General features: G+C 48.2%; 1 protein-coding gene across 3 annotated transcripts; it reads left to right on the forward strand.

The window, feature by feature from the left end:
* The first annotated feature begins 28,652 nt into the window (after nt 1-28,652).
* Nucleotides 28,653-57,776, forward strand: LOC111155682 (interferon gamma receptor 2). Of its 3 annotated transcripts, none has more exons than XM_022515973.1 (7): nt 28,653-28,848; nt 39,005-39,137; nt 44,583-44,785; nt 48,448-48,593; nt 52,596-52,755; nt 53,137-53,294; nt 55,946-57,776. In XM_022515973.1, exons 1-7 carry the CDS (start codon nt 28,767-28,769, stop codon nt 56,105-56,107), a joined length of 1,044 nt encoding a protein of 347 aa, XP_022371681.1. In that variant the 5' UTR covers nt 28,653-28,766; the 3' UTR covers nt 56,108-57,776. The 3 variants fall into 3 exon arrangements, with proteins under 3 accessions (XP_022371681.1, XP_022371682.1, XP_022371683.1); XM_022515974.1 differs by lacking the exon at nt 28,653-28,848 and adding an exon at nt 38,136-38,253 and having other exon boundaries at nt 39,000-39,137; XM_022515975.1 differs by lacking the exon at nt 28,653-28,848 and having other exon boundaries at nt 39,060-39,123.
* Nucleotides 57,777-68,977: the final 11,201 nt, after the last annotated feature.

The raw sequence follows: 68,977 nt of genomic DNA on the forward strand, positions 1-68,977 counted from the left end.
GGGGCACCTGGGTGGCTCAGTGGGTTAAGCCTCTGCCTTCGGCTCAGGTCATGGTCTCAGGGTCCTGGGATCGAGCCCCACATCGGGCTCTCTGCTCAGCAGAGAGCCTGCTTCCCTTCCTCTCTCTCTCTGCCTGCCTCTCTGCCTACTTGTGATCTCTGTCTGTCAAATAACTAAATAAAATCTTTAAAAAAAAAAAAAAGAAAGAAAGAAACACATCTCTTGGGGCGCCTCGGTGTCTTAGTCGTTAAGCATCTGCTTCAGCTCAGGTCATGATCCCAGGGTCCTGGGATCGAGCCCCGCATCAGGATCCCTGCTCAGTGGGGAACCTGCCTCTCCTACTTATATTCCCTCTCTTGCTGTCTCTCTCTGTGTCCAAAAATTTTTAAAAAATCATTTTAAAAATGCATCTCTTGAGGAAATGGCTGGAGCTTCTTCCTTCCATTAGTGCAGGTATGTGCAAATGTATGGTACTTCTTGCCTGATCCAGACAGAGTCCAACACAGTTGCTGATCTTGCTTTCCATACGATGGGGTGACGCTTTGCTGAGTCCCTGGCACTTCAGTGAATTCTGAGTTACAGGTCAGAAGCTACCAAGTGAATCTTCATCAAAACTTATTTCTGTTTAGAACATGGTCCTGCAAGATGTGAGTCTCCATTCCATTACCAATGTCTTAGTGATTGACAAGGAAAAAGCATTCTTATCGATAGCCTCGCTTCCAGAGACCCATAACTCAATTTTCTGGAGCCCCCACATCACCCTCCCCTCCATGATGATGTGGGAAACAGAGGCAGAAGGGAAAGGAAACAAAATTAGTTTTTTTATGACCTTCAGCCCATTGACAAGGACCTGAGATAGGCAGAGTGTGACATGCCTCCAGAAAGCTCCCAGATTTCAATGTCTCAATATCGGGACCTTACTAAAGACAAAACAACCTTAAGGTGACAAAAGCCAGGGTTCCAGTACCCTGAAGGTCTTCTTTAGCTGATGAAAGTCCTTTTGGACACCTCCTTTTTTCCTTACCTACCTCACCTCCCAAGTTATAATCAGTCACCCCTCACAGTCAACCCCCGCACAGCAGCTCTTTCTGCCCACGGGTCCTGTCCCCGTGCTTTAATAAAATCACCTTCTTGCACCAAAGATGTCTCACGAATTCTTTCTTGGCCGTTGGCTCCAGACCTCACCAACGTTCCAGAACAACATCACTCCCCAACCTTCTTCACCTCACGATAGAGGAACACATCACCATCTTTGGAGAAATCTTGCCCAAAAAATCAGTCCCGAACTGATCAAACCTTAGATCCAATGACCAATTTACAGGAAACACGAGGAGCAAAGAAACATGCAATAGGACAGCATATGGGTGCAGCTAGCAAACTCTAGCCGGTGAGCAAAGGATCTGCTCCCATTAACAAGTCAAGTGCAAGGAGAAAGAGTCCATTGATTTTCCATTTTGATTTAAACATGCAAACTTCAGAGAAGGAGAAAGCAGAGTTGGAGGGACAGTTGGGACAGTTATGAGACAATAAGAAGTTTTAGCCCTAACTGCATTTTTATCATATGAAATACTAATTTCTTTTCAGGCGAGATCATGCTATCAGGGTTCCTTGGATGTTGAAGACATGACGGAACTCACGGAACTCACATGAGTTCGCTCCTTGGTGAGTCACAGGTAGAGACCACGTCGGGTGGCGTCATCACACAAAGGACACTTTATCTGCCTCACAGGCACTTTATCTGGGCTCACAGGGAATAACTTCTGAAGCCGTGACTCCTGGAACAGGGGTGAGTGAGTTCCTTTTATTTAGGGTTAGGGGAGTTTTGTCACCCTGTGTAGAGGGGGGCGTAAGGTCACACATGCATCTTAAGGAAACACACCTATACATACATTACATTCTGATAGTAAGGTCTGTGCTCCTCCTCGAGTGGAGATTTTAACATGGTAATGAAGCAGCAGTAACAATGGGACAAGCAGAAGGGTCTCTGGGCCCCTCCAAGAGTCGTCTGAACGGGATCCGGGACCGGGTCTTGGGCTCATTATCCTGGGCAAGGATCACAGGGTTTGCTCACTTTTGCTATAGCCCTGGGAGTTCTTATCACTGCTCTCTCATCTCCCATCTGGTTAGGCTGTTTCCTGACCTGGTAGAGCTGGTCGGTTTTACGTTCCCTTCCCTCCGGGGTGTGGGGGGGGGGATATCCTTAACTACTGAGATGTGTGCATTTCACTATAATTCTGACACGTCCTAGGAAGTTCTGCAGGGAGGGGCTGGGACCAGTGGGGCACAGATCACGTGGGGAGGAAGAAAGGGGGGGAACAGGTGGGGCCCTAAAATGGCTTCTCTGTTGTGACTAACGCTGTATCTCATCTTTTCTCTGGGGGCCCCTCACTGTTTGCTTACAATGACGCGTAGTGAAGTGTCTACAGAGGAAGCAATACGGAACTCTTTGTAGATGAAATAACAGGACATCTGGGCTCTATTTTAAAATAATACTGGATGCACCAGAGAGGCTCAGAACCACAGTGCAATGCAGTCAGAGTGATGTGCCGATTGGAAATGAAGAGTCCCTTCCCTCACCTGCTCAAGTGTTGCCCCTATTGTATCTTCAGGGACATCCCCCAGTGAACCCCTGTCTGGGGCAGTCCCCATGCATGGCCTTGGCCATGCCCCAAGGGGTTGCCCCACCTCAGAATACCTCTGAAGGACCAGTCCAGCTTCAGAGCCCTCTCTTCCTTCCCCTCCCTTGCACAGAGCTGATCCTGCCAGCACTCCCACTAAACCTCCGGCAAGCTAACCTTGTCTCCAAGCCTGCTTCCCAGGGAACCCATTCTGCAGCAAGTTGAAACAAGACTGGCCATGGGTTGATCACTCTTGAAGCCAGGTGTGGTTGGCAGAACTCAGAGATGGTGTCCAATACCCCCATGCATGGCACTAAACAGCTTGTATAATCCCCAGATTTGTGACTATAATGGATTTTGCTCCCATGATTAATTAGATTAGATTAGATTAGATAGCACCACTGACCTTAAGATAAGGACATTACCCTGGTGGGCCTGACCTAATCACATGAGCCTTTTAAAGCTTAGAGGTTTTTCTGGCTCATCTCAGAAGAGGGAGTCAGAAATTTGAAGTATGAGGAGTCAACACACTGTTTGCTGGCATGAAGATGAAGGGAGCCAAAGGCAAGGAATTTGGGTGACTGGTAGCCACTGGCTGATGTCAGCATGTAAATAAGGTTCAGGTTCTTGGTCCTGAAGGACTGAATTCTGCCAACGAGAAAAAGCATCACAGAGGATCTTCCTCCCCAAGAGCCTACAGAGGAGAACTCAGTCCAGCCAACCCTTTGATTTTTTTATTATTGTTTTTTAGATTTTTATTTATTTATTTGACAGAGAGAGCGAGAGAGCACAAACAGGGGGAGCAGCAGAAGGAGATGGAGAACCAGGCTCCCTGGCAAGCAGAGAGCCCAACACTGGGCTCAATCCCAGGACTCTGAGATCATGACCCAAACGGAAGGCGGACGCTTAACCATCTGAGCCACCCAGGTGCCCCAACCCTTTGATTTCAATGTCATCATATGCTGAGCAGAGAACCTAGCCATGTCTACATGGTGTGGTCAACAAATCTATAGGTTTAGAAGTTGGGAGAATTCATCTTAAATGACCAATTACTTATATGGTTCAAGTACACGTTTATCCTAACCAGGAAGGATTCCTCTGATTTCATTAAAATAACTGGATGGAAAACCATAAAAGAAGTTTGTTTTGTTTTGTTTTGTTTTGTTTTGTTTTGTTTTGTTTCAAGAGAAGAATTGGAAATGAAGTGTCTTGCGTATTTGTTTTCTTCTAAAACTAGACTGGGGTTGTGCCCTAAACCTTCCTTCTGTAACTGGCCCTGCACCAGCTGTGACTGGTATCCACTTCCTGTAACACACTTTTTTATGGTGATACTCATCAAGAATAAATACGTGAACTGAAGCCTGGGTCTTCCCAGTTCTGTTGTGGTTTGTCATTTCAGGGAAAGGAAGTTGAAAAAAAAAAGAAGGCTGAGTGCATTCATTCATCCTACCAACGCCTGACCTGTGTATTGTGTGTCCCACGCTGTACAGATCTCTTCATTTCCAAGTTCAAGCATCACTGACCGAGACTAATTGCAAATGTAGGTTGTGTAACACTGTCACATTGTTCCTTTGGCTTTAAACAACTATTATGGAGAAATGCAAATTTCTCTGTATCTTCATTGGTTGATAGTTGGCCCTTAAGCCTGTTAACCTACTTCCTCAAATGTATAATGTCTGTTATTTCAAAAATTTCCCCTTGACTAAGCATGCAGTATCTAGTTATGCTTCCTCTAATGCCGGGATGCTTATTTTTTTCAAGTGTGGAACTTGAAAAGCAAAAATTTAACTGCCATAAGAAAAATGAAATTATTGAGTTAATCATCTTAAAGCATAGGAGGAAATAATTTAGCATTATCATCAAGTACTTCTTGTTAATGTGGTACAATGCTGAGTTTTACAGTTAGGGACTAAATAGTGTCTCAAAGGGACGGCAGCTTCAAATCCCAGCTCTACCACCTACTGGCTGTGTGAACTTGGGCAAACAATGTAACCTCTCTCACCAAGCTGGTACATAAAATTAACCATTATGTGGTTGATAAATTAGTGAACAATTGATTGATTCATTAAAATAAGAGTTCAGTTGCCTACATTGACCTATTGCCACAGAAAGAAAAAGAACACACTACAAAAATACTTTCCAATTTCAGGTTTTAAAAAAAAAATAGACATTCATATTTTCTCTAATGTTAATTATTATTAAGGTGCTTTTAAGAGTTAAACAAAAACTGGCAGATGTTCTGGGTTGTTATAATGGTTGCACAACTCTATAAAATTACTAAGTATTATTGAGTTGTACTCTTAAGATGGATGTTTTGTGGTATAAATTATACCTAATGAAGTTATGTTTTAAAAATAAATTGGGGAGGGACACCTGGATGGCTCAGTTGGTTAAGCGTCTGCCTTCAGCTCAGGTCATGATCCCAGGGTCCTGGGATCAAGTCCCGCTTGGGTTCCTTGCTCAGCGGGGAGCCTTCTTCTCCCTCTGCCTGCCTCAACCCCTGCTTGTTAATATGTACAAACATTTCCATTTCATGAAATACATTCAAACTAGAGAGAATTACAGCGCAGAGACAAAAACCAGACTCCACAATATTTCAACATAAGTAGGACAAAGTTTGGAGACAGTTGGAAAAGAGTACTGCAGACAAAATCTTGATAGGCACAGAAGACAATCTTTAAAAAAAAAAAAAACCAGCTTTGTTTCTGCTTACAAAGGTGACAAGTTTTTTCTTACTTTTTTTTAAAGTTTATTTATTTGCTTATTTTTAGTCTCCTCTCCACCCAATGTGGGGCTCAAACTCACAACCCCGAGATCAAGGGCAGCACACTCTTCTGACTGAGCCAGCCAGGCAGCCCACAAGACTTTTCCTATAAATTTGGATGACCCTGAAAATGCCGACAGCTTTGGGGAGGAAGGGGCTAAAAAGACACTCTTTTTAGATCTAGCCACAAAGTCACAAGTCCCCTGGAAGGGGACTGGGCCTCCCTTCATGCTCCGAAGGACAGCCTTCCATCAACCTGCCCTCTCCTTACTTGTTCTCCTCCTGTCTTCCTGGCACTGCTGACTTCTCTACTTCTCCAATCTTGTCAATGTTTCTTATTGTTTTCAGGATAAGTGGCCATAACAACCAATTCACTTGAGGCCCAGAGACCTAACTGTGTAGATTATCCCCTCAGATGGCAGCTCCTAGAAGGGAGTCAAACTGGAGGAAGAGAAGGTACCACTTTCTCCATGAAGCTCTCCATGAACACAGAGGTCTGACCATGGGCCAGGGTGACCAAGAGGGTGACAGATTTTGAAAACTAAGGATATGTCCCTCCTGAACTTCAGTTGGGCCAACCTCTATTGGCCCAACCCGCTTCACTCAGTGGCCAGGGAGCATGGGAGGATCAAGCAGCACAGAGGGGCTGTGGGGAAACTCTCTGAAAGGTCTGGCCAGGAGGTCTGGGATGTCAGCAGCAGTGCGAGCAGCTCAGTTGGGGGAGACAACTTGAAGGAAGGGGGACCATCACATAGTAGGGCTGCATGTGGCAGGCGTAGCTCTGATGATATGTGTAGACCCTTGTTTTCTGCTTTTCCCATCCTGTCTGCCCTTCTTTCCCTATCCAGAAGCTCTTGAAGGAATGCCAAGGAGAAAGAAACCCTTGAAAACCTGGCCTCCCAACAACGTAAGCCAAAAGAACACCTGGATTGTTGAGATTTCAGATTTGTTGTAAAGGTAACACAATGGACATGCATACACACACACAGGAAGTAGGACACACACACAATGGACACATATACACACACACAGGAAGTAGGACACTGCAGAGATGCTGGTATATGGGAAAATGACTCATTTCCTATATTTATCACTTATCCAGCCACTTTACCAAGGTAACTGATATTAGTAAAACTTTCAGCTGAGTCTTTCGAGTGTTCCAGAAACAGCAGTTCTCAAAGTGTGAGAGGTGCAAGAGTCTACAAGATCGAAATTATTTATTTTCACAGTAATACCAAAAAGTTATTTGCTTTTTTCACTCTCATTCACTCACAAGTGTACAGTGGAATTTTCTAGCAACTGCATTGTGTGACCCTGCATCTGCTGAATGACAGAGTCTGCCAGAAGACCAGAGGTTAAAGAGATTTATAAAGCTGCAAAAGAAAAATACCTTTCTCACCAAATGCTCTTTTGTTTGAGAAAAATGTAGTATTTTTCATTTTTGTGTTCGAATTAATTAATAAGTAAACATTTAAAAAATTTTTTTCTCAGTTTTAATTTATATATATATAACCCACATAGACAAAAGTTGTTTGGGGTCCTCAGCAAATTTTAAGAGTTTGATAAAGAGTCCTGACACCAAAAAGTTTGAGAACAACTATTCTAGAAAAACGAATATGCTATGTACAGATGGTGGAGATTTTGTATTCTTATTTTTGATAATATCTCTTTCTCACTTTTCTTCTTTATTAGCCAGAACTTCCAGAGCCATGCTAAATAATTCCAGTGAGAGAACAGGGGACTAATTTAGCTCCTGGCTGAAATGGAAAGCCTTCAAATGTTTCCCAGAGCCTGGTCTTATTTTCTCATGCTGCGTCTTGTTCTAGGAAATGTTGACAGGTGTTCTAAAACAGTGAGAGTTTTGTGATGCCCTGCTCTGTTGTTGCAGAGGTGTTTCAAAGTAAAGATTTTTTTTCTTTTTTGGTACTTAAAAAAAAAAGTAGCCTTTTACTGCTAGTGACTGTGTGATTTTAAGCAAATCTTTTTACCTCCCTGAACCTCAGTATTTCTCACCTATAAATGGGTCTGTTGGACTGGGTCAATGCTTCTAAACTGATTGGTTGACATTAAAATCACCTGTGAAATTGATGAGGGAGAGCTTTCTTCATAGAAGAATTCCAGCCAATAAAAGCAAAATTCAGGTGGCTGGGTGATGGACCTTGGAGGAAGTATGTGCTATGGTGAGTGCTGTGAGTTGCATAAGACTGATGAATCACAGACCTGTACCCCTGAAGCAAATAATACATTGTATGTTAATTTTTTTAAAGTACTGATTTTTTTTTAAAAAGCAAAAACTCATGAGACAATCATAAGATTAGCATTTTGCAATTCTCAGTGGAAGAACTGATTCAGGAAACGTTCATCAGTGGGTGATGAGGCCTTTCCCTGAAAAGCCGGGGGACAGAATAATTGCATGGAGACAGCATACTTACTTACTAACTGCAATGGGGAAAATAGATCTTTACACTGGACAGGTCCTGCCATCACCACCCTATATCATTCATCACTAAATGTGAGACAATTGTAGAAGCACGGGTGAGATGTAAAACTATAAGGACTCTTAACCAAAATGCTTACCTGAACCAAAGTGAGCCTTTAGCCAAGAGGCAGATCCAAATCTTGCAGGGCATAAACCGTAAACAACGCTGGGAGTCCCTCTTTAAGAAAAAGAATACAAAATAAGGTACGAAAGTGAATATGTGGCATGAGAAAATAAAATCACAAGCCACAAATCTCAAAAAGGGTCAAATATCCTGATATCGGTGTGCCTGGGTGGCTCAGCTGCTAAGCATCTGCCTTCAGCTCAGATCATGATCCCAGGGTCCTGGGATTGAGCCCCATGTAAGGCTCCCTGTTCAGCAGGGAGTCTGCTTGTCCCTCTTCCTCTGCTGCTGTCAAATAAATGAAATATTTTTTTTAAATCCTGGATATCACAAAATCTGGGAAATTATGAAATATTTTTTTAAAATCCTGGATATCACAAAATCTGGGAAATTAACATAATGTTGACACTAATTACTGCCTGCCACGTCTCTCTAACACTCTTGCCCTCCATTTGTGCCTGGATGCTCTATGATCAATTATGTAATATCATTTTCTGCAAAAGAGGGGCTCTTACTCTGGCTGCATGGTCAAGGAGGGGGCATCCCACCACACCTTCCTCCCCAGCTGACCCAGAGGCTCTGGGGACAAGCCCTGAGCATTGTTAGCCTTTACACACACGCAGGTGTTTCCAAAGTGCAGTGAGAACCACAAGCACTGGGCTAGGCCGGGTCTAGGCTTCCTACGCCCCCAGCTACGACTCTCTCCACCTCATACAACAGGATGGCAAACAGAAGCTTGCCAAGAGACAGGAAACCAAAACCCTGGGGCAACAAACAGCCCCGTGACCCGAAATATCCACATTTGGGCAAAGGGGACTAAAGGCTCTGAGAACACCTAGACCACGTGATCCTCCTCTGGTTGCTTCTGCCTTGATTCCCGCTCAGCCCTCAGAGAGTGCTTCCCAAATTGCTGGTCTGGAAGCATCCACGAAGCCATTGGATGGGGGGCGCACAGGGATTAAACAGCACAACCCTAGGGGATACCCTGGTGGGATCCTGAAATTGATCTTATGTACCCATTTGTAGTCACTCCCCACTTCCTGCCTTCTGGCCCCGGGTATCTATTCATCTATTTTCTTTCTATGGATTTCCCTGTTCTGGATGTTTCGCAGAAAGAGAATCATACGACGCGTTGACCTTCTGGGACTGATTTCTTTCATTTAGCACAGAGTTTTCGAGGCTCATCCCTGTGGTAAACATATTAGCACTTCTTTCTTTTTAATTTTTTACTGCTGAATAATTTCTGTGAAGTGGATATACCATGGCTTGTTGACCCATTTCTAAGTTGTTGGGCGTTGGCTTATCTCCACGTTGGGTTGTTATGAAGAGTGCTTTTGCTGCTCACTTGTGAAGATGACCCATAATTCGCCGGTGGCCGGGTCCCTCACAGGCTAATACTCCTCCCAAATGACTTGGGCTCAGACTGCCTTGGTCCTGCCCCCTTCAGATGCCCAGCCCTGAGGGTGAATCAGAACCCCGATGTCCCTTCGTCCACCAGCCTCAGTCGAGCTCCCCCTGCCCTCATCCATCCATCATCCGGCGACACTGAACTTCAAAGCAAAGGAGTAGAGAGTCCCAGTCACTCTTTCTAGAAGCCTCCTTGGCATCTCTGTAAATTAATCAGTCTGCACGACCAGCTGGAGGCATCTCTGAATTTCATTCACTGACTGCACTAGACTAAAAGGTCTTACCAAGCTCCCCCCACCACCATTGGCATAATCCTTCGGGAGCTGCCTTATACCTAAAATGTCAATGTCAGCCCTTGACCTCCAAAGGGACCTCAAAGGAATCTCCAATTTCTATTCCAAAAGGAGAAGCTGCTGACAGCCCCTGATCTAGGGGTGTGCCAGCTTCACCAGTCTTAAGATCCAGCCTCCATCCCTGTCACCCAGGAGCCATGTCACACATCTCTGTAATGTGCTACATGTCTGAGAGAGCCTGAGATATTCCCCCAGGACTGGGCAGGCCTTGACTTCCGCGTGCCTTCTTTAATCAGAACACAAGAGAGAGCAACCAACCCATCCCAGTTTATCAGGGAGTCCCCCAGTTCCAGCAAGGAAAGTCCCCTTTCTGAGGAAATACCTTTGGTCCCTGGCATACCCAGACCGTGAGGGTACAATGTATTTTATTTAATGTCTTATTTTACTTGTTAAATTTAAATCTCATGAATTAATATTCAGTGTATTATGAGTTTCAGAGGTAGAGTAGTGATTCATCAGAGCAAGGTATATAACACCCAGAGCAAGGTATATTTGAGCCACAACATTAGCTAATGACGGAGGAGGGCCACAGAAAGTCAGTCTTGGAGTTGTCCCAGGTGGGGGACTGGCCCAGTAAGTATTAAGGACTCATCCGCAGGTGCAAGGATATGGAGTAAAAATCCCTGCAGAGAGGAACAGAATTCAACAAGGGACAGCTCCTGACATCATTTTCGGCTTCATTATTATGTTTGAGAAAAAGCTAGCCATGTTGAAGCATATAGTTCGGTGGCATTTAGTACACTAACAGCATCTAATATCTCTGCATCTAGTTCCAAAATATTTTTAGCACCCCCAAATGGAGACCCTGCACTCATGAAGTAAGTCACTCCCCGCAGCCCTCCTCCTAGGCTCCAGCAGCCACCAACCAGCCTGCTTTCTGTCTCCGTATGTCCAGCTTGTTCTGGACATTCCATGTAAATGGAATCACACAATATGCGACCATTTGTGCCTGGCTGCTTTCGCTCAGCATGTTTTTAAGGTTCATTCACGTCGTAGTTTCATTCTCTCTGTGGCTGAATGATAATAATCCACAGCACAGTTATGTTCACTGAAGGTTTGAGCGGAGTTCAGACTTGCCCCAAACCCGTCCAGGAAAGCAGATAGACCTCAGCAAATGCTTGCTCTGGCTGTTGTTTTTTGTTTTTTTGTTTTTTTGTTTTTAATTTCTTAAGAGTTTAACTTTATTTTTTATTTCAGAGAGAGAGAAAGGACGAGAGGGAAGAGGGGATGAGGGGATCTCCAGAGACTCACCGCAGAGCACAGAACCTGACTTGGGGCTTGATCTTATGACCCCGAGATCCCAACCTGAGCCGAAACCAAGAGTTGGCGGCTCAACCGACTGAGCCACTCTGGCTCCCCTGGCTGTTGTTTTTAACTTCACGAGTAAAATATCAAAATGTTTTCATTATGGGGGGGCCCGGCTGGCTTAGGCAGTAGAGCTTGCGACTCTTGGTCTTGGGGTTGTGAGTTTGAGCCCAACACTGGGCATAGAGTTTCCCTAATTGGAAGAGGAAGAGGAAGAAGAGAAAAAGAAGAAGGAGAAGGGGAAGGGGGAGGGAAAGGGGAAGGGGAAGAAGAAGGAGGAGGAGGAGGAGGAGAAGAAGGGGGAGGGGGAGAAAAGGGAGGGAGGGAAGGAGGAGGAGGAGAGGAAAGGGAGGAGAAAGGGGAGGAGGAGGATGAGGAGAAAAACAAGGAGAAGAAGTAGGAAGAGGAGAAGAAGGAGGAGGAGGAGGAGAAGGAGGAGGAGGAAGAGAAAAAGAAGAAAAATTCTCATTATAAAACAAACCAAAGTCAAACAGTAGTCATCAAGCCAGGAAAGTTGAGCTGGGCTAGCTCTGCACACAGGTGCAGAGAGATGGAGGCAATCACCTCTCTCCTCATCCGGTATTTCCTCCCTCCTCTGCTGACACCTTCCCCGCATCTATACACATGCTACAGTCTCCCTAACTGAAAACGATCAACAGAAAATTTCCTTTGGCCCTACCACTTCCTCGGTGCGCCACCGTCTTCATGACCACACTCCTTTCAGCTTCCTCACACCCACTCACTGGTTAATCCCTCTTGATTTGGCGTCACCACCGGGCTCTCTCAAAGCTACTGCTGTCCCCAGCCTTGGACCCCCGGCGCTTTGGTCCAGCCTCTCCCGACCTTTCCCCGGCAGCCACTGACCCTGCTGACCCGCCACCTCTTTCTAAGAACTGTTTTTGCCTCCCTCCTCCTCTGCCTTGCCTTGGCGTCACTGGTGTTCCTGTCTTACGCTCCTGTGGGCTACAAGACCCCACAGGCAGACTCTGGGTTGTCATTTTAGACCCTTTAGAATGTCACATGCCTTATTGTTTCTCAGTAAATATTTGTTGATGTGAAGTTATTGGAGCTGTCTGTGTGTGTTTGTTTCCAGAATGAGACCGGGACTGATTTCTTGCTGCCTCAGAGTGTTTTTTGTTTTGTTTTGTTTTAAGATTTTATTTATTTATTTGACACACAGAGAGATCACAAGTAGGCAGAGAGGCAGGCAGAGAGAGAGGGGGAAGCACGCTCCCTGCTGAGCAGAGAGCCCGAAGCAGGGCTCTATCCCAGGACCCTGAGACCATGACCTGAGCCAAAGGCAGAGGCTTAACCCTCTGAGCCACCCAGGTGCCCCCCTCAGAGGGTTTTTTTAAGCATGTGAAAGAGCATGGGACCTTGACCTAACTGATTTTTAAGCAGTACGGGATGTGATCAGAGGGTTTCGAGGAATAGTTTCCTGAGTTTCTTGATGTTCGCAGTGCTTACTGTTACTTTCACACTTAGCTAAGTAACCTTTGATACTGTGTGGTTATAACATAATAACCACATGTCTCTTTGTCTTCTCTGTCAGGGGTGAAGAATTCGAAGGGCTTTAACCACTGGTAAAAGTGTCTTCTCACATCAACCACATAGCATCAAATATTATGCGAACCAGATGGCTATTTTACTAAATGGGTTGAGTACAAATTACAAGCAGATTACAAAATTGCCTGAGCTCAGCGGAAGGTAAATTAGCCAAAGACATTATTCTGGGAAGCGAATTCCACTCTATCGCCCCCTTTCCTGTGACTTCTAAGCCAACCCTGTGGCTGACTACAGCTTCCAAGGTCTGTCTGATAGGGTCAGGAAGCCCACCTGTGTTAACCTAAGTGTCCCTGGGGCCATCCCAGTCTGCGTCATGCCTTCCTCTGCCATGTGGCCCAGGAGGGCTGGTCCTGTTCAGAAGGTACCTGGGACAAGGACAGGTCACCCAAATTAAGTGTCCCAGGGCTCATCAAGGCCTTGGCTCTCCATTTCCACTCCAAAGAGGGACCCAGACCCTCCCTGTCTTAAGCATCTAATTTCCCCCAAAATGACCCATCAGCCCAGGCGTCTTCACCACCCCACTAAGCTGATTCTGGGTCCGAGGGTGTCCTTAGCAGCTGGGAATTTGCTTCCCTCTTTTCCTGGCCCAAATGGGCATGATTCTTCTAAAGGAACCCCCGTGTTCTCAGCCACCAGCTGAGACCCACGAGTCTCTCTTTTGGAATACCTCTCATTTGACTTTGCTTCCCTTGTGGGGGAATTGTTGAAATCCTCAATAGGATTTCCAGGCCTTTCTCTGATGTTGTTGATGGATAAGCTAACCTCAGAGTTACATGGTGACATCTGTCCCATGGAGCCCCTCATACTAGCCCTATACCTCCTGGGCACTTGCTCAGGGTCCACCACACTCTGGAGCTGCCACTAGGGAGCGAAGGGGAGGCGAGCTGCGTACCCAGGGTTATGGTTCAATAGATGGGAGCGGTTATCAGCACAGGCAATGCAGCACCTTACCTGGAAACCTTAGACCAGGAATGTTTTAGCCATTCAGGGTTTAGACAGGTGATAAGGTGCGTGTCCAGCATGCTGTGGGCCAGCAGCCTCTAACCATACCATTTACTGTTCCCAGGGGACGCTCGTAACTATTTCACATTTAATGGGATAAATGAAGACTCTCTAGATCTTCATGTTAATCCAGATCTTGAGTTATAAAAGAATTTGTGATTTCCAGAGCTCTTCGGATTTTGGAACTGTCAGTTAGAATTGTGGACCTGGGGGCGCCCAGCTGGCTCAGTCCATAAAGCTTGAGACTTCTTGATCTCAGGGTCACGAGTTCAAGCCCCATGTTGGGTATAGAGATTACTTAAAAATAAAATCTAGGGCGCCTGGGTGGCTCAGTGGGTTAAGCCTCTGCCTTCGGCTCAGGTCATGATCTCAGAGTCCTGGGATCGAGTTCCACATCGGGCTCTCTGCTCGGCAGGGAGCCTGCTTCCCTTCCTCTCTCTCTGCCTGCCTCTCTGCCTACTTGTGATCTCTGTCTGTCAAATAAATAAAATCTTTTTTAAAAATTTTTTTAATTAATTAATTAAATAACATAAAATCTAAGGGGTGCCTGGTTGGCTCAGTCGGTTAAGCACCTGCCTTTGGCTCAGGTCGTGATCCCAGGCCAGGTCCTGGGATTGGGTCCCATGCTAGGGTCCCTGCTCAGCGGGGAGCCTGCTTCTCCCTCTGCCTCTGCCCCTCCCTCCTGCTCATGCTCGCTCTCTCAAGCAAATAAATAAAATCTTTTTAAAAAGGAATTGTGGACCTGTATTATATGGATTACATGCCCTAGTCATTTCATTCTGTGACACCAGCCTCTTCAAAGGCAGCCTGAAGTATGGACACACTCGTTCCTCAGTAGAGATAGGTCTGGCCTCTTGGTGGCTTTTCTTATCAGCTCCAGGGACATCTGACACGCAGGCAGGCCAAGACCAGTTTGTTTATGACATCATCACTGGGGTGTCGGCAATGACACGGGAGTTTCCTCCAGGCCTTGGGGCTACCTGAGAGGGTCAGACCTTCCAGCGCTAATTTGGAATCACTTTATCTACGGGTGGGGCCTTGTCTGATTTCCGATTCAGATTAAGGGTAAAATAGCTGTAGAGTTAAAATTCCCCGCCATTGAGGTTCTTGAAAAGGTGCCCTCTGACTCATGAATGTATAGATGGATCTGCTGTCTTGATAGTCATTGACAAAGCATTTTGCAACCCTACGTTTAAAGGTGACATACAATTTGTGTGTGTGTGGCTTGACGGAGGTGTAACTGGCACACATTCATGCTATGCATATTGGAGTCCTCCCCTTGCAAGCTCTTGATTATAACAGACAGATTCAGTGGTTTGTCCTTTTGATTTGATTTCTTTTTAAAAAGCCAGGGGCGCCTGGGTGGCTCAGTCGTTAAGCATCTGCCTTCAGCTCAAGTCATGATCCCAGGGTCCTGGGATCAAGCCCCTGCATCTGCTCAGCAGGAAGCCTGCTTCTCCCTCTCCCACTCCCCCTGCTTGTGTTCCCTCTCTCACTGTGTCTTCTACCAAATAAATAAATAAAATCTTTTTTTTTTTAAAGCCAAAAACACTCAAAAGAAGGTCTAGATTTCAATAGTACCAACGGGATAACACACAATTAATTCTACCCTTTTTGGGAATCTTGGATCTGCTACTTCAAAAATAATCCAGTGCAAGGTAATGTGGTATCCTGGATTGGATCCTGGAACAGGGAAAGGGCACTAATTTGGAAACTGGAGAAATCCAAATCCAAACAATATTTCAGGTTTAGTTAATATCAAAGGACTAGTGTTGGTTTCTGGATTTTGACAAGTGTCCCTTAGTAATGTGAGAGCATCGGGGAAACTGAAGTGGTGGGGGGGGGGGGAACAGGGGGAGTGAACACACTGAACCTTCTGTACCATCTTTGTGCCTTTTCTGTCTATCAAAAATGATCCCAAATATGAACTTTACAGAAAAAAGATTCCAATGGCAATTAGTTACTAAAGGAGAACATGTTTTATCACAGGTGCTAGGTTTTAAACAAAAGATTTTATTATACCCCTAAATACTGCACAAACAATAGCTCTTTTCCTTTTTTTAAGTTGTATTCCTTGGGGCGCCTAAGTGGCTCAGTCGGTTAAGCATCTGTCTTCTGCTCAGGTCATGATCCCAGGGTCCTGGGACCAAGTCCCACATCGGACTCCCTGCTCAGCGGGGAACCTGCTTCTCCATCTCCCTCTGCCTATAGCTCCCCTTGCTGTGCGTTCGCTCTCTCTCGCTCTCTCTCTCTCTCTGTGTCAAATAAATAAAATCTCAAAAAAAAAAAAGTATTAGTTTATTTTAGGGAGGGGGAGGGGCAGTGGGAGAGAAAAATCCCCGAGGTGACTCCCGATGAACACGGAGCCAAGGTGGGGCTCGATCCCCAGATCCTGAGATCAGGACCGGAATGGATATCAAGAGCTTGTTGCCCAGCTGACTGAGCCGCCCAGGCGCCTGCAACAGCTCTTAGGTCACCATTTGTTTTTTTAAGTAACAGCAAAACACATTTCACTTTCTAGTCCTACTTTCCCCTCCTAATTGGTTTTACCCTCTTTCCTTATTCTTTTCCATTGTCACCTGCGGGGTCCTTTACCTACCAGTGACAAAACATTTCCAAAAGCTGGCTTGAGCTGAAGATTGGTACTTTGGTTCTTGGAAATGAGATTAATCTCCTTTCAAGTGAAGGCGCCAAACAGGAATTTGATTCACGGAATACAAAACAGTCCCTTCTGTTTTGCCAAGTTAACGTTGTGGCGTTCGGGGTTGGGGAGGAGTGGGAGGGGAGCGTTTGCTGAAGAAGAGCCTGGGGGGAAACAAGAGGCCTGCTCCTCCCCTCTGCCACCCTGCCCCTCCCCTCTGCCACCCTGCCCCAGGAAGCTGCAGGTGGAGATCCAGATCCTTGAGGGGCAGGAGGCAGACTCGGGTCGCATGTGGACCCGCTAGGGACATGGAGCCCAGGTTGATCTATCCCCTTTGTCTGGACTGTTGAGCGTCTCAGCTGTGCTCACTGCAGGTTCAGCACTTGCGAGCCCCTCCTCCATTTCCTGGGTTTTGTCCCAACGCTGGAGAGCCCTAAAGAGTTGGGCAGGGAGCCGGATTTGATCTCCTTGGCCAGCAAAAATGATTCGACAGCCCTTGTTCCTGAGGGTTGCAAAGCCAACACACAGCGGTGCCCATATTTTTAAAAGATACACTTTGATGAAAAGCTCTATCTAGGTCAGGAAATGCAGAATCTTTCCAGTAATTTTTGTCTCTTAGGCTGTCTGGTTTCCTGTTTAAATGGCTTTTTTTTTTTTTTTTTTTTTGGTAGATAATCATTAAATTTCTGAAGGCTGAGGGTATGTTGAAGTTTACACGTGGTTATAATGCTTTGCTCAGGGCTATAGCTGAAGTGTCTAGGACGATGTCTGGCATGTCAAGTGAAGAGTCAATTAATATTTGTTCGAAAAACTTTTGTGGAAGAATTGAAAAAGTAAACAGATCCACCTCTTTGAATACTGGGATAAGGCCAAACTTTGGTGTGAGCATTATAGAATTCCTAGAATTGCCTTCATTCAAATGGAAGTGCGTTAGGACTAATTCACTTCCTGAAGCGATGAGTGATGTCCATTTGTTTGGGAAGCAAATGGTGTTTCTGGGTCTGAGATCAACCAGGTAGGTTCTGGGGCTTCATTTGAATAGACACCCCCGTACATTTGGGGGAGGCAGTGAGGAGGTATTCGCTGTTTTCCCCGGGTTCCCAGGTATTTGGGACAATACCAGCAGGCGACTGCATGTCTGGGGAAGGTCAAGGCAGGTCAGGAGTCTCCCCCAAGTCAGAGAGGGTGGTGGGATTGTGAAGGGTTCCCAGGTATTTGGGACAATACCAGCAGGCGACTGCATGTCTGGGGAAGGTCAAGGCAGGTCAGGAGTCTCCCCCAAGTCAGAGAGGGTGGTGGGATTGTGAACTGAGGGTGAGATCCTTAGGTAGGTGAGAAGAAACTGCCACTTCATGAACACCCCCCAAGTTCCTCCAGCAAGGGTCCCCCTCGAGCTATAATTAGGGACTTTGAAAAGCTCTGTGGATCAATACCTCTCGGGGACCGCTGAAGGCCACCTCAGCTCCTGCCAGGGCTTCCCTGCTCTCCACACGGAAGGTCCAGTCACCTCAGGACCTACCACTAGCCCTCGGACAGAAGAGAGAGAAGGGTTCCTACAGAAAACCCAACTACACACACAAGGAGAACCTCCTGGGACAGAAGCCAGTCCTTCTCAATAGCATGTCCAGCGTGGTCTGAGATGTGAGGGGCTGTGTTTGCTGATTGGTCTGGGCGTCCTCTGTCACTATCACTAAAAACGTCAGCTCCACAAGCTCAGAGTTTCTGTTTCCTGTGTTCAGAACAGGGCCCAGTGTGCGATGCTATTGCAGATGTTAAATGAGCCAGAGATGGAAGGACAGAAGGGAGGAAGAAGGAGGGAGGGAGGAAGGAAGGAAAGTAAGAAGCAAGGAAGGAGGGACGGAGGAAAGGGAGAGAGGGAGGAAGAAAGAGAAGGAGGGAGGGAAGGGGAAGAAGGGTGGACATAATACCAACTTTGCGCTTTCTGAACATGCTTTACTCTCCCTGGACTCTTTCTGTTCTTGCCTTCACCAACAAATGTACCTAAATGAATTTGGTTGTTGTTTTGTTTTGTTTTGTTTTGTTTTCTGTGGCTCCCCAATAAGTCACATAACGATGATGTTTGAGGTTTCAAAGAAAAAGAATGGAAGTTCATGTTGACAATAGTGTAAGATGGCAAGAGAAGGAAAGAAGTGCCTTCACAAGGCATTGAACACCCACGAAACAGAAGAGGAGCTCCGTGTAATGGTCTGCGGCAAGATGCCCATGACTTTGCGTGACCATAGACAGAAAGGATTGCCCGATCCAAGGCTTCAGCTGGAGTGCTGCTCAACAGTGAACCTGAGGCGTCCGGCATCTTCTTTCCCGAGTCCAAGTCATGGAGCTTTGCAAAGTCAAGACTGTGTCTGTAGAAAGGGCTGGAACTATTGACAGCCTGATTTTTATATCGTCATGAAACACCAGCATGTGAAAAGCAGGATTCCCTTCTAGCTCGTCCTCAACGTGGTTTCTACAACCTTCCCACAAAGGGGGGAGTGAGTCACGTGGCCAATTTACTGCTGCTCAAGAATTTAGGCGGTTCAAGATGCAAGCTTTGGTTGTCTGGGGTTTATAAGATTACGGGGGCATTTTTTCTCTTCTTTATTTTTTAAAATATTTTATTTATTTGAGAGAGAGAGAGCATGAGGGGGGAGGGTCAGAGGGAGAAGCAGACTGCCCACTGAGCAGGGAGCCCGATGCAGGAACTCAATCCCGGGACTCTGGGATCATGACCTAAGCTGGAGGCAGTTGTCCAACCAACTGAGCCACACCCAGGCGCCCTTGTCTCTTCTTTATTATTTTTCTGTATTCTAGATTCACCACAATGAGCAGATACTGCTGTTATAGCAAAAACAAACACAGTAATGAAGGCTTGCAAGAATTTCAGTTCCACGGTAAGTTAGCCCACATGCTAAGGGCCAAGCAAGGCAAAAGTAGCCATTGTCTAGAGCAGAAGTCAGATTGGAAGCAAAATGCATGTAGGGTTTTTTTTCTTTTTAAGATTTTATTTAGTTATATGAGAGAGAGCGCACACGCACAAGAGGAGGGGAAGGACAGAGGGACAGGGAGAAGCAGACTCCCGGCTGAGAAGGGAGTCCAATGCAGGGCTCGCTCCCAGGACCCCAGGCTTATGACCTGAGCTAAAGGCAGATGCTTAACCAACCAAGCTACCCAGGCGCCCCGAAGAACATGTGCTTTTAACTGCTTTCTCTTCCCTCAGATACCAGCGCACCTATGGACAATAAGTAGCCTGGTTTGTATTTTGGTTGCGAGAAAGCTGATTTTAGAACATGAGTAGGACTTTTTGGTCTACATGTGGACAGACGGACTCCCCACCACAACACACTCTGTCTTAATTTCCTAGACTCGTATTTTTGCCCTAGCCTATAATTCTGCAGCTAAAATTTTGGACCATGTATTCTTTCTTATTTATGAACCTTTCCATTAAAAAAACAACACATATGGAACAAACAGCCATACAGTATATTTGTTATTCTAAGCTGCGTTAGAATTCTAGAGAATGAGGTGCAGCATTAATTTTTTATTATTATTGAGAAATAGGATTCAGCTGCCGTTTCATAGGTACTTCTCCTGCTAAGCGGGTGTGTTGAACCAGGTAATTGGCATAAATGACACCACACACCAGCTTCTTCTGGAAGTCTGAATTTGGCAGGAGTCTTTTCAAAGGGAATGTGTAGCCAGAAAGAATTATCTGTGGAGAGAAAGGAATTAAATGAAGGAACCTGCAGATTGCTGATCATTCCTCCTCTTCACTACTGTGAGTCTCTGTTGGTCTCTGCCCCTGGTTCCTGGCATGCAGTTCCTGAAGTCCTTGTAATTTCCTGGGTGATGGGAGTGTCTTTTTTTTCCCATGAGGTAACTCTGACGGGGTTCTTGGGTGGCTCCTGGATGAGAGCTGACCGCCAGATAGAACAAGCCATGATTAGAAGCTCGTAATTTTCTCTTAAGAAGGGTGAAGGGTTGGGCGCCTGGGTGGCTCAGTGGGTTAGGCCGCTGCCTTCGGCTCGGGTCATGATCTCGGGGTCCTGGGATCGAGTCCCGCGTCGGGCTCTCTGCTCAGCGGGGAGCCTGCTTCCCTCTCTCTCTCTGCCTGCCTCTCTGTCTACTTGTGATCTCTGTCTGTCAAATAAATAAATAAAATCTTTAAAAAAAAAAAAAAAAAGAAGGGTGAAGGGTTGAAAAGGAAGTTAATGATTGATCACGCCTATGTGAGGAAGCCTCCATAAAACATGGATGGACCTTGAGGGCCTTATGTCAAGTGAAGTAAATCAGAGGGAAGAATGAATACTGTCTGATCTCATTTATATGTGGGATCTAAGACATGAAAACTAGATTCATAGATACAGACGACAGATTGGTGGTTGCCAGAGGTGTGGGTGAGGGTCAAGAGAGGTGAAGGTGATCAAAGGGTCAAACTACCAGTTATAAAATAAATAAGCCTTTCTGAATGTAATGCACAGTGTGATGACTATAGTTAACAATACAGTACTGTATATTTGCTTGCAAGTTGCTAAGAGAGTAGATTTTAGAAGTTCTCATCACAAGAAAATTAAATTTGTAACTTTGCATGGTGACATGTTATTAGATTAACTGTGGAGATAATTTATCTTTTTTTTTGAGGATTTTATTTATTTATTCAAGAGAGAGAGAGCAAGAAAGAGCACAAGCAAGGTGAAGGGAGAGGACGAAGGGCAAGCAGACTCCCTACTGACCAGGGAGCCCAAGACCCTGGGATCATGACCTGAGCTGAAGGCAGATGCTCAACCAACTGAGCCACCCAGGTGCCCCAATTATTTCTCATTATATAGAGACCTGAAACTAATGTATGCTACATGTTAATTAAATCTCAATTTTTAAAAAAATGAAGAAAAGGAGATGTGGAAGCAGAGATTGGGGAGAGAAAGCGAGAACTTGTGTTCAAAACCTATGTTTGAATCTTTTTTTAAAAAGATTTTATTTATTTATTTGAGAGACAGAGATCACAAGTAGGCAGAGAGGCAGGCAGAGAGACGGGGGGAAGCAGGCTCCCCACCGAGCAGAGAACCCAATGCAGGGCTGGATCCCAGGACCCTGAGATTATGACCTGAGCTGAAGGCAGACGCTTTAACCCACCGAGCCACCCAGACGCCCCTGAATCTGTTTTTTGAACATGTATTTTCATTTGATTATTGTTATTCTTTGCGTTTGCAAAACATGTATTTGAACCTCTTGTCAAATGTATACCCTAGGTTCATTTGCCTGGGAAAATAATGGCTTTCCTTTCGTCTCTGTGTGTGTGTGTGAGTGTGTGTGAGTGTGTGTGTGTGTGTGTGTTCGAGGGGGTGTTATAATTCATATGTCAAAGCCCTAACCTCCATTGTGACAGTGTTTGGAGGTAGGTTCTTTGGAAGGTGATTAGGTCAGATTTGGAGATTTGGTCATAGGGATGGGGCCTTTATGATAGCATTGGTGGCCTTCCCAAAAGCCAGGAAGAGGACTCGCACCAGACCTGGACCATGCCAGCATCCTGATCTCAGACTTCCAGCCCCAGAACCATGAGAACATAAATACTGTTCTCAGGGGTCCTGATCTCTGGCTACGTCCATGTGTAAAACAGAGCTCATAAAACAAAGGTTTTAAAAATGGAAGTGAAGAGTCCCAGAGCGTCCGTCTGATGGACACTCCTCTCATTTCATGAAGATTGTTTAGGAAAGAGCAGTCGTTACATTTCAAAAAGTCTGTGCTTAGATTACGGCAACCTAATCCCCCTGCATGAATGAAATCCCAGGTAGTGCAGTTCCTGCTTTCCATCACTTAGAAGTCCCCCATCCACATTTCTGATGGCTGAACCATGATGCTCTACTGCAGGGTACAGTTCCAGCCACAGCGAAAGAAACTGGATGTTCTAACTCACTTGAGAAGCCTTCCTGGGGGCAAATGAGTGATTTCTCCAAGGCTTCGTGAAGCTTCAAATATAGGTTTTGAAAACAAGGGGAATAATAATGCACAAAGTAAAGAATATATCTGAAAGGATAGTCATATAGATGTGTTTGCCCAGGAGAAGAGAATAAATGCTTTTAACTTTCAGGATATGTAACATAAAATGATCTTGATTATATGATTTCCCTCATGAAAAATTGAAGAATTGGGGTCTGAGGGAAGCTCCCGGTGGTTCTTGCAGGTGAACACTTCCGTGGTTTCTGACCCAGAGAAGGTGGATAGTGGAAGGAGGCTTGCTCGGCCTAAGTAACATGGCTCTAAGGGAGGCTGGGAATTTGTATCTTCTGGAAGGGGGCGTATTCATAAAGCTGAAAATGACCCAGCTATACCAAGGGTGTTCAAAAGGTACATTCAGAAAACAGGATAAGCATATGCTGGTTATGAGGATGGAGGGACAACATAGGGTAGGGTCTCAATAAATGGTGGCTGGTCTTGTCGGAGGGTGTGGGCAACACTCCCAGTTTACTGCTGGTGATTCATCTGATGCCTCCCCCAACACCTCCCAGCTGCACCCACCTTATTTACAGCAACTGCCTCCCACCTGAACCTTTTTTGGCTCTTATGTCCCACCTGCCATCTTTTCCCCAGAAGCCTACAGGACCTCAATGGCAAATGTAAACACTAAAGGATGTGATACAATCTTTTTTTTTTTAAGATTTTATTTATTTATTTGACAGACAGAGATCACAAGTGGGCAGACAGGCAGGCAGAGAGAGAGGAGGAAGCAGGCTCCCTGCTGAGCAGAGAGCCTGATGTGGGGCTCAATCCCAGGACCCTGAGACCATGACCTGAGCCGAAGGCAGAGGCTTTAACCCACTGAGCCACCCAGGCGCCCCAAGACAGCGATACAATCTTAATCCCTCCAGGAAACAGGGATCAGATTGAGTTTCTCTAAATTACAAACAAGAGAGGCCTCATTACACAAACCTGCTGTGAGAACCCATGAAGAAATCTGAACCCCACCCCCTCCAGTCCACACTGGCAACTTCCTGAAGCCCTGGGCCCTGACCCTGGAGTTGCTGAGGCTTTTCCAAGAGACTCACCAGGATCAGGAATAAGAAAGCGTTGGCATGCACCTAAATACAGGAAAGTCTTCACTTTTTAAAAAGGTTAAAAGTGGGGCACCTGGGTGGCTCAGTGGGTTAAGCCTCTGCCTTTGGCTCAGGTCATGATCTCAGGGTCCTGGGATCGAGCCCTGCATCGGGCTCTCTGCTTAGCAGGGAGCCTGCTTCTCTCTCTCGGTCTGCCTCCCTGCCTACTTGTGATCTCTCTCTCTGTGTGTCACATGAATAAATGAAATCTTTAAATAAATAATAAAAAGGTTAAAAGGACTCATAAAATTTCCTCTTATCTCTGCCAAATCTCTAGATACTACCCATCCCCTGCTTCACAGAAGTATGGAATGCATAACATCGCCTTCTGTGATAGTTAGTCTTGCAAAGGTCCCTCAAAGAAGGGGGTGAAAGACAAGAGAATCTGTATTTCTGTAATGAGGTTTTATGGGGTCCCACCAGAAGGGGGAAACCGGAAATGCAAATTTGCCGGATGATGCAAGGGAGTCCCATGACAGACTCCATGAGAAGACAGACCCCAGGCCCTGGAGCCCTGAGGTGAATTTGTCCTTGCACTTATATGCCAAGCGCTCTGCCCTTGCTGTTGGCTTTTGTCAAAACAGAGGACTCAAGTGACCAATCAAGGCTCCACTCAGCCATGCTCAGGGCCTGCTTTGGGGCCTGAGTTCTCAGACATTCACCCACCTGCACTGTGGCGGCAACCGCCTCAGCGGAGGTCAAGGCTAACCCAGGCTGGTATCGAACAGAAGAAGGTAGTGGTCAGGGAGGGCAACCAAGTTCTCAGGGAGTGGAAGCTCCAGCAAGAGATGGAGTTTTAGAATTTCAGGTGTGCCCAGGGGAAGAGGTGAGAGGTGAAGGAAGAAGGAGAGCACTATCTTCCCTCAGGAAGTTCGTCACCAGAGGACGGATGGACTAGCTGGTCTTGTCAGGGAGTCTCAGAAAGGATGATCTGGCCGGCAAAGCCAGGCCTGGAGAAGGGGAGAAGCATGGGGGGTGAGCAGTTTGGGGTGAGAGGCAAGCGATTCTGTAGCTACTAGGACTGGCCAAGAGCCTACCCCACCGCTTGTTGGCTGTGAAATTTGGGGGTGTGTTCAGGCAGGTTTGGGTCAGAAAAGCAGAAGCACCATGTGGGGTGTGGGGTGTGTGTCTGTGATAGGAGTTTGACCCTGGGCAGTCGTGGGGGCTGGTGACCCAGTGTGTCTAGGACTATTTTTCTTGTGTCTGGAGCTGGAGCCTGCTGCTCTCAGGGCAGGTGGTGGGGAAGGGAAGGTTGGAGGTCACCAGGACAAGCTGGGCACCAGAGCAAAGCCAGAACAACCGGTCAGTCTCTCCCCATCTCCCAGCCTCCAACCTGGACGACAGCGCAGGTGTCCTGCGGGAAATGCTGGTGCCCTTTGTCGTGGAGCTCACGCGCTCCTGGCCCAGGAGACAGGGAGGTGAGATAGAAGATCCAGCAGGAGTTGGGGGAGCCTCGGGTCCCTGCCGCGCAGGGTGACAGCGGATAAGTCCCAATGCTAGGAATCGCAACAACGCCCCATGCCCTGCCCCAGCCTCCTGGGAATGAAGGAATATGGCTGCACTTTCTCAGTCTTGTACAAAAATATCCTTCCCTGCCTGGGCTAACTTGAAACTGCTCAAGAAGGGAATTCCAGGACATACAGTTACAGCTTTGCTAAACTGACCCAGGACGAATCCCCGCAGGGCAAGTTATTTAGTTCTCTGGGCCTCAGTCTCCTCATCTGTGAAATGGGAGTTATAACCCCTTAATTGTGAGGACTGAGTGGTACGACGCATGAAACAACCCCCAACCAGGCCATCAGCCAATACTGGCTTCTTTCTGCCATCCTTCGGCTACACTCCTGAGGGACAGATGAGGGGAGCACCTCCAGGTTATTAGCATAAAGAAAATATTCCGGGGGGGCACCTGGGTGGCTCAGCGGGTTAGAGCCTCTGCCTTCGGCTCAGGTCATGATCCCAGGTTTCTGGGATCGAGCCCCGCATCGGGCTCTCTGCTCAGCGGGGAGCCTGCTTCCTCCTCTCTCTCTGCCTGCCTCTCTGCCTACTTGTGATCTCTGTCTGTCAAATAAATAAATAAAATCTTTAAAAAAAAAAAAAAAAGAAAGAAAATATTCCGGGAAGATTAACTGGTTAGAAGGTAGCAAATAAATGGAGACAGAAGGAAGAATTTGGGTTTTGTAAGGCTGAAGTTTATATAAGTTTATTAATTATTATATTATCTATATTTACATAATTATAACTTATTTGTATAACTATTTCTATTATATTATTTCTATATATATATACATAATATATTATTATATATTATTTCTATTAATTATTGTGTTAATTACATAATATCATTAAAGAATACACAACTGGAGCACCTGGGGGTTCAGTGGGTTAAGCATCTGCCTTCGGCAGATCGTGATCTCAGGGACTGGGATTGAACCCCACATGGGGCTCCCTGCTCAGCACAGAGCCTGCTTCTCCCCTCCCTCTACCCATCCCCCATGTTCTCACTCTCTCTCTCAAATAAATAAATAAAAATCTTTAAAGAAAAGATACACAACTAAGAATATAAAATTAGGTACAAAAGTATGAGAAAATAAATCACAAGTTACAATTTTTTTAAAGCTGCCAGATACTGGGCCCCTGGGTGGCTCAGTGGGTTAAAGCCTCTGCTTTCGGCTCAGGTCATGATCCCAGAGTCCTGGGATTGAGCCCCACATCGGGCTCTCTGCTCAGCAGGGAGCCTGCTTCCCCCTCTCCCTCTGCCTGCCTCTCTGCCTACTTGTGATCTCTGTCTGTCAAATAATAAATAAAAATCTTTTTAAAAAAAAAGCTGCCAAATACCACTAACATTGTAAAATTCAGAAAAATAAAATACCTGTATTGATTAACTGTCTGACTCTCTAATACCCTTGAATGCACATCTTTGTGTAATCTTTGCCTCTACCTATGAAAACCTTCGGTAATATGTTCCGTATGAAGAACAGAAAGTTAATTCAGTCTTTCTTCTGGAATGGTTTATCCAAATGTTCGTTACTGACAGTGTAGAAGTTTCTTTTGACCTGACCGGTTTGTTGGTGATACATGGTATCAAGACACTTCTCAAAAAAAAAACAAAAAACAAAAAACCACCACCCTGTAAGAGAAGGATTAAAGGAGAAGTCAGAAAGAGAAGAGACAGAGGTCCTAACAATTGTGGCTAAAATCTCTTACTTTGCAGATTTCGGAGAAGCCTGTGACCATGTGAACACGGTGCGCGCAGCCCCTGCTTATGACAGAGGAAGAGGTTGTGCAAGGCGGTGGGCGTGGGGGGAGCTGGGCTTAAGCTTTCTGTAGTTTCACAGTAAATCTGCCTCCCAAAGGGAGAAGCTGCAGAAGGGAACCCGTGCTCGTGTTATATGCAATAACCCAGGAGTTGCATGACAGCCTGGGGGCCATATGTGAAACCAGACAAAGGGCAGCGGATGCTTAGACATCTTTCCCAGAAATGCACCAGGACTGTCTTCTTGTTCTCTTTAGGTGGAGGAGCCCGCTGGGAGTCAGAGCCATCTAGCTATTAGCTCAAAAGCCAAAGTCTTCAGCCAGGAGGAGCAGGAAAAGGCAAAAGCCAAGCCCTGAGAATTTACCTTTCTGCGGTGATCAAGCATTCTTGGCAATTACTCTCAGTTTTAGTAGGGAAGATCTCTGGAAGGAGATCATCCAACTGGGAAAAGAACAAGTACTCTCCTCCGGGGCGGGGCGGGAAGGGGGGGGTGGTTACCATCTCCCCTTCCAAAAAAACCATTGTCTTTTCCTCTGAGAACTCTACATGGGGGAGAGCACAAGCGCTCCCTGACCTTGGCTGAGATGGATGCATGGCTGTCCTTTCCTTTAAGATGATTTTTTTTTCTTGATTATGAAACTAAAATATGCCCTTGGTGGTGGTGGCAGTAATAAAAAAAGAAAACCGTTACCATTCATAATCCCATTACCTACTGCATGTGTTTTGGTGTGTTCCCTCCAATGATTTTCAGTGTGCAAGGAGTCTGACTCACATACTGCCTTTTTTCACTTAACATATAGACATGTCTCTGTATCTGGAAAAACTCAAAGCATCATTCAGATAATCGCTAGGTGTTTCATCACTTTTTTCTTTTGTTTATCACATTTTTTACAACAGTGGCCAATTTCAAGAGTTCTACAAAATAATATACTACTACTACTAATAATAATAATAGTAAAAAGAAGTTGGGGACGCCGGGCCGGCTCAGTCAGTACAGTGGGAGGAGGCTCTTGATCTCTGGTTTGTTAAGTTCTAGTCCCACATTGGGTGTACTTCAAAATTACTTCAAAATTAAACCAAAAAAATAAAAAAATAAATAAGTAAATAAAATGTAGGAAGTCCAAAAGTAAAGCCCTTGTTGCCGAACGCTATGCTGCCAAGGTGTTCGCCGGACCTCGGTGGCCTATTCTTTAATTCTGGATGTGCCCCATTCATTCCGTTCTTTGCCCCTTTTCTTCCATGTCAGCTGGGTTTACGGCCCATCTTGGGAGAAGCCAGAAGACCCAGATCCTGGCCTCAAACCGGAGAGCGGCTCAAGCTGGGTGAGGAGGCCTCCCGCCCCCCACTGCGCCCCACCCCAGCTCCGGAGGTTACTTCCTCATTCACTTCCCTGCACCGAGAAGGGCCGAACCCCCACACCCACACACCGTCCTGAAATGTGGAACCTTTCTCTCGCCCTCCTCGGTACCCTGTGCGCCCTGTTCCCCAAATACCCACACCTTCCTTCACCCAGGCCCTGTCTAACCGCTGTGCCCTTAAACCTGTTTTCAAAAATGGATTAAAAGCGTCAAGGGTACGTTAGAGGCTAAGGAAGCAAAGTTTAAACGCAGGGAGGAATCGTGGACCCCCACGCATCTGGGAGCAGCGGCAGAAGAGCGGATGATGGGGCGCGGGTCGGTGGGGGGGGCTCGGGCGTGGAGGCTCGGCTCGCCACGGGGCACCCCGGGGCCGGGGGCTTCGGGGGTCCTCCCGGAAGGGCGGCAAGTCCCAGAAGGTGGACGTCCGGCGGGGTTCCCGCTCGGCCCTTGGTCTGTGCCGGGCCCGGGCAGCCGGCTCCGCGCTCGGGGAGGCCGGCCGCAGAGCCCCGGGCCCTGGGCCGAGCCGGGCGCCGCAGGCCGCGGGGAGCCGGGTGGGGGCCCGCGCGGGTCGGGGCGCCGGGAAAGTCCCGCGGCCGGCGGGGCGGGGCGGGGCGCGGCGCGGCGGCCGGGCTGGGCTGTCCCGCCGCCCCGGGGCCGCGTCGCCGCAGCTCGGGAAGGGGCGGGCCCCGCGCAACCTGCGCTCGCCATGGCCGCCGGGGCGGCTACGTGAGCCGCTCGGCCAACCCCGCGCCGGGGCCGGGCCGCCCTGAGAGCCGCCGCGGAACCTGCGGCGCCGGAGCCCCGGGCCATGCGGCCCCCGCCGCCGCCGCTGTCGCTCCTGTCGCTGCTGCTGCTGCTCGGCGGCCACGGCACCGCCGCGCCCCCGGCAGGTAAGCCGGGCCCGGGGAGGCGTCGTCCGCAGCGGGGGGGGGGGGGGGGGGGGGGGCCCCGGGGGGGGCGGCGCGCGGGGCAGGGGTCCGCGGGGAGCCCCGAGTGGAAGGGCAGCTGCGGGAATTGCGCGCAGCCCCCGGCGGGGAGCCCGCGGGCACCGGAGAGCCGCTGGACGGCCGTCGCCCCTCCCGTCGACCCGGCCGCGGTCACCCTCCGACGCCGGAGACGCTGCCCCTGCTCCTGCGGGACTCGGGCCCCACTGCGGCCCCTCTTCTCCCGCCCCCGCGCCGCCGCTCCCCGCCGCCGAGTGCGGCCGAGGTCCGCGCACGCTCGGCGTGAACAGAGGAAAAGAGAGTGCGGGGCTCGGGCGAGGCCGCCTGTGCCGACCGCAGGCTCCGCATCCTGGCCAGCCTGACGCGGCCCCTGCTTCCCCGGGGGCCTGAGTTAGAAGCGGGGCCCAGGCTCGCTTCCTTCCTTGCAGCTGCGTGCGGCCCAAGTCAGCCGTAGGCTGGAAATGTGACTCAGTCCGACGGGGGCTGGGGGTGTGTTTGAGAGTCCAGATGCTTCTTTTCCCAGGATCGGACAGGTGAGGGGGTGGGCAGCACTCAGGGCAGGGCTCAGAAGTGCCCCGAACCCCGGTCGTGCTGGTGTTGGCGGCAGAGTCGAGGGAACCAGACTTTGAATCCGAGCTCAGCTCCCATCCAGACAGCCCCTTCTCTAGGTCCGCTTCCTCCTTCCCTCTGACACTAACTGCCCATACTTAGTACTTAACAGCCGAATCTAAAAACTTCGAGAAAAGAAAAGACCGCGGTGAGGAAGGTGTTTTGCTGGTTCTTTCCCCAGGACAGACTGTCCCAGGTTGGGGAGCTCTTAAACAGTCTCAAGAAGGTAGAAGTTTTCGCCCATGTGAAGCTCGGGGTGTGGGTTAGGTCTGTTTCTTCTGCCAGCATCACTTAGAAAGGCTCTTACATTCCACAGCTCCTTGATAAGGGGAGCCTTGCATGTGAGGCTGTGTGCTCTGGGCCAAATGGTGGTTTTCTGTTGAGACAGATGGATTTGAATCCTGACTTCACCCCTCCCCAGCTTCAGGTCTTGAGCAATGTCTATTCTGCCCTCCCCCGGCCTCCTTCAGTTGGAATCTGGGCTTTGGCAAAATGTTGGTAACTGCCTGAGCCGGGTGATGGGCTGAGTGCTGGTTACTTAATACTGGTGCTCACTAGTGGGGGTCTATGCAACATTCATGACGTCTCTGCTGTGAGTCCGACTGGGAGAGAAATATTTAGAAACTTTGCAGTTTGACATTGCCCAACACCTAAGGCCATGCCCCTCTTTCTAGTAATTTATCTTTTAGTTTTCTACCAAAGTTTGGGTTTGTGTGATGCATGAGAAATAAACTGGTGTGGGGGCACCTGGGTGGCTCATTTGGTTAAGCATCAGACTCCTGATTCCAGCTCAAGTCATGAGATCAAGCTCCACGTCAGCTCCCCTGGGCATGGAGCCAGCTTAAGATTCATTCTCTCTCTCTTTCTCTCTCTCAGAGTGCCTGGGTAGCTCAGTCGTTAAGCATCTGCCTTTGGCTCAGGTAGTGATCCCAGGGTCCTGGTGTGGAGCCCTGTATGGGGCTCCCTGCTTGGCAGGAGGCCTGCTTCTCCCTCTCCCACTTCCCCTGCTTGTATTCCCTCTCTCACTGTCTCTCTGTCAAATAAATAAATAAAATCTTTAGGAAAAAAAAAAAAAAGATTCCACTCTCCCTCTGTTGCTCCCCCCCCAAAGGAAATAAAATGTCCTTCATCATAGATCCTTTGAAAAATAGCACCATGCTATACTAATCTGTTTTGTGACTACTGAATTTTTTTTCATAATAAACTATTAGAAAAACTAACCGGGATATTTTTAGGAGAAACTATGTTAATCAAAGCGCAGAGTGGAACTATTAACGACTAACAATAGAAAAATTTCCATGCTTTTTCATAATTCACAAGTGTCCTGCACTAATCATGAAACAGCTTTTACCATCAGAAAAAAAAATAAGTATTGGAAACAAATTTTTAAAAAGGAGAACTTATAATATCTACCCCTTAGAGGTGTTTCAGGGATAACATATGTAAAATATCGGACCTGATCTAAATTATAGCGTATGGGAGGAAAACTTTTCCTTTCTTGCCTTCTGGGTTCTTCGACTAATCTAATAATTAAGTTGACATGAGACAGAGTGACAGGAGAAAAACAGATTTAATTTTGTACCTACGGGAGCTTATAAAAATATGAGGCTCAAAGAAATGATAAAGTTTGCACCTTTCCTACCTTTTAGATATAGAAATAGTGATTTGCAGAGATTTAACCAAACAAGGGGGTTTGAGTTTGGGGTCGCAAATTAATGAGGAAGTAACCAAGTTTGTTTATGCAACCTTCTCACCCTCCAATTCCATCTCTGTGTCAAGATGCCCTTTGCCCTCCTGGTATAGGGAGGAGCCATCACAAGAGAGATTCAGTTCCTGCTTTCAGGGGGAAAAAGAAAAGTCAGAATGTCCTTCTTGCACTGACTGTTTTTTTGAGTAACTTTAATTCCAAATAATGAACATGTAAAAAAAAAAAAAAACCAACATGCCAAAGTGACATATTTTGGGGTGGCATATTTTGGTCCCTTCAGTAGTAATGCTTTAAGCAGTGGCCATTTGCTTTAGATCAAAAATTAATCAACCCCACTACAGTGTAGTAAATCAACCGTCTCTCTGACCATCGACCTGAACGTTGAAGAATTGAGACTTTTCTTTGTATTCACACCTGCTGCTTAGTTTAGTAGAAGGTTGGAAAGGCACTTGTGCCATAGCATTTTGTCACCATGATTTGCTGGCTTGACCATCCAAAGCTTCTGATGACCAAGAGACCGCGGAGAAAGACAGTAAATGCCCCAAAACAGGAACCATTGCAAATGAAGGTGCATTAAGCAACTCTTTTCTTTTAAGATTTATTTATTTGAGAGAGAGCGTGCAGGGGGAGGGGCAGAGGGAAGGAGAGAAAGAGAGAAGCAGACTCCCCACTGAGCACAGAACCCAACACAGGACTTGATCTCACAACCCTGAGATGGTGACCTGAGCCCAGATCAAAAGTTGGGTGCTTAACTGACTGAGCCACCCAGACGGTCCCGCAGCAGTAACTCTTGTCTGCCCATCCACTCAACAGTTGAAACTACTAAGCAGCTGTCATGTTTTGGGGCAAACTGAAAATGATAGGAATAGTGTTTATTAGGCCACTTTTCTAGGTCAGACAAGGTTTTGTAAACATTCACTGTCTTTCTTTTCCCCACCATTCTCTTCAAGTAGGAAATAGCCCCATCTGCTCTCAAGGAGACAAATCTGACCTTTATAGGAGGGACAAATGGTCTGGGCAAGGAAGCTGATGTCTAGGACTTACTGACCAGAGCAACTTGCTGGTTACAGCTGAGGGTTCAGGGAATGTCTTTTGACATCTCCTCACCTGCAAAGTCATGGACATTCATCATAACACCCCATCCATGGGAGGATCCTGAAGGGTCTTTGGATGTCAAGATTAAATGATTCATTTTAGTGCAAATTTATTTTAATATACTTTATTTTATTCTCTGTGTGTGATGTGTGGGAGTTTTTTGGAAGATTTTATTTATTGTATTTGAGATAGAGGGAGAGAGCATGAGTGGGGGTGGGCGAGGGATAGAGGAAAAGGAAGAAGCAGACTCCCCGCTGAGTGGGGAGCTCTGTGTGGGACTCGATCCCAGGACCCTGAGATCATGACCCGAGCCGAAGGCAGACGCTTAACCGACTAAGCCGCCCAGGCGCCCCTCTGTGTGTGATGTATGTTAACCAAACTGTCTTTCTGAGACCCAGGCTAGCCTTTTCTTAAATATGCATAAAGTCTCAAATGCCTGGGTCCAGGCTGGATCCAAGGTCAAGGGCAGGGCAGGAAGGGGGCACAGGAGGAGCTGTAGCTGTGAATGGCAAAGAATACTGCTCACACGGGTGATCCCTACGTCATCTCTTCTTACCATGAGTAGCTTGTGAGTGACTGCCCACATAGACCACGGAGAGGGAAGGGACTGGAACTGTGTACACCCTACCGTTACTATGAGCTTCCGTCTCATAAGAGCTGGGGTGTCATTAAAGCCCTGGTGTCCACCTCCAGGGTCCGTCTTACTTCCTGGTGTTGTAACAAATCACCCCCAGTTGAGCACCTTCAAACAACACGTAGGTGGTGCCTTTACACAACGAGAGAATGTATTGTCTTACAGCTCCGGAGGTCAGAAGTCAGATGCTGGTTCCACCAGGCTAAACTCAAGGTGTCCGTAGTGATGCATTCTTTTCTAGAGGTTCTAGGGGGAGAATCGTTGCTTGCCTCCTCCAGCTTCCGGAGAAATACCTCTGTGATGACATTGGATCCACCCAGCTATTTCTGGATAAGCTCCCTATTTTAAGGTCTGATGAGGAACCTAATTCCATCTACAACCTCTGTTCCCCTTTGCCATGAAACCTAATATATTCACAGGACACAGATATCTTTGGGGGAGGGGCGCTATTCTGCCTACATCAAGGGCAGACCATCGATACAGTGCTCAGCGCAGGGCTTGGCGCCCCGTCACAGGTCCCTAAAGACAGGGTCTGGGTGACTGGGTGCTGCCTGCCACCTGCACAGGCAGCCATGCCATGAGGAATCGGGACACCCTGAAATAGTCACGTCTTAGAAATTTACTCAAACAGCAGTATCTGGTTTGCCTTTCATCTGCTGTCTTGCGCGTGCCCCTCGCTCCAGCTCTGGGAGAGAGGGCATCGTTCCACGATTCAGGAGGAAACCAAGGCTCAGCTGGGGTGTCAGCAGAACCTGTGGCTGTAGGTCACAGGATCAGGATTTCAGCCTAAGCCCTTTGTCCATAATTCTATTCTCCTTCCGCTGAGCCCTTGCGGACACGTTGGACAGCAGGCACCATGACCCTAGATACGCTGACTCTTTGGAGCCAAGCAGATAGGTCACAGCCTGGAGCTGTCCACCCATGCCCTGCCACAGCAGAGACCAGACAAAAAGGAACTTGAACATAAAGCAAGGAAGGAAAAAGGGAACCTAAGCTCTGCCTGGTTTTCGAGTGGACGAATGCACTGGTGAGGACCAGAAATTGGTTATGTACTCTCTGAAAGCAAGCCCGCCGCTGGGCTGCGGGCCAGTCATTCCCCAGATCTGGAGTGCCTGCTCTTCCAGGCAGGGGGGAATAAAACAATCCCCAAATCCAACAACACTCAGCCTTTCTGGAGCTCCCCACTCTTGTGTTCAGGGGTACCGTCGATAAACCATTAGCAATGCAGAGAGGCATGGGCCACAAGGTGCTTACCCTGTCCTCAGCCCCACGCATAAAACTAGCTTGTTCTCTCCTCATAATGACACTGCGAAGTCTGTACTGTACCCATTTTACAGATGAGACAGCTGAGGCACAAAGAAGTTAAACAACTTGCCCAAGGTCCTAAGGAGCGTGCAGCTTTGAACTCAGGCAGTCTAGTTCTGGAATCCATGCTCCTTACCGTGGTGTAAACAGAGGACCCAGGTGGTGACCTAGCACCACGTGGATGAGTCAAGCAGAGACAGGGACCCCTGCGCCCTGGGCATTTTACACAAGAAACCACTCTAGTGAGAGCAGAGACCGGAAGGGAGTAGGGGAGAGAGCTGTGGCATAAGGGGAAAGAAGGTTCCAGAGAAGGAGCCGCAGAGGCAGGTTCTGAGTTTCCCAGGAACAAGGAGGGCCCCATGAGGTCCGTGGTGTAGGGGTGAGGCAGTTCAAGGACGGGCCTTCCGAGAGGTGCAGAGGGCAGTGTGATGAGGCAGTTGCTAATGAGTGGGCAGTCTTCGGTGCTTCATTGTGAAACCCTTGGTTTTAAGACTTGTTATCATCTCTGAATGTGGTAAGGCAGGGGATTCCAGAAAAGTCAAATGTCAGAGTAAAACTACGGGGCAGCTCCCCACACGTCAGGAAAATGAAAGCTGAAGAACATAGAGGGCCCATCTGGAGACTCCATGTTTACAGGGAAGCCTTTCTTCTGGTCCACCTGTCAGTTGGGGTGGACCCACCCTTCCTGCTCGGGCCCTTGGTGCTTCCTTCCTTAGCTGATGTCTGGATCTTGGAGATCCAGGCGCCAGGAGATGGCTCCTCCCCAGAGACGGGGGCATGGTGAAGGGCACCATGGCAGGCAAGATAATGGTCCCCAAAGATGTCCACGTCCTAAGCCCCGGAGCTTGTGGCTGCATGACCTCGTGTGGGAAATGGGACCTTGCAGGTGTGACCAGGGGTCCTGAGATGGCAAGATGATCCCAGATGGTAGGGCTCCATGGTCCCACTGTCATCACAAGGGTCCTCAAAAGATGGAAGAGGGAGGCAAGGGAGTCAGACCAGTGTGGTGACAACATGAAAGGGAATCGGCCTGGTCTCCTCAACACAGAGTCCTGGGGAAACTGGACAGCCACATGCAGAAGAATGAAACCGGACCAGAAGCTTTCTCACACCGTATGCAAAGATAAGCTGAAAATGGATGAAAGACCTAAATGTGAAACAGGAATCCATCAGAATCCTAGAGGAGAACACAGACAGCACCCTCTTCGACCTCAGCCACAGCAACTTGTTGCTAGACACGTCTTCAAAGGCGAGGGAAACAAAAGCAAAAGTGAACTATTGGGACTTCATCAAGATAAAAAACTGCACAGCAAAAGAAACACACAACAAAACCAAAAGGCAGCCTCCAGAATGGGAAAAGATATTTGCAAATGACATAGCTGATAAAAGGTTAGTATCTAAAATCAATGAAGAACTTACCAAACTGAATGCCCAAAAAGCAAGTAATCCAGTTAAGAAATGGGCAGAAGACATGAACAGACATTTCTGCAAAGAAGACATCCAAACGGCCAGAAGACACATGAAAAATACTGCACGTCACCTGGCAAGAGGGAAATACAAATCAAAACCACAGTGAGGGGCGCCTGGGTGGCTCAGTGGGTTAAAGCCTCTGCCTTCAGCTCAGGTCATGATCCCGGGTCCTGGGATCAAGCCCCGCATCGGGCTCTCTGCTCAGCAAGGAGCCTGCTCCCTCCTCTCTCTCTGTCTGCCTCTCTGCCTACTTGTGATCTCTCTGTCAAATAAATAAATAAATAAATCTTACAAAAAAAAAAAAAAAAAAACACAGTGACATACCCCCTCACACAGTCAGAATGGCTAAAATTAACAACACAGGAGATGACAGATGCTGGCGAGGATGCGGAGAAAGGGGAACCCTCCTACACTGTTGGTAGGAACGCCAGATGGTAGAGCCGTTCTGGAAAACAGCATGGAGGTTCCTCAGAAAGTTAAAAATAGAGAGGCACCTGAGTGACTTAGTCGGTTGAGCACCAGCTCTTGATTTTGGCTCAGGTCATGACTTCAGGGTCGTGAGATCAAGCCCCGAGTCAGGCTCTGAGCTGCACAGTCTGCTTGGGATTCTCTCTTTCCCTGACCCTCTGCTCTCTCTCTCTCCAATAAGTAAATAAATAAATAAGATATTTTTTAAGTGAAAAATAGAACTACCCTTTGGTCCAGCAATTGCACCACTATTCAGCCAAAGGGTACAAAAATACAGATTCTTACGGGCACAGTGTTCCTAGCGGCAGTGGCAGCAGGAACCAGACTGTACGGAGAGCCCAAATGTCCACCGACTGAGGAATGGATGGAGAAGACGGGGTCTGTGTATGCGGTGGAATGTCACTCCGCCATCCAGAAGAATGAAAGCTTGCCCTTTGCAGCAATGTGGATCTCGCTGGAGTGCGTGATGCTAAGGGAAAGAAGTCAGAGAAAGACAAACACCGTGTGACGTCACTCATGTGGCATTTAAGAGACAAAATAGATGAACACAGGGGAAGAAAAAGAGAGAAAAAAACCCAAAGCATTGGAGACTCTTAACAATGGAGAACAAATTGAGGGTTGGTGGAGGGAGGTGGGTGGGGGATGGGCTCGGTGGGGGATGGGCCTTCAGGAGAGCCTGTGTTGTGATGAGCACTGAGTGTTTTACGTAAGTGATGAATCCCTGGATTCTACCACTGAAACCAATACAGTAAACACTGTATGTTCACTAACTAGAATTTAAATATTTATGTTTTTTAAAGATTTTATTTATTTATTTGACAGACAGAGATCACAGGCAGGCAGAGAGAGAGGGGGAAGCAGGCTCCCTGCTGAGCAGAGAGCCCGATGCAGGGCTCAATCCCAGGACCCTGGGATCATGACCTGAGCCAAAGGCAGACGCTTAACCCACCGAGCCACCCAGGCGCCCCTAGAACTTAAATATTTAAAAAAGGGTACCTGGGTGGCTCAGTCAGTTAAGTGTCTGATTCTTGATTTTGGCTCAGGTTGTGATCTCTGGGTTCTTGGGATCAAACCCATGTCAGGCTCTGGGCTCAAGGCAGAGTTTGCTTGGGTTTCTCCTCTCCTCCTGCCCCACCTGCTCGTGCTCTCTCCCTTGCTCTCTAAAATAAATGACTAAATCTTCAAAAAAAAATTTTTTTTAGAAAAATAAATAAATGGGTAGTCACTTGAGAGAGAGAGAAAAGGAATCAGCCCACTCTTGCCGGGGGAAGGAGTCAGAGCCAAAGAATGTGGGCTGCTTCTAGAAGCCATTTCTGCCGCAGAGCTTCCAGAAGGATCCCAGCCCTGCCAACACCCAGACGCTACCTGAGGGAGAGCAGTTTCAAACTTCTCATCTCCAGAACCATAAGCGATCGAGCTGGGTTGTTTTAAGACACTGAATCTGTGCCACCTCATCTCAGCATCCATGGGAAACTGGGGGTCTCTGACGCTGCTGAGCACCAGGCCCTAAGGAAGTCCTCCCCCCAGGGGGCGCTGTCCAGTGCTCACTGCGCTCTGGGGTCTGCGGGCCACGCACAGCAGCCACGGGGAGCGAGCTGGGCCAGCCCAGCAGAGCCTCCTTCCAGGCAACCCCAGCCTGCCTGCCTTTGGCCCTCGTGCAAATTGGCAGAAGTGCTGGTTGGCCGGTTGAATAAGGATTATTCTGGAACTGGGGCCCTCCTGAGCTCGGGGCTGTGGAGACAGCAGGCATTCCGGAGGTAAACAAGTGGCCACGGACTCTTAGTAACACGTCTCTCAGAGGAAGAGCCAGACAGACACCACTCTTGAGATGGGATGCATTTCCCAAAAACATACGGTTTGAATTTCCTGCTCCGAATTCTGGAACAGCACGTTTTTCAAAACCCTTCTTTCCACCTCCTGGGCGTTGGTCACTCATCTTCCATCTCAGAGAATGGCCCGTCAGGATCATGTTTTCTTGCAAGAGAAGAGCCTGCGGCAGTTGTGGTCCCCAGCCCAGTCCAGGTCACCCCAGGAGGGCGGCTCTAACCTTGGCCTTGGCTCCCCAGGGAAGGGAGCCCTGTTTGTAGCCGTCAGCCTTCACCGTGCCTGAGACTCAGCTGGGAAGCTTGTTGGAGATGTGGATTTCTTGGTCTGGGGGGGGGGGCTGGGGGTCTGCGCTTTAAGCAAGACCTTGGCGACTGTGATACTGGGGGTCCTTGAGGAACAATGCAACCCTTACGAAGCCCCAAGGACATGTCTCACCCTCCACGTGCCTTTGGGCTTTGCACACTTGGCTTGGGGCGTGCATGTGTGTGTGTGTGTGTGTGTGTGTGTGCATGGAGGTTTACCAGATGCTCCGTCGGTACAAATGCACGTCTGCAACTAAGGCTAGTCTGGGGCCAATGCGTGTCGCGTGGCCACCGACCCAGCGTTCACTTACAGAAAGTACTGCTATTTACCCCTCACTCCTGAAGAAGACCGTGAGCCCAGGCTGTCCAGTTCACCTGCCCAGCCACACGTGCTTATTCGGGATAGAGCATGGATTCCAGTGGACTCCGGCACCCGGGCCCCGTTCCTAAGAACTGCAACCTGCAGGCCCCAGGCCTCTCTTTCCCACCGGCTGTGTCACTGGTGCCATACTTAGTCCAAGGCCAGGGCAAGGGGACATGCATCAGGCAATAACCATTTCTGCACTTGGACAAAAACGGAGTTGTGTGTTTAAATATTGTTGTAATCTGATTTTTCTCTCTCAACCCTCCCCCCGCTTTCTCTCTCCCCTCTGCCCCCTTCTCTTTCTCCCTGCCCCTTTCAAGACTCTCTCTCCCAGCTGCCAGCTCCTCGAAACCCGAAGGTTCACCTGTACAACGCCGAGCAGGTTTTGACTTGGGAGCCGGGGTCCCTGAGCAATGACAGCAGGCCAGTGGTCTACCAGGTGCAGTACAAATAGTAAGCCGGATCCTTCTGTTGGCGTCCTTGCGGGAAGGGGTGCGGGGAGCCTCAGGGCCAGCGGCTCTGGCTTGCTTCTTGTCAGGATTGCCGGCAAATCCGCTGGAAACAGATATTCCTCTTGTACTTTTAAAATCTCCAAGGACAGAGATTTCACAACCTCCCACTCATGCGAAGGCTTAAACGGCACTGGTGTCGCAGAGACTGGGCTGCCTACCTATGGGGCTTCTTAGTTGGGGGACGACTGTCCTCTCTTTGGGTTCAGGAGAGGTTTGTAGAAGACGGCTTCCTGTCTTGAAAGGGCAGGAGGCACCTTGTAGCCTTCATCTTCCTCAAGTTTGAAATTTCTGGTTTATCGAACTTTGCAGGCCAGATTTGGCCTACTAAGGAAAGTATTCACTTAATCGCTACTAATTCTCGATCTCTAAAAGGGGTTTTCCATTTCACACGTTATTCTGGCCCCTCATTCTCTCTCTCACTGGCTTTCACACTTTCTCATCCCTTGGTGTACAACAGAAACACACAGGGGAAGAAGTAAGACAAAATCAAAGTCCTCAGTGGTTACGTGTTTACTGTGTTACAGAGGTTAAGAGAAGACGAAGTTTAAAATTATTGGCCAATTCATTTTGTATTACCAGTCACACAAAATGTAAGGAAATGGTAATGCTCTGTGCTTGGGAGAGTGTGGTTGATGGAGATCGTGCTGGGCGAGAGGGTGAGTTAGCCCAGCCCTCCTCCCGCAGCGTTAGCCACTGGACAGATCAAGTCACAGAAATACCCACGTTACTTTCCCCCTACATAGCTGATACAAGCTCCCATCAGAAAAAGATAAAGAACTGGGGTGCCCAGGTGGTTCAGTCGTTTAAGCATCAGACTCCTGGTTTCAGCTCAGGTCATGATCTCCCGGTTGTGGTATCAAGCCCCGCGTCAGGCTCTCAGAGTGGAATCTGCTTCACATTCTCTCTCCCTCTCCCCCACGTGCTGTCTCTCTCTCTCTCTCAAATAAATAAATAAGATCTTTAAAAAAAAAAAAAAAGAAGGAAGAAGAAAACCACTCATATTCATGAAGATAGATAGACATTGAAGTATACATTCGTGTCCATCAGCAGAAAAATGCCAAATTGTGTCACGTTAACTAGTCATTGAACATTCAGGAACTATTAAAAAGGATAATCTGGTAGCGGTTGCAAATGTGTAAAATCTGGACCATATCTGTGGTCAAGAACAGGGAAGGAACCTGGAAAAATTACAGGCACTTAATTTGTAAGAGGAGCGCGTTTCCAGATGACTTCGTTTTCGCCTTCGAATGTCCATTGTAACAGCATTTGCTAAATAAGAATAGATTCTAAACCAGGGTTTAGGGGTTATGTCTGAATTACATTTAGCTGTTCCTCAAGTAAGTACAAAGCAATCTACAGTAGGCGGACAGATCCACAAGGACCAGGTACATAATTTGTGAGTCTAGCACAAAATGAAAATGGTGCAAGGCCCCTTGCTCAGAATTACTGAGAATTTCAAGATGGCGGCAGCCACGCATCAAATTGAGTGACTCCTCAGAGTGGGGCTTGGGCCCCTGCACAGGTCCTGTGACCACGAAGCTTGCCCTACTCGGCACTCAGTAAACGTGGTATCGTAGAACTAAACAAGCTTTTGGTGACAGGAAGTCACAGCTCATACCCTGACTAGCATTCCTTAGCCTTGAAGGGGGGAAGTACATCTGTGGGTCAACAGAGCGCCAGGAGATAGTGGAAATATTCCTTAAAGCCTTTGACGGTTTCCTTTCCCAGACTAACATGTTTATTATACTTCGTTTCCTTTTTGGAAAGCACTCTGGAGATGGTTTTTTCAGGATAGAAGATGGTTCTAGTAAAAGAAACAAAGGATGGGTTGAATGTGAACATCCTTCTTTGGAAAAGTTGAGGGGTAACGAGAAACTGAAACCCGGGCTGGTCTTGTTTTCTTTTCCAGTCACAAATCTGATGAGAGGACGGCCTTTGCTCTTGTTTTGTTTTCAGAGACTTTTACATGTTTGGGACGGTTTAGTGACATGAAATAATCATTTTGAGTCTTGTGGGACTTAAAACTTTTCCATCTTATTTCTCTACAGCAAAGCATTACTGTAATTAGAAATGAAGGTACCTGTTTTCTGGTAGTACAGTAGCCAAAGCCAAATTACACTGAGAACTGTGGGAAATTTTCAAGTTTAAATCAGGGGTTGTAATGAGTGTGGCCTTCATGCTGGGTTAGACCCACAGTGTTTAATTTTTTTTTTCATATAGTCCCAACATTAAAAACTCTAGAGATTTCACTTTTAAAAAACTTAACCTGACCAGCCAGTCTTCTGAAACATTTTTTATTTCCTTTTTTTTCCCTGATTTTAACAACAACACTGTTCTTTACAAAAAAGCTACGACACCCAGAAAAGTAGAAAGAATAAAATTAAAACAACCTAGTGCTTTATAGCCCAAGAATAATCCCTATTCTCCTTCTGGTGTATTTCTCTCTAGACTTTTTTCCTAAATGTGTGCACTTGGTTTGAAAATGTGCCCGTGTATGCGTAAAAATGAAACAAAACTGGGGTTATGTCTTTGGGTACTGCTTCCTTTTTTTTTTTTTCAACCAAATGTAGTTAAGTGTGTGAGCTAGTGATCCTCCTAGTGATCTCTGTGTGAATATTTTTACCGCTTGTTTTATTAGAGGATGCATCACACATGATATATTCAACGCTTCCCCACTGGCGGGTGTAGATGGTCACCAGCCTGTGTTCTCATACATAAATTGTCTGATTGTTTTCGTATATTTGGAGCGGAGGAATTGCTGGGTGCAAGGGGACACTTGCCATTTTTGGAAATGATGTAACAGACTGAACAGTGAAGCCCACAGCTGCCCACGTGTGGAACAAGTGATTTACATGGTGCTTTTGGGGGCCCCCAGTCCGGGCTCAGGCACTTTTCCTAATGTCAGCTGGTTGGACCTTCATGGCCCCTCGGAGGCAAATACCATCATTTATCCCCATTTTATAGATAAGGGGACTAAGGAACTGAAAAGCGAAGTAACTGGGATTTGAACCCAGGTGATCTGGCTCCAGAGTCCGTGTGTTCAGCCGCTGTGCCGTGCTCCCTCTCCTGATGAGAGAACTCAGGGACAGAGGCAGTCCATGCTGGACACATGGTGACGGGGAGCCAGTGGGGACTCTTGGGGTGAGACTCAAACGACACACACCCCCACCCCCACCCTACACCCCAGCACCCGGGCCCCAGGAGGCCAGGTCACGCAGGGTCACGCTCTCCAGGCTGCGCTCATTGAAGGGCTGCCAACATCCCCTCATTTCTCCTGTTTGCAAAGACAAAGCGATGTGGCCTCCCAAACGCAGCTTCCTTTTCCTCTCTTCCCCCTGAAATTGCTGTCTTGTGTCAGCTGTCATTTAAATTCGGATGGTTTGTCCCTCTTCAGACCTCTTTGTGGAGAACCGTTTTTCAAAAGCAGTTCTGAGGCAGGGCCAAGTGTGGAGTTGAGGGGAGGATGGGGAACAGGAGTGGTCCATTCCCTGCTGAATGGGGAAATGACCTTTGAAATGTGGGGAGCCTTTCGCCCAAGTTCAGCAGCTGGGATCTGTGGGGAGAAGGTTAGAGTGTCTCTAAGTATCTGTGTTAAGTGTTTAAAGATCACTTACCCCTTCTGAAGCGCACCCCCAATCGAAGACCGGGGGGTGCCTCTGCTGGGGGACCCCTCTCCCCAGCAGGGTCTGGCCGCGGGGGCTTGGTGGTAAGACACAGAAGCCGCGGCCACACATCTTGAAGTGGACTTCATCTTGCCACTTCGACAGAAGAGTTTCCGGTCGGGGTCAGAGGTACACTTAGAGGCACGTGTGGTGTGTGTGAGACAGTGGCAATGATCCCCAGCCTCCTCTCTCCTCTCTTCTGTCTCTCCCCGCCTCGCTTTCTAGGCCAGAGCCGCTGTTGGGGGCATAGCGGGTCTCTACAGAGCACACTGCCTACTGCCCCCCATTGAGGTCTCTAGCAGTCACCTCCCTGGTTTTCCTCAAGTCTGTCACCTGAGAACAGAGGTCAGAGCTGTCATTTACAAGAATATGTGCCCTTGTATTTAGCAGGGTTTTCATACGGGTGACACAGACGTTAAATGTGCAGCTATGGGGTAAACAGAACTCCACACTAGCAGGAAGCATGAGCGGGGTTTGTAGGAACACTGTAGCTTTCCTAAAGATGTCAGCTGCAGGGGCTGAGCTTGGAGAATTAAAATCAGTTGCAGGACTGAAGGGGAAAAATCTGAGAAGAGATTTGCATCCAGAATACATAAAGAACTCTTACAACTCAACAATTAAAGACAACTCTGTTAAAATACAGAGGTGGGGGGTGGGGTGCCTGGGTGGCTCAGTGGGTTAAAGCCTCTGCCTTTGGCTCAGGTCATGATCTCCGATCCCAGGGTCCTGGGATCGAGCCCCGCATCGGGCTCTCTGCTCAGCGGGGAGTCTTCTTCCCCATCTCTCTCTGCCTGCCACTCTGCTGCTTGTGATCTCTGTCAAATAAATAAATAAATAAATTCTTTTAAAAAAATACAGAGAAAGGGTTTGAGTAGAAAGTTCTCCAAAGAAGATCTACAAATAGCCAATAAATACATAAAAAGATGCCAACACCAATATTCATCAGAGAAATGCAAATTTGAAATCACAGGGACATACCACAGCACAGCCACTAGGATGGCTATAATAAAAAAAGGCATAATGACAAGTATTGGTGAGGATGCGGAGAAATCAGAACCCTCATACGTTGCAGGTGGGAATGTAAAATGGTGCAGCCACTTGGGAAGGCAGTTAAAAATAAGAGTTACGGTATCACCCATCAGTTCCCCTCCTAAGTATTTCCCCCGGAAAATTGAAAAGTCATGTCCACAAAGAAACTTGCACGTGAATATTTCTTAGTGTTACCCACAACAGCCAAAAAGTGGGAACAACCAACATGACCATAAACAGGCCAATGGAGAAACAAATGTCCTGTAAGCATCACACATCACGTCTGAAAACACGCTACGTGGGAAGAGCCAATCAGAAAAGACCATGTGGTTCATGAGCCCATTTGTAGGAAGTGTCCAGAGGAGGCAAACCCTGAGAAACTGAAAGGAGATGATTAATGGTCACCTAGGGCTTAGGGCGTTAGGGCACAGAGGGGAGTGAGTGCTAATAGGTATGGGATTTCTTCGGGGGATGATAAAAATGTCCTAAAATTGGTCGTGGTGATGTTTGCACAACCCCGCGAATCTCCTGAAAGTCATTGGTTGTGCACTTTCACTGGGGTGGATTCTTTGGTCTGCAACTTGGATCTCAGGAAAGCTTCTTAAAAAAAAAAAAAAAAAAATCTGCTCTGGGGAAATTGTTGGATGTGGCAGAAGAGTGAAATCCACGAAGTGAAAGCCTTTTTTCCTTTGCAGCTTCTCTGGCAGTAGGTGGTACGATGCCAACGACTTAGGTGTGAACTGTATGAACCTCACCAAGCCGGAGTGTAACTTCACCCCAAGCAGCCTCTCAAAGGGTTTCCCACCACATTTCAACATCTCTTTACGCGTCCGAGCTAAGCTGGAGGACCTGGCTTCCCCCTGGCTGACAGTGCCTTGGTTCCTGTCCTGTTGGAATGGTAAGAGAACTTGGCTCTAAAACTTCCTTTATCATTCAGGCTTTCTTCACTTTCCTCCTCGCTGAGCCGTGCGGACTCCACGCTCCCCTGTCCTGTGTCTCGCCCCACACAGCTGGTGAACAGGTGGGTATAGTGGTCGAACCCACATACTGAGCATGGAGGCTCGCGCTAGAGGAGTGTGAGTTGCTAAGACCAGGGCCTGGGAAGCCACAGCCTGTCGGCCACATCCGGCCCGCCAACCTGTTGTTGTAAATAAAGTTTTATTAGAACACAGTTTCACCGTCTGTTAATAATGTATGGTCTGTGGATGCTTTCAAGCTACAGCAGTTCAAGCTTTCAAGCTACAGTTGCAACAGAGATTGCTTGGCCCGCGAAGCCCAATTGACTAGGGCGCTTTACCAAAAAAAGCTCTTTGGCCTCTGGGCTGGATGGGACATATTGGCTTCACTGGTCACCCTCCTCTCTTCTGGCACAACTTCCTTTATGTTTAAGAAAGACTTTCATTCGGCCTCGAACAGTGCCTGGCTCGTGGTGGATATGCCGTGGAGCTTGGTTGAATGAGCAGATGTGCTCCCAGAAATCGGAAGGGGGCGTAAGAACGGACAGATTCTAGTTTGTACTTCACTCCTTCTGTGATTCATTTCCCACAGGGTCAGCTGTGTCCCAGAGCCCCAGTGCTCATGGTTTAGGCAAACTAAGCAGAGGGAGAAGACAGCTGAGGGAGTGTGGTCACGGTCTAGCTATTTTACGGGCTAGTAAGCAATTACTGTGCGTTTATCTTAGGTCCTATAATGGTACTTTATGTTTTTAAGGGCGGGGCGGGAGGTCCTAGGCTTTAGAGACACATACTGGAGTAGTTACACATGAAATGATGTGGTGTTTGGGATTTTTCAAAATAATCCAGAGAGTGGGAGGGCAGAGGGCAAAGGGGGATGAGAGGAACAAAGTTGACCATGACCTCAAGGTGGGTGGAAGTTGGGTGATGAGGACATGAGTTGTTATCATGACCTTCCCTCTCTTTCCTACATGTCTGAGAGTGTCTGCCTTGGGAAGCTAGGAAGAGCAACCCACAGCTTGTGCCAGATGGTGTGGGGACTGGAAGAGAAGGCAGCGCAGTCCCCGCGGGCCAGGCAGTTACCGTGGACAAGTCGTCTGTCCTTGCGTAGAGAACCAGCACATATCTGAGCTACGAAATGTCACCTAGCTGGGAATTAGTTAAGAGAAAAAGAAAAAGTAATGGTGGGCCCTGGCCCTGGTGCCGGAGAAGAGGAACAGGGTTGGAAGCAGGGCCTGTTGCCAAAGTCGCTGGTCCAGTGCCAGCCATCAGCGGCTCCCCGTCCTCCCAGCCTGAGCTGGGCAGCAGTGTTCCCAGGTGGTTCCCGGCTGGGCAGTCATCCCCTGCCCTCACTTGCAAAGTCGGAGGCAGACGTGTCCTCAGAGCCCATCGCTGGGTCCAGGCCTTGTGCACTTGGGGGGCACAACCAACGCGAGGATGAGCGTGTGTGCAGGGAGGAGGAGATGGCTAGCGGCGGCAGCTGGTGGGGGTCACATCGGCCTCGTTTCACATCCCCCCTCTGCCCCTTACTGGCTAGGACTCTGGGCAACTTCGATGACCTCCTGGCTTCTGTTTTTCCCTGTGGGAACGAGATGACCTTCTGTGGAGGGTACGCAGAGCTGGTGGACACGTGAAAATCCACGTTGCCTGGTTTACAATGAGAGCTGGTCCGTGGAAGCTGCCGTCAGCAGTCACCCGCGGATAATCGAGACTCCCCCGCGGATAATCGAGACTCCCTTCTGTGTGTTGAGAGAGGGCGGATCATCTCCCCCTCAAAAGACAGGCTCAGTTCCCCTCAAAAAGTGCTTCGTTGATGGAAGAGGGCTAAGAGCGGCTGGCATTTATTCACACTCTACATCAGATCCAGGAAACCCGTATCATTACCTCTTGGCACCTGTCACTTGGTACCAGAGCCCAGATCCAGAATTCTCGAAGGGCAGCTCTCTCCACCCTGACCTTCCAGGGGACGAAATGACCACTCAGGCTGGCACCCTGGCTTCCAGGCCCACCCCTGCGTGGAAGTCACAGAAAAGTGTAGAGAACATGTCCTACGGAGGAGAAAGGCCTGAGGATAACGTGGCTTGAGCCGGTGGCGGGCGGTGGGACGGTAGAGGGGACCAGGCCGGCCAGGTCTCTGTCTAGAGCTAGTCCCTCCCCCACAGCCCATGACGCCAGACGGTATGGCTGCAAACCCTGCAGGGACCAGCCCCTTGCCCAACAGCCCTTGCCCAACAGGTGCCAGGGCCTTGCCCAGCCGGGAGAGCCCAGGTGGGAGCGTGGAAAGCACGACCGGTCTCAAACACACAACTGGTCTCAAACACACGACTGGCCACAGTGATCCGATCGGCTGCACGTGTGGTCGGCGCATGGATGGGCCTCTCGGAACTCGTGGGGCCCGAGCTACACACTCTGTCTGAGTGATTGTTTCGTACAAGAGGGAACCTTTCCTTCAACATGCTTCAGGGTCCCGGGAACTCTGTGAAAAGCTTTGAGAAACAGACTTCCAATGGCAACATCTCTCCAGTACTATATTTAAACACGGTCTGTTTATAAATACCACTTTTGTTCATTTGTAAGGAAGTACGAATGTGTATTAAACATAGATCTGCAAAGGAGCCAAGTGGTAGGTAAGGGGAGCAAGATCCTGTCCCCCTCTCCTCCTCTGCCTGAAAATCTGATCTGTGGTTAACCTTCCGGCTGTTTCTCTGGAAACCCGGTCACAGTGGCTGTTCACCATGTTCCTAAGCAGCATCGCTTGTGGCAAAATGACCCCTGACTGATAAGCTGCACCTCCCTGGGGCCCCTCCAGTGCCTTCGAGGGACCCGTGTCTTCGGCTGAGTGCAGCAATTCTTGTAACTGCGTGGCCCTCACGGGGACTCTGGAAACTTCCTGCGGTGCTGTTGTAAGAGATATTGGCTCTTGGGGCTTTTCAGCCTGGGAGGCTCCTGTACCGGCCTCTTGTGGGTCTCAGTCTGCAGGGAAGCTGTGTGCTGGGGTGGAGACTGGGCGGGGGTGGGGGTGAGGTGAAGAGACTGGCTCTGGGCCAACACGTGGACAGCTGCAGGGGCCCTCCTGCCACCGACCAGAAGCCCTGGTGCCACACTGTGGCCTTCCTGCCCCGTGGCCTGCCACGTGAAGCCCAGTCTCTGGGAGTCCGCCGTGCCAGAATGAGATCTCACTGGATTTAAAAATGTGTGTGTGGGTGGGTGTGGGTGTGTGTACACGCTGTATACGTATATAATCATGTGTGAGAGGAGAAAATAAACCAAAACGAAATCACAGAGGGAGACAAACCATAAGAGCCTCTTAATCATAGGAAATAAACTGAGGGTTGCTGGGGCCAGGCGGGAGGGTGGGAGATGGGGTAACTGGAGGGTGGGCGTGAAGGAGGGCACGTGACGTAATGAGCACCCGGTGTTGTAGGCACCAATGCATCGCTGACCTCCACCTCTGAAACTAGCCATGCACTATATGTTAATTAACTGGGTTCAAATTTAAAAATAAAAATAAGATTATATGTTGTATTATATATAAAATGTATGCATGTGTGTATATACATATATATGTGTGTATATATATTGTGTTTGTGTCGTTACTCTGTTTCAGTTACCGTTGGGCCTCCTGAGAACATCTGGGTGACACCGGGAGAAGCCTCCCTGATCATCAGGTTCTCCTCTCCCTTCGACATCCCTCCCGACCGGGGCTATTTCCAGTACTATGTCCATTACTGGGAAAAGGCAGGAATCCAAAAGGCAAGAGCATTTTTCTCCTTTTCTACATTTTTTCTACTTTGTTTTGATTTTCTTTCCTTTGGACTTTCTGATACAGCAAAAAAAAAAAATCAACTTGAAACTAGACAAGGAGGACAGAGCGTCCCGGTGTTGCCTTAGGGTCTGAGCCCTGAACCGGGTTTAATCCTTCCACTCAAGACCGGAGCTTCTGCTCCCTATGCCGAGCCTTCCCTTCTACCAGGTGGCTCCAAAGGCCCCTCTCTGCCTGACAGCATGCTAGTCCCGTTGTTTGGGGTGCGCACAGAGCCCCTGGGGCACTCTAAAGTGTGGGAAGGTTCTAGAAAGCCTGTTTCTACAACATGGAATCCACCCCTGCAGTCTGCAGGGTTTATGTAAATTGCTGTGGTTTGTCTGATTTGCAAAGAGAGCGCATATGAACAGACGAAAAGTCTGCTGGGAGGAGAGAGCGCCCGCCTTCTAGGGAAGAGGACAGGGTGTGGGAAGGTTCGGGATGTCTGGGGATCTGCAAGCGCCGGGGTCGTCAGGAATGCAGGAGGGGCTGTGGCGGGCCTCGAGGCTGGCAGAGGCGGCATCAGACCAGCAGGGCCTGGTCAGCCCTAGTAATATGAGGGACGGTGCTGGACTTCGGTCGTCCGCGTGCCTGATTGTCCAAGCTGCGTGTCAAGAGGTTTCATTATCTATGTGAGCTTCCGGGTTTCCTACACTGAACAGTATTATAATTGTTTTGGTTTTTTGTTTGTCAGTTTTATTGTGATATAACTGACATTCATCTCTGCACAAGTTTAAGGGGTACGGCGTAATGGTTTGGACTTATGTGTATTATGAAATGATTATAGTTTTTTGTAATGGTAAAAGCTTATGTTAATCGAGAGCTTTCTTAGCGTGGGGCTCTGGACCAGGCATTTTAGATACACATTTAGTCTTTGTCCGGAGCCGTGTCCCAGAGAAGGAAACCAGCTGGTTGAGTAAGTTGCCCAGGGTCAGCAGCTGACAGATAGCCCGTCAGCGCAGGGACATCTGAGCCCAGGGTCCATGCTCTGCACTTTGCCTTTTGTTTTCTTAAGATTTTATTTATTTATTTGGCAGAGAGAAAGAGCACAAGCAGAGGAGAGGGAGAGGCGGGCTCCCTGCTCAGCAGGGAGCCCGATTCGGGGCTCGATCCCAGGACCCCGAGATTGTGACCTGAGCCAAAGGCAGACGTCTAACCAGCTGAGCCCCCCCAGGACGGATCTTCCCCCCCATAGTTCACACTTGTCCTTCCTCCCCATTTCTTCATGGTGAATCTTAAAACACTGAGGAAGGCAAAACTCCCTGAAGAGTAGACTCTTACATATGAGGAAGAAGGAACTAACCATTTCCCTGCCTCAAGAGGTCAAGGTCTGCTCAAGTGGGATGGAGAAGGCCTGGAAGATTCCAGAAGGGATTCCCCTTTCCCGCTTCCTACCAGAGCAGCTACACCTTGGACTTGTGGATCAAAGACTCTAGGGCTCAAATGAGTGTGAGAGCCACCAAAATATCCACATCCCAGCTGTGAGTCTGTGTCCCCAAAACCAGCCTCTGGATTTGTGGGAAGGACCCACGGGACTTGGCATATGGTTGTATTCATGGCTATGATTCATTACAGAAGAAGGACACAAAACAAAATCAGCAAAGGGAAGAGGAACATGAGCCAAACTCCAGAGGCAGGCAGGCCCACGCTTCCAAGAACCTTCTCCGGAATGACTCAGACAGGACACACTTAATTCCTCCAACAACAAACCGTGACAACGTGTGAAATGTTGTCTACCAGGGAAACTTATCAGAGATGCAGTGCCCAGGGCTTTTACTGGAAATGCAGGCCCTTTCTCCTTAGCACAGATCAAAATTCCAGACTCCTAGAAGGAGAGCAGGTGTTCAGCATAGAAAACATTGTGTTCACCATTAGCCTCCTTACTTAGGCAATGGCAGGGGCATTTCTGGATTCCAAGTTTCCAGGTGCCAGCTTTGGTTAGCCTGGCAAACAGGCCCTCCAAGGACAGCGGTCTCAGGTCTCTGCAGTCTTTGATTCTGAATTTTAGAAATGCCAACTGGCCACTGAAATAAACCCCAGAGGAAGTTTATACTTAAAATGGCTTCGTAAAAAAATACTAATAATAATAAAATAAAATAAAATGGCTTCGTGGGTGGGGCGCCTGGGTGGCGCAGTTGCTTAGGTGCCAGGCTCTTAGTTTGGGCTCAGGTCACGATCTCCGGGTTGTGAGATTGAGCCCTAGTAGGGTTCCACGCTTAGTGGGGAATCTGCTTGTGATTCTCTCCATCTGCCTCTGCCCCTCCCCCTCCACACTTGCGTGCTCTCTTTCTCAAATAAATAAATAAATCTTTTTAAAAATTGCTTTATGGGGGCATCACCAGCAAAAATTTTTCTCCTCTGCCCTGGCAGTCCCTCAGCATTAAACAGAAGGAAGAAAAATCATCCATGGTCCTACGATTCCTAAGTAAGGCGACTATTTTATATTTTTAAAAATAAGATGCTCTCTACATACTCTTGAGTAATCTGCCGGTTTTCAGCCAACACTATAGCAGCTTCATCTCCGTGTCGCTGAGCATATGTTACACCACCGTTTCAAACGGCTGTGGCGTTTTTCTGCTACATCTCAAAATAGGAAAGCAGGGGCGCCTGAGTGGCTCAGTGGGTTAAAGCCTCTGCCTTCGGCTCGGGTCATGGTCCCGGGGTCCTGGGATCGAGCCCCCACATCGGGCTCTATGCTCAGCGAGGAGCCTGCTTCCTCCTCTCTCTCTGCCTGCCTCTCTGCCTACTTGTGATCTCTGTCTGTCAAATAAATAAATAAAATCTTTAAAAAAAAAAATAGGAAAGCAATCCCCTTATAAGAAATCCTATATGGCAGTAATATATCTTTCCCTCTTTTCCCTGTGGGACAATGGAGACTTTGTCCAGGAGAGCAAGAAGCCATTGACTAGAGGGATCCAGAGGGAGGGAGGCAGCAGCAGGGATAGGCTGAGGGGAGGAGACAGAATCCTCCAGAATCTGGGATCCAGCTGTGTCCCGATTATATAACTCGCCAAGATCATGTGGACCAAAACTCTGTAAGAGGCATCAGCACATTTCAGTTAAAACTAAAACCAGACTCGGAATGAAAAGAACGTTATTTCCCACCATGATTTCTTTTTTTCCTCTGTCCGTTGGCTAGCTTGAAGAATCTAGAATACACTAACCGTGAAGTAAGAAATAGTGATTTTATTTATAAGAAATAGTAGATGCGCTGGGCATTGAGGCAATTTTATTATTTTTTTAAGATTTTATTTATGTATTTTAGAGAGAAAGAGAGAGAGAGAGTGCAGGAGGGAAGGAGAGGGACGAGCGGACCCCCCCCGAGCATGACTCGGGGCTCAAACTCACCACCCTGAGCTTATGACCTGAGTTGAAACCAAGAGCCGGACGCTTAATTGACTGAGCCACCCAGGCGCCCCATTTGAGGAGAAAATTTCATCCCAGACATGGGGGGCCTGCTAAATTCCAGGGGCGGACCCTCCGTGGCTGCGGCAGGCCCCTGAGGCCTCACAGCCAGAAAGACAGCTCTGAAGCCCTCAGCGTCTTTCTCCACACGGTTCACCACTTTCACACATAAAATATGTCCACTGCAAACCGGTGACTCTTTCAAAACAGAATCTCTTGGGATGCCTGGGTGGCTCATTTGGTTGAACGGCTGCCTTCAGCTCAGGTCATGATCCCAGCATCCTGGGATCGAGTCCCACATCGGGCTCCTTGCTCGGCAGGGAGCCTGCTTCTCCCTCTGCCTCTGCCTGCCTCTCTGCCTACTTGTGATCTCTGTCTGTCAAACAAATAAATAAAATCTTTAAAAAAAAAAAAAACAAAAAACAGAATCTCTTTCTTTGGTGACGGTGTTCCCTGGGGATTTGAGGAAACACTGGCAAAGCTACAAGTGGCTCGACCACATCTCTCTGGGTCATTTTCATATGTTCCTGTTGGCGTTTTTTACGTAGGTTAAAGGTCCTTTCAAGAGCAACTCCATCGTGTTGGATGGGTTGAGACCCTTAAGAGAATACTGTTTACAAGTGAAGGCGCATCTCTTTCGCACATCCTGCAACACCTCTAGACCCGGCCGCTTAAGCAACATAACTTGCTACGAAACAATGATGGATGGTAACACCTGCCTTCCTTACGTCCTTTCTGAGCTGGGACCAGAATCCCTGAGTAGTGTAGCCCGGGCTGGCTTACAAGGTGGAGGGCGGTGGCAGTGGGGAGACCCAGAGAGAAGGGGCGAGAAGCCAGCGCCCAAGTCGGTCTAACCAGCTCGTGCTGAGATCTGCGGTGACACCACCAGACGGCTAACACCGCTCAGTTTTAGGGTTGCTTTTACTAGTTATGCACTTGAGCGCGCAAGGCTGGGCAGGGGAGGGACAGTGTGTGTCCATCTCAGGAGGACGTGGACACTATCGAAGCAGTTGGCAGTGAAGGCTGACCCGGTGTTCGTATCGTGTGCGGGATGGGCCTCTTGTTCACTCTTGTGTCGTCTTTTTTAAGCCACTACCAAGCTTCAACAAGTCATCCTCATCGCCGTGGGAGTCTTTCTGTTGCTGGCGGTGCTGGCGGGGGGCTGTTTCTTCCTGGTGCTGAGATACAAAGGCCTGGTAAAATACTGGTTTCACTCTCCGCCAAGCATCCCGTCACAAATCGAAGAGGTACGTGTGCACACATCCAGGGGGTGACATGTCAGCCCTCTGCGGCCCCGTGGTAACGCCTAGGAGTCCGGCAGTGGACAAAGCCACGGACACAGAGTGTGGAGTTATAAGTGGTTCAGGGCAGGGGTCAGTCAGCTGACATCCGACTCCTGATCTCGGCTCAGGTCTTGATCTCAGGGCTGTGAGTTCGAGCCCCGCGTTGGGCTCCGCGCTGAGTGTGGAGCCTACTTGGAGGGAAAAAAAAGTGGTACAGGGTTATTTGTACACCCGTGTTCATAGCAGCAATATGCACAACCCCTAAATGCTGGAAGCAACCTAAGTTTCTGTCAGTGGATGAACGGATAAACAAAGTGTGGTCTGGCCACACAATGGAATGTTATTCAGCCATTAAGGGGAAGGGGGATTCTGACTCACGCAACAACACAGGTGAACCCTGAAGATACGATGCTAGGTGAAAAGGCCAGTCACAAAACGACAACTTCTGTGTGATTCCACTTCCGTGACGTACTCAGAAGAGTCAGGCTCACAGAGACTGAGAGTAGAGTGGTGGGCGCTGGGGTATGGGTGGGGAGGGGGACATGGGGCGTTAGCGTTTAATGGGGACAGAGTTCTAGTTTTGCAAAATTAAAACAGTTCCAGAGATGGTGGTGGGGCTTGTCCAACCGTGTGAATGTATTTTATACCGCTTAAAAATGATAATTCTGAATTCTAATAATGTCTTTTACCACAACTTAAAACAATTTTTTTAAAGATTTTATTTATTCATGAGAGAGAGGCAGAGGGAGAAGCAGGCTCCCCATTGAGCAGGGAGCCCAATGTGGGACTCGAACCCAGGGCCCTGGGATCATGACCCTCGCCGAAGGCAGACATTTAACCATCTGAGCCACCCAGGTGCCCTAAAACGAATTTTTTAATGGCACGAAGTTGGTGGAAAAGGTGGCCTGGCGAGGCCAAGAGATCGCTTGTGGAGAAAGCCGCCAGGACCCTGGCAGAGGGTGAGAAGGCGATGGAGACAGGGCTGTAGGGCGGGAGCTGTACACTCAGAAGGATTCTAGAGGAAACGCACCCAGGGCTGTGAGTACAGAGCCGTCCACACCGAGAGCTCACTGGATGTCACTAATATTCTGAAAGACCTGAGGGAGACAGGTGGACAGGGTCTCGTGGGAAGTCACTTTCCTGCTCAGCATCCCCACCACCACCACCGCCCAGGCTCTGTGAGGTGGCCCAGCCTTCTAGAAGCTGATGGAAGATTATTTAAAAGTATTTGTCTCTGGAGGTTTATTAGCAGTAAAATCAGAGTAAAGGTACTGGAAACAGACTCTTCGTCTGTTACACCTAGAAGGAATAGGTGTTAGATAAGGTCCAAGTCTATAGAGAAAAAGTAGTGCTTCTAGAAAAAGCCGGAGTCCCTTATCTTCCTTCCTCCGTCACGAGGTGTTTAAAGTACCCAGACAGAACTCAAATTACACGTGAAGTCCCCCACTAGAAAACTCCAGGCCGATTCCACTCACGTGAGGCATCTAGAATAGTCTGCCTCATAGAAGCAAGAGTAGAATGTGGTTGCCGGGGGCAGGGGAGAGGGACCCAGGGGGATGCCGTTCAGCGGCCATGAAGTTCCAGTTATGCAGGATGAGTCAGTTCTGGAGAGCTGCTGTGTATCATCGTGTCTAGAGACAGTAGTGCATTGTGCGTTTAGAAATTTTTTAAGAGGGTAGAACTCACATTAAGTGTTACCACAAAAAAAAAAAAAAAAAAGAAAAGTCAAGAAAAGAAAAACAAAAACAAAAGACCTTCCCTGGTTAATATTTTCACACAGTAACAGCCCTCAGTGGGCGTCGGCGTCTTACCTGCTCGGATCTCTCTCACGGTAAAACCACCAGCAGGTCCCTGTGAGGTGAATTTACTACTAGCTGTTTCTTTGGGTCATGGGTCTAAAACAGAGTCTTTCGGTTCACCTCCCTGGGAAAGTGTGAAAAATAGATATCAAAGGGCACTGAGGTTACACGAGAATAACGAATCAGGTTTCACTTATATTTTTGAGGTTTCAGAAGCGCTCAGGATTGGTTTATGCTCCTCTTGTCGCCCGTCAGCTCTGGGCTCGCTGTGTGTTTCGGTGTCTGTCGGCCCGTGTGGCAGCGAGACAGGAGTTTCTCGGTCACGCAGCTGTGACATGATGGCTCAGCCTGGTGCTGAGGCCTGAGGGAACGGGCAGGTGGGGCGCTCTGAGGCCCCCTCCGTCTCTCATTGCTTCTCTGCTTGGTGTGTGTCATGTGAGGTGGAAGTGACCGGTGGGTAGAGGGGCTGAGGAAGACATGGGCCAACTTTCCCTCTTTTCCCCCATGAGGGGTGAACTGGAGGTCCCTCGTCCTCCCTCACTGGAAAGTGAGAATCCTAGAGCCACTTCCGGGGAGAACAGGCCCCAAGCCCGCACCAGGGGCAGGAAGTTACAACGTGCTTTTTCCGAGGCACCGTGTGAGCTTGGTTGGCCCTGGGATTCCTGTTGAGGTGACTGTTGACGTGAGGGGCGTTCTTGTTTGAGAAGTGGCTTTGGTGGTGGTCAGAATAGGAAGGTACCAACTCAACCTCAGGTAGAAGGTCCGCCATGTTGAACTGAGAAGCTAATGATGCTGTTGATTTTCAACCTTTTCAAGTATCTGAAGGACCCAAGCCAGCCTATCCTAGAGGCCCTGGACACAGACACATCGCCAACGGATGATGCCTGGGACTCGGTGTCCATCGTTTCGTTTCCAGAGAAGGAGCAAGAAGATGTTCCCCAAAGCACTTTGACCCAAAACTCTGCTGCGGTCTGCTAGCCTGTGGGGTGAGGCTCTGAGCCGAGGAAGCTGCTGATGTCCATGTCAGCACTTTATGGAGCCCGGTCCTCCATATTCCTGTCCCCAAAAGGCCCGTCAGTGCCTGGGAAGATGTAACGGGTCTCATGGGGGTGACAAGCTTATTGATTTTTTTCCTTCAAACTAAGAGTTTTCTAACCATACACATTTTCAGAATAATTCTACAGATATGTCCCCGAAAGATTAAGATTTCTCTTAAACACTAAAAAGACATGTAATTATTTGTTAGCAAATGGGTGTCTGGCACGCCTCTGACACTTTCTCGTCAGCAGCCAGGACATGAGGTCCTCTCCTTGATGAAGCCCCTTGGGCAGATCATGTCACCCGTCCCAGCCTGTCCCAAGAAGGGACATTAAGTGGCCCTTCTTCATATCCAAACACCTGGCTTGAAATGTGATTAGTCCTGTAAATAGTTTCCCAGAGATTAAGGCTTTTTTTTTTCCAAGTTAGGAATAAAAGACTATAATTAACTTTTTAAAAGTCAGTGTGAAATTTCTGCTTTCCACTTCACTTTCTTGATTTTGGTCTTTATCTTCTGCAAAGTTTCAACCATTTAAAATTCCTCTCTCTAAATTTCTGTTTTCTTAAGTAACACCCGGTAGAGGCCTCATGGTCACTCAGCGAGAACAGTCTCCATATGTCCCCTGATTCCCTAGGAGGGTATAAAGGGCACTTTCAGAAGCTGCATGAGCACGTCACCCAGGATGACTCATGCGTTGACCAAGACAGGGGCTTGTAGGCAGTGAAGAGAATTTGCTAACGGTCAACGGTGACACCCACCAGGCATGTGCGTCTTCTGATCATGTAAGTATCGACAGGTTCTGGATTAAAAATCCATTTCTGTGACTCTTAGCATTTAGGAAGTGGACGTGTAGTTGCTTGTCCCCCCTCACCCCCCGGCACACACACACACACACATCCCAAGTGATACACTTGCTGTAAGGTCTGCTTTCCAAAGAATCCCCTCCCGGCAGCCAAACCTCACTGGGTAGGGGAGGGAGTGACTATAAGAAGAAGAAGCTTCTAGCACTCATTGATGGGGTCACTTCTCTCTCTCATTCGGCGCCTGTGCCACTGGTGAGGAATCGGCCCTGGGGTTGAGCTTCTAAGCAAACGCTGCTCCCAGAGGCCTGGCTGGGGCCGGGCTCTCCGATGTTATTGTGTCGGAGGGGAAAGCGTGCCCCTGACTCCAAACCCGCTTCACCATCCTAACTCGGTAAACACCCCGAGGAGGCCTGGGCTGGGCCTACAATCTGGGGGGAAAGGACAGGAATTAGTAGAGGGAGAGACTCCTTTTCTGTGTATCTTCCCCCAAGAAACACGTGGTTCTACTTTGTCACGTGAAGAGCTAGTCAGTGGGATTCATACTTATACTCACTTGGGATTTAGTTTCTCGTCAAGCGAAGTACCGAACCATAAAATGAGTCAGAAGCAATCTTATCAGTCAATTACAACAGAGCAAACTGCAAGCCATTCGGCAAAGCCAGCCTGCTCCCCGCATTTGTAGTTAAGAATAGTTCCTACACCTTTAAACAGTTTGGGGGGGAAAAATCAAAAGAATAGTATTCCATCACACATGAAAAGTACATGGAATTTAAATTTCAGTGTCTACAATAGCCAAACTATGGAAAGAACCTAGATGTCCATCAACAGACGAATGGATAAAGAAGATGTGGTGTATATATGCAATGGAATACTATGCAGCCATCAAAAGAAATGAAATCTTGCCATTTGCAACAACGTGGATGGAACTAGAGGGTATTATGCTTAACGAAATAAATCAATCAGAGAAAGACAATTATCATATGATCTCCCTGATATGAGGAAGTGGAGATGCAACATGGGTTTGGGGGGGTAGGAAAAGAATAAATGAAACAAGATGGGATCGGGATGGAGACAAACCATAAGAGACTCTTACTGTCACAAAACAAACTGAGGGTTGCTGGGAGGAGGGGGGTTGGGAGAGGGGGGCGTGGGGTTACGGACATGGGGGAGGGTATGTGCTATGGTGAGTGCTGTGAAGTGTGCAAACCTGGTGATTCACAGACCTGTACCCCTGGGGCTAATAATGCATTATATGTTTATTTTAAAAATTTTTAAATTAAAAAAAAATTAAATTTCCGTGTCTGTAAATAAACTTTTACTGGAGCCCGGTGATGCTCATCACGGCTGGACCACTGCCGGCTGATTTTGCCTGGCTTAGCAGAAGTGAGGAGGGCTACGCAGCCTAAAATATTTACTGTGTGGCTCTTCCCCACGAGTATTTGATCCCCCTTGATCTCCACAGTGAACTGCTCACTGGACAGGAGAAAGCAGAACCATTCCCATTACTTAAGTGCATACAAAGTCCCTGCAAGAAGCCGTCTGACGCTCCCACGGTATCCGGGAGAAGAGGGACTGAATTCTTGCCTGTATCCCACAAAGCATGTAAGGGACCCTGTCCTAGAGCGGGCTGGAGGCCGAGTTCAGGGGAGCCTGCAGGTCAGTGGAGGATAGTGGGCCCTCTGCCAAGAATAGGGAGTCCAGAGATGATGGGTTCATTGCAACCAGACCCCCTGTGGCCTGTATTTGTGTGAATTAGACATCCGACTTTCAAGACATTTTGCTTTCAAGCGCCAGGGATTTTCCGGTAAACCCCAGCGTCTGGTGTTCCTGCGCTGTGGATAGCGCCCCCCTGGGGGCCCCACAGTGCCCGGCCGTGATGAGAAGCACGTGTGTATGTAAGGAAAGGGAAGGTTTATCATTCGCTACATACAAATGTACATACAAATGTATTTCCATCCGCCGGGTCCCAGGGCCACCTGTTTTCATTCGACTCCGCATAATGCTGTTGGGAAACAAATCAGTTCGTTCTACTTGATTTATTAAGTTAATCTGTCCCCGCAGGCTACCTAAGTTAATTACAAAGGAGAAAAAGAGCAGCTAGACAGCACCTCGAGCAGTTTCAATGGCTGCTGATAGGAGTAAAGACACATAACAAATGTGGTTTCTGTCGTATTCCTGCCCAAAACGCGTAACCTAGAATCGTGAGGGAACACTCCGCAAACTTAAACTGACCGGCAGCCTACAAAACGACGCACTGGTCTGGAGTCTTCAAAAATGCTCAGTCACGAAAGACAACCTGAAGAATTGTTCAAGCTGAGGGCTCGTAAGGGGACACACGAGCAGGAGCGCTGCGTCCTCAGAGACTGGGTTCTGCAACCGGAAAACTCTCGTCTTCCTTTACCATGAAGCACATAAACAGGGCAGCTGGCAACATCTGGATACAGTACTTGCGCTGAATCAGCATTAACCTCCTGACCTTGGTGTTGTGTGTACTGTGGTTAGGACCTGGGGAAATGTACACAGAAATATTCAAAGACGAAAAGGCACCACGCCTGCAGCATATTCTCGAACATCTCAGAAAAAATATATAGACTAAAGTAAATGCAGTAAAATGTTTATATTTGGAGAATCTGAAGGTTGTATAGGAATTCTCTAAGTTGGGGCCCCTGGGTGGCTCAGTTGGTGAAGCCTCTGCCTTAAGCTCGGGTCATGATCCCAGGGTCCTGGGATCGAACCCCGCATTGGGCTCCTTGCTCAGCGGGGAGCCTGCTTCGCCCTCAGCTTGCCGCTCCCACTGCTTGTGTGCACTCTCTCTCTAATAAATAAAATCTTCTAAAACAATTAATAAATCACATATTTTTTAAAAATTAAACAAAAATAAATTCACGACTTTCAGAACGGAGGGAAATACACTTACCATCATCCTGAATGCTTTTTGGCCCTTGGAACAGGTGCTCCCAAATCAAAGCCTGGTGCTCTCTGCACCATCCCTGAGGGTCTGGAAGGCGCCCACCACACCTTCTTGTAGAAACCGAAAATACCTTGAAGAGGCACCGATTATCATCTGAAACCCTTATGTAAAACGACAGAAACTGTGTCTCAACCGCTGCAAAGACTTAAGCACAGGCAGGCTCGAAAGGAAACAAAAACCCGAGTCCATGCGGTTTTTCTTGAAGGTGGCGCGCCACCTTGTGCCAAGAAACTAAAAAGCCATCGAAAGAGGAAGGAAACATCCCTCCCTTCAGGCAAGGCCCTCCCGGAGAGGTTAAGGACCCGCTTTTAGTGAGCACTTAACTGTTTCCAGGCACAAAGTTGGGCACCTGTTAGCATTCTTTCTCGCAAAGAGCACTCCCAGGCCTGCAAACAGCCTTGGGGTCACAGAGCTAATACGGGGCGGGGCGGGGCCAGATTTAGGGAGGAGTAAACCAACTAAATATAAATGGATCCCTAGGAACCCCAACTTCCAAACCAGAAATCTCTAGGGACAGTGTCGCTGGAAATGCTCCTTTCTCTGTCCTCAACCCTTGGTTTCCTCTCAGGTTGTGATCTGGGGGTCGTGGGATCGAGCCCCACCTCGGGCTCCCAGCTCAGTGTGGAGTCTGCTTGTCCCTCCCTCTCTGCCCCTCCCCCCTCTCCACCTGCACGGGCTCGTGCTCTCTCTCTCAAATAAATAAAAAACTTCACAGGAAGAAAAATGTTTTAGCCTGGTTCAGCCTGAGGATTCCCAAGCGTTCTTTGACCACGACGCCTGTTTTTCTCAAGAACACCAGTGCTGTGGGGCGGCTTGGGGGATGCGGGCTGAGGGAAGAGCGGGGCCGCGCCCTCGGGAGCAAACTGCCTGAGCCGTGACCGTGACCAAATCCTGACCCCAGTCCGAGGGCAGGTTACTTAACCTCCCCAGCTAGAAGGTCCTACCTCCAAACCGAGCGCGAAATGAGAACACGTGTAGGACAGTGTTTGTTGGGGAAGGTCACTGAAAAGATGGGGCTGCCCGTTGACTCGGGCGCTGGCCCCTAGCTCGTCACCCCCTCCCCGGTCCTTGGAAGGTGGGTTCCCTTGCTTTTCCTGTGCCCAGAGGCTGCTCCAAGGACACGGCCTGGAGATGGGGATGCGGCGTTGAGAACACGTGTGCGGCATCTGTGACTGCACCTGTGTAGGGCCCCTTGATCCCCTTTCAAGGTTCGGCATTAGGGCGGGTGCGGGGATCCACTCATCTCGAGGATGCCCCCCGAGGAGCCACAGGCCTCCTAGGCAAGTTCCTTTGCTCATTAAACCTGCCATCTGGGGCGCCTGGGGATTTAGCTGGCTAGGCAGCCAACTCTGGGTTTCGGCTCAGGGCGTGATCTCAGGGTGGTGGGCTCCAGCCCCCAGTCAGGCTCTGCGCTGAGAGGGGAGCCTGCCTGAGATTCTCGCTCTCCCTCTGCCCCTCGCTGTGCTCGTGTGCTCCAGCTCTCCCTAAAATAACTTTTAAAGAGTTTTTTTTATTTTATTATTTATTTGATAGACAGGTAGGCAGAGAGGCAGGCAGAGAGAGGAGGAAGCAGGCTCCCCGCCGAGCAGAGAGCCCGACACGGGGTCCGATCCCAAAACCCTGAGATCACGACCTGAGCCAAAGGCAGAGGCTTTAAACCACTGAGCCACCCAGGCGCCCCCTCGCTAAAATAATTTTAACAAACCCTTGCCGCCTAGCAGCCTGGAGTAGCCTCTTCTTCGGTCTCCCCTGGCCGTCTGAGTCCAGGGCCGGTGTGGGCGAGGCGGGTTTCAGATGCTACCCGCAGACGACCTTCTCCGTGCGTGTCAGCTCTCAGCGTGGAGCAGGGACACATCCTGGAGAAGCAGGGCCTTGACTCGGGACGCCGGCGGCAGGGCCCGGAGCGAGGAAGTACACAGGCCTTGAAAAGAATGAGGGCGGGAAAAGGACACGGTGCGGGAGGAACACGAGGGCAGCAGGCGCTCTGTCGCTACAGCTGATGTTCGTGATTTGGAAGAGGGATGTGTCGCTCTCCCATCAATCCTCGGGACACTGTCAGGCGTGATCACAGCTGAGACGGAGCCCCGGGAGCTCTGCCCTTTTGTTGCTTCGACGCTCATGCTGGGAGCGAGGCCCTGTCCGCGCTCGATTTGCCTCCACGTTCCTCCCGTTGTGGGGTCCTGCTGATGTCGCCGCGGGAACCGGCGCCGGTGCTGGGCGGAAGGGCTGCCCTGTGTCCCCAGGGAGCTCGAGCAGGCTGGGCTGGGCCTCGTGGAGAGACCACCAGGGCACAGAAGCTTCCTTGAGGCATGAGTGATAGTGCCTTCTGAGCTCAACGTTAACGAATGGGGGATATTAAATAAGGTGGTTTTCAACAGAGACATATATGAAGCACGGTTACATATTGATGGTTTGAGGAAAACTCGGCAGAGGCTAACCTAACCCTGTATCTCCTCCAGCAGCCACCACCCATGGTGTGTTGGGGATACTTCACAGAACCCCCCTATCGGGGTGCTTGGCTCAGTCAGTGAAGTGTCTGCCTTCAGCTCAGGTGATGATCCCAGGGTCCTTGGATCGAGCCCCACATCAGGCTCTTTGCTTAGCGGGTAGCCCGCTTCTCCCTCTGCCTGCTGCTCCCCCTGCTTGTGCTCTCTCGCTCTCTCTCTCTCTCTCTCTAAATAAATAATTAGAATCCTAAAAAAACAAATACAAAAACCACCACCTATCTTGAACAATGAGAATTGCATTTGGAAAGCTTGTAAGTTGAAGGTATTGGAGGGAAAGGGAAAAGAAGGGTGGAGAAAATATTTGGGCTTGTTTATAATGAAACTGAGGGGACGAGACACTAAAAAAAGTAAAGGCTGTCTAGATATGAAAGAAAATATAACAGCTTATTTTTAATAAAATGGAACTATCATAAAGACTATTTGTAGGGGCGCCTGGGTGGCTCAGTGGGTTAAAGCCTCTGCCTTCAGCTCAGGTCATGATCTCAGGGTCCTGGGATCGAGTCCCGAATCAGGCTCTCTGCTCAGCGGGGAGCCTGCTTCCTCCTCCCCATCTGCCTGCCTCTCTGCCTACTTGTGATCTCTGTCAAATAAATAAAATCTTAAATTAATAAAAGAAGGGAATGGGTTAGGAAAGCAAAAACTGCCACAGTTCCGTCAAGGTGAAGACCTACTCCAGGATTAAATCAAGCCTGATTGTCCTCCATAACTCTTCAGAAAAGCACTGAACCTATCAGTTACTCCAGGCTATTCCTTTGTCTTCCATCAAAGAAATAAAAGCAATCAACAGAGTAACTCAAACCATAATTTCTACTTCAAGTAGTTTCTACTTCAAACTTTCCTGTCTGAACAGATACAATCATGAGACTGTTCTAACCTAAGTGCACACACAGTTAACCACAAAATGTGACTAATTGTTTAGAGAATAAAATTAGCATCAGATGTTTCTCCCTCAGGATTTAATAGTCTGTTCCCCGAGATTATTTAAAAGTAGCCCAAACCTGGGGCACCTGGGTGGCTCAGTGGGTTAAGCCTCTGCCTTCAGCTCAGGTCATGATCTCAGGATCCTGGGATCGAGCCCCGCATCCGCATCGGGCTCTCTGCTCAGCGGGGAGCCTGCTTCCTCCTCTCTCTCTGCCTGCCTCTCTGCCTGCCTCTCTGCTTACTTGTGATCTCTCTCTGTCAAATAAATAAATAAAATCTTTATTAAAAAAAAAAAAAAAAAGTAGCCCAAACCCTTATGAACTTGAAACAGAATCCAACGGAGAAGACAAGAGCGTGTAGGAAAAATTGGGATTAATTCGTAAGACTGGCAGAGGTTATTTCATATGATATGAAGTCATTACATCTAAAATGGAACAGTGAAGTTGCCATTATGATGGAAAAGCCTTCTGTTGTGGAAAAATGTTGAGAACCTGAGTTCAATGTCAAACACCTGAGTGGGGTTCTTGCTCAAGCAGCAAACGTTACATGGCGTGATAACATCAATCTTTCCCTCTCTAACTTTGCTACTGCATTATGCTGATACACATCAAAATTTACATAATGGAAAAATTTAGCCTCTGTTTTCTCATAGTGGCGACACCACAAGGAATACAAGGACCTCAGAAACAGTGTAATGACATAGAATGCTCTGGTAATACCGGTCCACATACAAAAACAAAAGACACTCCGATTCTACAGCTACTGAACCTGTGCAACAGGGAGAGCTTTCTATTAATGGAATCCCTTTTTTTTTTTTTTTTTAGATTTTGTTTATTTGAGAGAAAGAGAACATACAAGCAGGGAGGAACAGAGAGGGAAGGAGAGGGAAAATCTAAAGCCGTCCCTACAGAGCGTGGAGCCCAATGCAGGGCTTGATATCATGACCTTGAGATCATGGCCTGAGCCAAAACCAAGAGTCGGATGCTTGCCTGAGCCACCCAGGCACCCCCCAGCCCCACCCCCCACGTATTTTTAAATGATTATGAAGGGTTCCATCTTTTCTTATTCACAGTATCTGTAAGGGTGGATACAAACATTATCCCCCCCTCCTTTTAAGTGAGTAAACAGAGGAAAATTGATTTGCTCACAGTTAAAAAATAAATTCATGGCAGAATCAAAAATAGAGAAAATAGGGGCACCTGGGTGGCTCAGTGGGTTAAAGCCTCTGCCTTCGGCTCAGGTCATGATCTCAGGATCCTGGGATCGGGCCCCACATTGGGCTCTCTGCTCAGCAGGGAGCCTGCCACCCCCCCCCCCTGCCTGCCTCTCTGTGTACTTGTGATCTCTCTCCCTTTGTCAAATAAATAAATAAAATCTCAAAAAAAAATAGATAAAACAGCTACTATTTCAATCGACCTTCTGGCATACCCTTCACTAGCCTTCATACCAGCATTTTACAAGTCTGAGTAGAATGTATTTCTCTTTATGTCACCAAGAAAAACCGCTTCTATGACCGGGTCCACGTGAACAACTGAAAACGAATAAGCCGATTTTTTAATGGCTCATTTTCTCCAACTGATTTCACAATATTGGAATGTGTGATAAGTAATATTTATTACAACACGTTACAAGGGAACAGCCACCAGTAATCAGTCTTACAAGTTGTTGGAGGCAAGACAAAGTTGACTGACATTTGGAGGGAAAAACAACAACAAAGGAAAACGTCATTAAACAAGAAGGTGTCTAGGCAAAGGCACAGCGTTCCACCGTCGCTTCATACTCTGTGCGCAGGAGATCCTCTCAGAGAGCAGAGAGGACCAAGCAAGACAAGGCTTGCATGAGGAGCTGCATGTTAATAGCACTGCTAGTAGTCTGTCTTACAACAAAAGGTGCTATAAAATCCCTCTGGAGGAAGAAAGTGCAACACAAAGCCTGTGTAACAAAGGAAAGCAAAAGTAGCAACAAGGACCCAACCATCCCTTTGCCGCCTTGTCTCTTGTAGGCATACACATGGTGCCCAAACAGTGTTCCCAACTCAGCAAAAGGAGGTTTGGACTAGAATTACGGACTTTTGGGTTGAAGGTATATTTTGCAGGCAGAATTCACCCAAAGTCTGAGAGCTAGCACAAAGACACACCTGCCGCTGGGAATGAAGAGGAGGAAATGCCTCGTTTTTCACTAGGTCCTAATAATTCCCTTTGGGTAGAAGTGCTTTATCTCGAAACACATTATTCCGGTTTTTGTTATATGGTTCTTGCTTCAAAACTGCAGTTGTCTCAAACTTGCTTGATGTGGAATTTCGTAAGGTCAGCTATGACAGCCGCCAAGAGAAGCCCGTGGGACAGGTCAAGGCGCGGCTTTCACAAGAAGCCCGCTGCCGAGCTGCCCTGCAGCGTTTGCACATTGGCCATATAAAACTGAGCGTATCTGATCGTGAATTCTCTCCTTCCGCATAAAGTCATGTTAGAGAAATCGTTTTTAAAAGGGGCTTTCAAACTAGTCCTTCAGGCATTTAAAAAATCTTCATATAAAAGTCCACTTCTTTAATACATGACAAACATTTTTCCTTTAAAAAAAAATCTCATTTTTAAGTCAAAATAAATTACAACTTGCTGAAATACCTTTGTTCATGGCTCAGTGCATGTCTCAGATACATGGAGCTGTGGTTTTGTGTTTGTGTGTATGTTTGTGTGTGTGTATGTATGTTTTTTGTACATCTTCAGAAATTAAAGATACTAAAACAAAACAGTTAACTCTAAAATGACAAGATACAACCCTGGCTCAGGGAATAGATGAAGCTTTAAGTCTTCAGGAATAAAAAACTGACACTCATCAACCCATCTATATGGTTTTGTATTATGTACATATTAACAATCTATTCAATGATTTTAAAAAAGGACAGAAACCTCATAAAACTATTTCCAAACTCAGAGCATAAAAGTGTAAAGAAACAAAACATTTAATGTACAAGCTATCCCATTTGGCAATGTGTAAATTATGTTGCGAGAGAAAAACTTATCTACAAATATAACAAAACAGAAGGAAATGTGATCAAAGAAGTGTTCTCAGGTCCACAGCTCTTCAGTTCTTCCAAATTTGTAGATCAGAGTGCTAGAAAGATATGAAAAGAAATCATGAGGAAACAATGCCTGGGAATGAGCAACAAAGAATTCATTTTCTGACTATGCTTTGACAGGTGGCTCCCTGATTCCTTTGTGTCAATTTCTAAACATAAAGACCGCAGTGGTGCTGGTCTGAATGTGCTGGTTTCCTATAGCAGTTTGTTGACCTTGACAGCTAAGTTTGATTACATACGCTTTCTTAAAGCCTGGAGAGTTATTGGATAGGAAACCTGTAAGGAAAAGGGGGATTTCTCCTACTAACAGCATCAGAGCCCCTTTTAACTCTGGGTCTTTACAATAACTGAAGAATCCAAAAACAGACATTTTCCATATAATTACTGGACCCGGAGGCCTGGCCAGGCCGCAGGCTCCTAGCTAAGTGCTAGGAATGTAGGAGTCAAAACAAGGCCAGGGGTGCTCACGAACACAGCTGAGAGCCTGAGGGAGACAAGCAACTTTCCATGCAAAAAAATGCGGTCAAGGCGATGCACCTGGTGCTAAGAGAGTGAAACGGAATGCTCCGCCGAGTGAGAGAAGTCAGGAAGGTCCTCCCGAGACAGTGGGGGCTAAGCTAAGACATAAAAGAAAAGTGGGGATGATCTCAGCAAAGCAGGGGGCAGGGAGGAGGGGAGCAGAGAGGTGGCGCACGCTGGGACCAGAAATTGGGCTGTGGGCATGATGGATGTGCTGGATTTGAAATGTCAGCCACCCAAGATAAGTAGGCAAGCGGACACACGGTTCAGATGTGGACAGACCTCCGTGACTCATCGGCACATATGCGGCAATCCAAGGCCTGAGCATAAAGGAGCTCACTTGGAAGGAAGAAGAGGCCGGGACTGGAGCCTTGAGAAACTTCAAAAGTGAGTGGCCAGTGGGTGGGAGGGCCAGCTGCAAAGCAGCAGAGGCACAGTGGCCAGAGATGCGGGAGCCGCACTCTGGTACAGAGAGGAGGCCCACAGAGGGCTGGCAAACCTGCCGGGCTCGGAGCAGAGCAGGAGGCTGACGCAGCACAGTCCACAGGAGCACAGGCCTTCCTACGCGGGAGGTTTCTGTTTGCCCAGCCGTCAGTTGCACGGTCTCATGAATCTCAGTTTCAATTTAATCTCTGAACAGTGCCTGGGGCGCCTGAGTGGCTCAGTAGGTTGAGCGTCTGCCTTTGGCTCGGGTTATGATCCCAGAGTCCTGGGACTGAGCCCCGCACTGGGCTCCCTGCTCAGTGGGGAGTCTGCTTCTCCCTCTCCCTCTGCCTGCTCCCCGTACTTGTACTCTCTCTCTCTCTCTCCACTCCTCCCCATTAAATAAATAAATAAATAAATAAATAAATAAATAAATAAATAAAAATCTTCAAAAAAACAAAAACAGTGCCTAAGATGTCTTCAGGAAAACTTCATTGTATCCCCAGAAGGCTGTTGGTCACATCCCAAGAAACATGATCACAAGACAGCAGACACTGTCCAACAGCTTCAAAGCCACGAGTGTCCAGGCCATGGCGCAGTAAGAGGGCAGAGCCCAGTGGTCCCCCTAAACGGAAGGAATGGAGCTGAGAGTTCAGGGAGGTCGAAGGGGCTGGAGTTTGTGGGGAAGAGAACAGACAGCTAGAGAGGGAGTGCAGGAGATGCCCAGGAGCTCCCCGTGAGTCTTCTGCTGAGTACTGATCAGCAGATGAATGCTGAGAAACTACCCAAGGAAAGGGAAGGAACAACTCCCAGAGCTGTCACAGGGCTGGGAAGACTTCACAGTCTCCCTAGCAGAGTGGGACGACCTCAGGACCCACAGCGTGGGAAGGGCACCACCTTAGTAAGGGGCGCATTGGTCCTAAACTAGGGCTTCTCGGCCTCCACCCTCCAAGCCTTCCAGGCAAGACTCAGAAGGATCAGACTGTTTCCAAACGACCTAAGTGCACCCAGAACAAAGCTCAAAAATGTTTAAAGGAATGCCAAGAAATTCAACGCCCCCGCCCGCCACTGCATGCAGAGAAACAAATGGGAGGGGAAAAAACCAAAATGAAGAGAAAAGAGAAACAACAGGAAGAGACTCAGAACTGACACAATTTGAGGGACACTGAAATGGCTATAAACATACAGCATATGTTCAAGAAGGCGGAGGAGGGCATGACCATGCTAAGGAGAAATACGGAAAATCCCGCAAATGGAGATAGATGCGCATGTCTGAGATGACAGGTACACTGGACGGGAGAATGGACACTGCAGAAGAGACGAGTGACCTTAAATATAACAAAGCAAGTATCCCAAATCAAACAGAGAGAGAAAACAAAAACAAAAAAAGAACGAAGCACTTAGGGGTATGGGATGACTCAGGCAGCCCCGTATAGATGTGCTTAGACTCCAAGGACAGTGGGATGAACAGAGAAGAGCTTTGAAGAAATAATGGCGGAAAGATTCCAAATTTGATGAAAACTAAACACAAAGATCCAAGAAACTCAATGAACCCCGAAGACCATGAACATGCAGAAAACTACAACACA

The sequence above is a fragment of the Enhydra lutris genome, unplaced genomic scaffold, assembly GCF_002288905.1.
Source record: "Enhydra lutris kenyoni isolate GAN:26980312 unplaced genomic scaffold, ASM228890v2 scaffoldscaffold43, whole genome shotgun sequence".
NCBI classification, from domain to species: Eukaryota; Metazoa; Chordata; class Mammalia; order Carnivora; family Mustelidae; genus Enhydra; species Enhydra lutris.

Excerpts from the sequence above, each read along its gene's own strand:
- LOC111155682 (XM_022515974.1), top strand. The coding sequence starts at position 38,159 with ATGTTTTCTTGCAAGAGAAGAGCCTGCGGCAGTTGTGGTCCCCAGCCC. Across the intron at positions 48,594-52,595 it reads AAAAGGCAGGAATCCAAAAG|GTTAAAGGTCCTTTCAAGAG; the intron begins GCAAGAGCATTT and ends TTTTTTACGTAG. Across the intron at positions 52,756-53,136 it reads CTACGAAACAATGATGGATG|CCACTACCAAGCTTCAACAA; the intron begins GTAACACCTGCC and ends GTCTTTTTTAAG.